At 36.2% G+C, this 72,089-nt stretch overlaps 3 protein-coding genes across 16 annotated transcripts; 2 read left to right on the forward strand and 1 right to left on the reverse strand.

Moving 5' to 3' along the window:
• The first annotated feature begins 21,021 nt into the window (after nucleotides 1-21,021).
• LOC136211181 (agamous-like MADS-box protein TM6) lies at nucleotides 21,022-24,335 on the forward strand. Of its 2 annotated transcripts, XM_066002704.1 has the most exons (7): nucleotides 21,033-21,358; nucleotides 21,437-21,503; nucleotides 21,598-21,659; nucleotides 21,736-21,835; nucleotides 23,050-23,091; nucleotides 23,998-24,039; nucleotides 24,140-24,335. In XM_066002704.1, exons 1-7 carry the CDS (start codon nucleotides 21,192-21,194, stop codon nucleotides 24,239-24,241), a joined length of 582 nt encoding a protein of 193 aa, XP_065858776.1. In that variant the 5' UTR covers nucleotides 21,033-21,191; the 3' UTR covers nucleotides 24,242-24,335. The 2 variants fall into 2 exon arrangements, with proteins under 2 accessions (XP_065858775.1, XP_065858776.1); XM_066002703.1 differs by lacking the exon at nucleotides 23,050-23,091 and having other exon boundaries at nucleotides 21,022-21,358.
• A 6,538-nt stretch (nucleotides 24,336-30,873) lies between these two features.
• LOC136211207 (agamous-like MADS-box protein TM6) lies at nucleotides 30,874-32,740 on the forward strand. Of its 2 annotated transcripts, none has more exons than XM_066002705.1 (7): nucleotides 30,874-31,113; nucleotides 31,183-31,249; nucleotides 31,337-31,398; nucleotides 31,475-31,574; nucleotides 32,085-32,126; nucleotides 32,283-32,324; nucleotides 32,437-32,740. In XM_066002705.1, exons 1-7 carry the CDS (start codon nucleotides 30,926-30,928, stop codon nucleotides 32,569-32,571), a joined length of 636 nt encoding a protein of 211 aa, XP_065858777.1. In that variant the 5' UTR covers nucleotides 30,874-30,925; the 3' UTR covers nucleotides 32,572-32,740. The 2 variants fall into 2 exon arrangements, with proteins under 2 accessions (XP_065858777.1, XP_065858778.1); XM_066002706.1 differs by having other exon boundaries at nucleotides 32,443-32,740.
• A 5,121-nt stretch (nucleotides 32,741-37,861) lies between these two features.
• On the reverse strand, nucleotides 37,862-48,314 carry LOC136205817 (uncharacterized). Of its 12 annotated transcripts, none has more exons than XM_065996672.1 (10): nucleotides 48,141-48,314; nucleotides 47,497-47,656; nucleotides 46,912-47,336; nucleotides 46,739-46,791; nucleotides 45,580-45,617; nucleotides 44,357-44,774; nucleotides 43,332-43,627; nucleotides 42,824-42,853; nucleotides 41,281-41,405; nucleotides 40,513-40,926 (listed from the first exon to the last, which is right to left on the reverse strand). In XM_065996672.1, the coding sequence occupies exons 2-7, from the start codon at nucleotides 47,562-47,564 to the stop codon at nucleotides 43,388-43,390; spliced, it is 1,242 nt and encodes a 413-aa protein (XP_065852744.1). In that variant the 5' UTR covers nucleotides 47,565-47,656; nucleotides 48,141-48,314; the 3' UTR covers nucleotides 40,513-40,926; nucleotides 41,281-41,405; nucleotides 42,824-42,853; nucleotides 43,332-43,387. The 12 variants fall into 12 exon arrangements, with proteins under 12 accessions (XP_065852765.1, XP_065852758.1, XP_065852744.1 ...); XM_065996632.1 differs by having other exon boundaries at nucleotides 40,513-40,978; XM_065996693.1 differs by lacking the exons at nucleotides 41,281-41,405; nucleotides 42,824-42,853 and adding an exon at nucleotides 37,862-40,237 and having other exon boundaries at nucleotides 40,802-40,978.
• Between the last annotated feature and the right edge of the window lie 23,775 nt (nucleotides 48,315-72,089).

A 72,089-nucleotide genomic window follows, 5' to 3' on the forward strand; every position in this document is an offset into this window, starting at 1 on the left:
GTATCCAATGTTGGGCTTTCGTCCTTTCCAAAGCTCATATGGGGTTTTCTTAAGTATAGGTCTAACTAGAGCCCTATTCAGTATGTAACATGCCGTGTGAACAGCTTCACCCCAGAAGTACTTTGGAAGACTATTTTCACTCAGCATTGTCCTAGCTATTTCGACAATAGTTCTATTTTTCCTTTCAACAACCCCATTTTGTTGAGGTGTTCTAGGAGCGGAGAAATTGTGGTCAATACCACTGGTTTCACAGAATTCATCAAACTGTTGGTTTTTGAATTCTCCACCATTGTCGCTTCTAATGTGAGCTACTCTTAGGTCTTTGTCATTTTCAAGCTTTTTAATCAGTGTGGTAAACATCTCAAAAGTTTCATCCTTGCTACTCAGCAAGATGATCCAAGTGTACCGAGAGAAATCATCTACAATAACCAGGGAAAATTTCTTACCTCCCAAGCTGAGTGGCTGGATAGGTCCGAAAAGATCCAAGTGTAGTAATTCCAATGGTCTTTTGGTTGAGACAATGTTTTTGCTATGAAATGACTTTTTAGTTTGTTTGCCTTGCTGACAAGCTTTACACAGTTGATCTTTTTCAAACTTTAATTTGGGTAATCCCTCAACTAATTGCTTTCTAGCTAATTTGGTAAGAAGGTCCATGCGGACATGCCCAAGTCTTCTATGCCATAGCCAGGAGTTGTCCTCTTTAGACACTAAGCATATGTTTTTAGAAAACTGTTTTTCTAAGTTCAACATGTATACATTTTCTACACGAGGGGCAGTTAAGATTAATTCATTTGTATTTCCCTCGAGTATTTGACACTTAGTATCATCAAATACAACCTTTCTGCCGCTCTTGCAAAGCTGAGCTACACTCAGCAGATTGTATTTGAGACCTTTAACTAAGGAGACAGACTCAATGGTTGGGTTACCTCCGATAGTACCTGAGCCAACTATCTTACCCTTCTTGTTGTCTCCAAAGCTTACGCTTCCACCTCGTTTAAGCTCTAGTGTGATGAACTGAGTTTCATCACCTGTCATGTGTCTTGAACATGCGCTGTCTATATACCAAAGTTTTGATTTCTCCACGCATGTCAAGCTGACCTGCATTTTAAACTATTCGTTTTTAGGTACCCAATTCTTTTTGGGTCCTTTCTTGTTAGTGTAAACAAGTGCAAAGTCATATTTTAACTTGTGACGACATACATTTGTAGTATGGCCACTTTTACCACAAAAGCCACACATAGTTGCCCTTTTAGGGTGATATTGAGTGTGGTCAGCATTGTTGTGCTGAGCATGCCAGCATACCTTGGGAGTATGACCTTTCTTACCACAGAAGTCACATTAGACAGTCTGTTTGTTATGCCAGCACACAGCTTTTGTGTGCCCTTTCTTCCCACAACAGCTACATTGAGTAAACTGTTTATGCTGACCAGTACCTGAGTACTCAGCATGGGGTTTATTCTTAGTTGAACCTTTTATTTGGTTCTGTAAAGTAGTGACATCCTTTCTAAGTTTCTTTGACTCAGTTTGAACCTCCGTGACAAACTCATGTATGATTTGCATGTTGGTATGTAAGTCAGAGATGTCCTGGAGGAGATATCGGAGGTCACTCAGCTTGACCTCTTCAATCTCGTCACACCGCCTGCTGAGTTCTTTAATCTTTTTGTTACACTTCTTAGTTAGTGTATATAAGTCACTCAGGGCATTTACCATTTCGTTTCTAAGCAAAAGTAAGGATGTTACCTCATTGTTGTTTTCCTCCTGCTCGGAATCTTCAGAGAGGTCAGCTTGCTCAGATTGGGATTTGTCAGCTCCATCATCTGCCATGAAATATATGTTGGTTGTTTCATTTTGCTCAGCTTCAGATGATGTTGACACATCATTGTCACTCCATGTGGCTACCATGGCCTTTTTGCTTCCCTTCTTCTCCTTTTTGAGGTTGGGACAGCTTGACTTGATGTGCCCAGTTTGATGACACTCAAAACATGTGACAGACTTCGAGCTGTCCTTCTTGTACTTGTCACTTGACTCGGCTTTATATTTGTCATTTCTTCTAAATGACCTTTTGTCGTTTCTATCATTCCTCCTGAACAGCTTCTTCATCTTTCTGGTGAACATGGCTATTTCCTCATCATCAATTGACTCGGCTTCAGTCGAGTCAGCTTTCATGACAAGTGACTTTTGTTTCTTATCTTCTGATTTTTCTTTCTCTTTAGCTTCAAAGTTTTTCATAGAGATTTCATGGGTCAGCAGGGATCCGATCAGCTCATCATATTTATAGGTAGTCAAGTCTTGAGCTTCTTCTACAGCTGTTTTCTTTGCTTGCCAGCTCTTAGGCTGACTTCTCATGATTTTCTTCACCTGTTCCTCTTCAGTGAAGTTCTTTCCAAGCCTTTTTAGCTCGTTTATAATATTTGTGAACCTTGCGTTCATTTCTGAGATGTCTTCATTCTCATTCATCTCAAACAGCTCGTAGAGTCTCATATGTTGATTGACTTTAGACTCCTTAACTTTGCTTGTGCTTTCATAGGTTACTTCAAGCTTCTTCCAAATCTCCTGTGCTGACTCACAACCTGAAATCTTATTGTATTCTGCAGCATCTAACGCACAGTGAAGCAGGTTTATAGCCGAAGCATTATTTTGTAATTTTCTGAGGTCATCCTCTGTCCACTCAGCCTCACTTTTAACAATTTTCTCATTGTTAACAGTTTTGTATGCCACATGTGGACCTTGAACAATTGCAAGCCATGCACTCATGTTTGTGGCTTGAATAAAGTTCTTCATCCTATTTTTCCAGAATGTATAATTTGACCCAAAGAATAGGGGAGGTCTAGTGATTGATAATCCCTCAGGGAGTATCTGTGTTGTTTGGTTTCCTGGAAGGAACCGAGTGCTATTCTCACCCATTTTTAGGGATCAGCTCAAGATTGTTAAATCTTTGAGTAGTGAGCTTAGGCTCTGATACCACTTGTTGGTCCCTAGTAATTAGTTCCAAAGGGGGGGGGGGGGTTAGGAACTAATATAACTTTTTTAGGTCAATTATGCTGACTAGAAGTTATTTTAGGAGTTTGTTAACTCAGCTTTTGGTCAGCTTGGTGAGATATGTTTTAAGACAGCTTTAGTCAGATGTTGACTAAAGGTATTTTCTTGTAAGTTAGGAATTGACACTCTTGGAGGTCAGCTTCTAACTCAACACCACTTATTTACTCAAGGTCAGCTTTGGCAATTTATAGGCTGAGTAAATAAAGCAAACAACACATGCAATATGAGAGAGAGTTTAGAGATTACTCAGTATCACTTATCCTGGTTCGGCCTCTCTGCCTACGTCCAGTCCCCAGAGTCCTCCGGGCTTTTTGAATCCAATACTGAGCTCTTTAACGGTAGAGCACAAACCAATTACAAGGCAGTTGAATATGCAAGAGTACCTTCCTCTATTCGTCTACTCAACTCCTACTAAGTGCTACAACCCAACACCTAGATTTCTCTCCTCTGAATGCTTACAACCAAGCACTCAGCTTAACACTCTCAATATTCCAATTGATCACAAACTTGTTCTTTTTCAACTAAAGAACACTTTAGATGATTACAAAACAATCAATCTAGCATTTACACAGAGAATGAAAAGTTGGTGTAAGATCTTTTTGTATTTGAGTGCTTTCAAGATTTTCTCTCTTTGTATTTTTCTTTTTATGCTTCAGTGATTATCCAAGGTTCTTCATTGTCCTTTTATAGAAGGAAAACTATAGATTTGGATCGTTTGAATTGTTGTTACCGTTAACACCAAAATGACTCTTTTAGGAGACAGATTCTGGTCAGCTTCAGTCTGTACCGCCATTCTCTTCCTCTGTTTTCTCCAGGCGTCAGGTTTTGTCTTCATGCATCAGACTTGTCTTTTTGTGCCAGTTGTCTTTTACCAATAATCCAATGACCCATGTTTCTTGGAATTAGTCTTTTGTGTGTCTTCGAGGTTCCAATTATTGGTGCAGAAGATTGGCAGACTTTGTCCTTTAGTGAATGGATCCTCCACGCTGTCCTGACTGTCACTCAGCTTCATTCGTTATCTCCGAATGTTCTACTTCCAAGCTGAGTTCCTTCTTAGTCAGCTTCGTTCTGGCGACTTTGAAGGAAGCTTCTGATGCTAAGTTCTACTCCACTTAGCTTCTCATACTTTCATGCTGAGTTCCGTTTAACTCAGCTTTGGCTTATGCTGACTTCTGACCTGTCTTACTTTATATATATATATTTTTGCACTCAATATTGAACAAACACATTAGTACAATTAAATCAAAGCATTTAATTTAATTGCCTCTTAATCATGGATGATTTTGTCAAATCAAAATCTTGTGGAAAGGTGTTTCAACAATACGGACTAGGATGCGCCTTAATCACCAACCCAAACCTCTTAGCCGCGGTGTCGCTAATGATGTCCTTTTGGCTACCGCTGTCAATGATCACATTACATTTCACCCCTTACACAAGACATCGAGTTCAGAACAATTGATGTCTTTGGTCCGTCTCTACTCTACTCGAGATCAGGAGTCTTCTCACAACATGTATGGCTTGCCCCCCTTCATACTCTCCCTCATACTTGTTGAAACACCTTTTCCACAAGATTTTGATTTGACAAAATCATCCATGATTAAGAGGCAATTAAATTTAGATGCTTTGATTTAATTGTACTAATATGTCTGTTCAATATTGAGTACAAAAATATATAAAGTAAAGACAGGACAAAAGTCAGCATAAGCAAAGCTGAATGGAAAGCAACTCAGCATGATAGAATGGAAGCTGAGTGGAGTAAAACTCAGAAGCAAAACAAAGCTGACTAAAGTTGAGGATTTCTTCAGAAGCGGTTACACAGAACGGAGCTGACCAAGTATGCACTCAGCTTAGAAGTCGAACATCCGAAGATTACGAAGAAAGCTGAATGTCAGTCAGGACAGCATGAAGGATCCGTTCACTAAAGGACAAAGTCTGCCAATCTTCTGCACCAATAATTGGAACCTCGAAGACACCTAAAAGACTAATTCCAAGAGTCATGGGACATTGGATTATTGGTAAAAGACAACTGGCACAAAAAGACAAGCCAGACGCAAGAAGACAAACCTGATGCCTGAAGAAAACAGTGAAAGGGAATGGCGGAGCAGTTTGAAGACTAACCAGAAATTGTTCCCCAAAAGAGCCGTTTTGGTGTTAACTGTAACAACAATTCAAGGATCCAAATCTACAATTTCATTCTATAAAAGGACAATGAAGAACCTTGGATTATCACCGAAGTATAAAGAGAAAAATAAAAAGAGAGAAAATCTTGAAAGCAGTCAAATACAAAAGGATCTTACACCCACTTTTCTATTCTCTGTGTAAATGCTAGTTTGATTGTTGTGTAATCATCTAAAGTGTTCTTTAGCATAAAAAGAACAAGTTTGTGATCAATAGGAATATTGAGAGTGTTAAGCTGAGTGCTTGGTTGTAAGCATTCAGTGGTAGAGAAATCTAGGTGCTGGGTTGTAGCACTTAGTAGGAGTTGAGTAGACGAATAGAGGAAGGTACTCTTGCATATTCAACTGCCTTGTAATTGGTTTGTGCTCTACCGTTAAAGAGCTCGGTATTGGATTCAAAAAGCCCGGAGGACTCTGGGGACTGGACGTAGGCAGAAAGGCCAAACCAGGATAAGTGATACTGAGTAATCTCTGAACTCTCTCTTATATTGTATGTGTTGTTTGCTAAATTTACTCAGCATATAAATTGGCTAAGCTGACCTTGAGTAAATAAGTGGTGCTGAGTTAGAAGCTGACCTCCAAGAGTGTCAATTCTCAACTCACAAGAAAACAATTTTAGTCAACATCTGACTAAAGCTGTCTTCAAACATATCTCACCAAGCTGACCAAAAGCAGAGTTAATAAACTCTCAAAATTACTTCCAGTTAGCTTAATTAAAACGCGAAAAAGTTATATTAGTTCCTAACCCCCCCCCTTGGAACTAATTATCAGGGACCAACAAGTGGTATCAGAGCCTAAGCTCACTACTCTAAGATTTAACAATCTTGAGCTGATCCCTAAAAATGGGTGAGAATAGCACTCGGTTCCTTCGAGGAAACCAAACAACACAGATACTCCCTGAGGGACTATCAATCACTAGACATCCCCTATTCTTTGGGTCAAATTATACATTCTGGAAGAATAGGATGAAAAACTTTATTCAAGCCACAAACATGAGTGCATGGCTTGCAATTGTTCAAGGTCCACATGTGGCATACAAAACTGTTAACGATGAGAAAATTGTTAAAAGTGAGGCTGAGTGGACACAGGATGACCTCAGAAAATTACAAAATAATGCTTCGGCTATAAACATGCTTCACTGTGCGTTAGATGCTGCAGAATACAATAAGATTTCAGGTTGCGAGTCAGCACAGAAGATTTGGAAGAAGCTTGAAGTAACCTATGAAGGCACAAGCAAAGTTAAGGAGTCTAAAGTCAATCAACATATGAGACTCTATGAGCTGTTTGAGATGAATGAGAATGAAGACATCTCAGAAATGAACGCAAGGTTCACAAATATTATAAATGAGCTAAAAAGGCTTGGAAAGAACTTCACTAAAGAGGAACAGGTGAAGAAAATTCTGAGAAGTCTGCCTAAGAGTTGGCAAGCAAAGAAAACAGCCGTAGAAGAAGCTCAAGACTTGACTACCTATAAATATGATGAGCTGATCGGATCTCTGCTGACCCATGAAATCTCTATGAAAAACTTTGAAGCCAAAGAGAAAGAAAAATCAGAAGATAAGAAACAAAAGTCACTTGTCATGAAAGCTAACTCGACTGAAGCTGAGTCAACTGATGATGAGGAAATAGCCATGTTCACCAGAAAAATGAAGAAGCTGTTCAGAAGGAATGATAGGAACGACAAAAGGTCATTTAGAAGAAATGACAAGTATAAAGCCGAGTCAAGTGACAAGTACAAGAAGGACAGCTCGAAGTCTGTCACATGCTTTGAGTGTCATCAAACTGGGCACATCAAGTCAAGCTGTCCTAGCCTCAAAAAGGAGAAGAAGGGAAGCAAAAAGGCTATGGTAGCCACATGGAGTGACAGTGATGTGTCAACATCATCCAAAGCTGAGCAAAATGAAACAGCCAACATATGTTTCATGGCAGATGATGGAGCTGACCAATCCCAATCTGAGCAAGCTGACCTCTCTGAAGATTCCGAGCAGGAGGAAAACAACAATGAGGTAACATCCTTACTTTTGCTTAGAAATGAAATGGTAAATGCCCTGAGTGACTTATATACACTAACTAAGAAGTGTAACAAAAAGATTAAGGCACTCAGCAGGCGCTGTGATGAGATTGAAGATGTCAAACTGAGTGACCTCCGATATCTTCTCCAGGACAACTCTGACTTGCATACCAACATGCAAATCCTACATAAGTTTGTCACGGAGGTTCAATCTGAGTCAAAGAAACTTAGAAAGGATATCACAATGTTACAGAGTCAAGGGAAGGGCTCAAATAGAAATAAACCCCATGCTGAGTACGCAAATACTAGTCAGCATAAGCAATTTACTCAATGTGAGTGTTGTGGAAAAAGGGGACACACAAAGGATGTTTGTTGGCATAACAAGCGGACTGTCCAATGTGACTTCTGCGGAAGAAAAGGGCATACCACAAAAGTATGTTGGCATGCCCAACACAATAATGCTGACTATACTTAGTTCAACCCACAAAGGGTACCTTTTTGTGATTTCTGTGGTAAGCCAGGCCACACCATAAAAGTATGCCGTCACAAGTTAAAATATGATTTTGCACCTGTTTATACTAACAAGAAAGGACCCAAAGGAAATTGGGTACCTAAAAATGAATAGTTTAAACTGCAGGTCAGCTTGACATGCGTGGAGAAGTCAAAACTATGGTATATAGACAGCGCATGCTCAAGGCATATGACAGGTGATGAAACTCAGTTCATCACACTAGAGCTTAAACGAGGTGGAAGTGTAAGGTTTGGAGACAACAAGAAGGGTAAGATAGTCGGCTCAGGTACTATCGGAGGTAACCCAACTATTGAGTCTGTCTCCTTAGTTAAAGGTCTCAAATACAATCTGCTGAGTGTAGCTCAGCTTTGCAAGAGCGGCAGAAGGGTTGTATTTGATGATACTAAGTGTCAAATACTCGAGGGAAATACAAATGAATTAATTTTAACTGCCCCTAGTGTAGAAAATGTATACATGTTAAACTTAGAAAAACAGTTTTCTAAAAACATATGCATAGTGTCTAAAGAGGACAACTCCTGGCTATGGCATAGAAGACTTGGGCATGTCAGCATGGACCTTCTTGCCAAATTAGCTAGAAAGCAATTAGTTGAGGGATTACCCAAGTTAAAGTTTGAAAAAGATCAACTGTGTAAAGCCTGTCAGCAAGGCAAACAAACTAAAAAGTCATTTCATAGCAAAAATATCGTCTCAACCAAAAGACCATTGGAATTACTACACTTGGATCTTTTCGGACCTATCCAGCCACTCAGCTTGGGAGGTAAGAAATTTTCCTTGGTTATTGTAGATGATTTCTCTCGGTACACTTGGATCATCTTGCTGAGTAGCAAGGATGAAACCTTTGAGATGTTTACCACAATGATCAAAAAGCTTGAAAATGACAAAGACCTAAGAGTAGCTCACATTAGAAGCGGCAATGGTGGAGAATTCAAAAACCAACAGTTTAATGAATTCTGTGAAACCAGTGGTATTGACCACAACTTCTCTGCTCCTAGAACACCTCAACAAAATGGGGTCGTTGAAAGGAAAAATAGAACCATTGTCGAAATAGCTAGGACAATGCTGAGTGAAAATAGGCTTCCAAAGTACTTCTGGGGTGAAGTTGTTCACACGGCATGTTACATACTGAATAGGGCTCTAGTTATACCTATACTTAAGAAAACCCCATATGAGCTTTGGAAAGGACGAAAGCCTAACATTGGATACTTTCGTGCCTTTGGGTGTAAATGCTTTATACTCAATACAAAAGACAACCTTGCTAAATTTGATGCTAAAGCTGACGAGGCGATCTTTTTAGGGTACTCAATAAACAGTAAAGCATATAGAGTATTTAATAAAAGAACTCAGGTTGTAGAAGAGTCTGTACATGTTGAGTTCGATGAAACTGGCCCTATAGGTAAGTCAGCTCAGCCTGAAGAAGATGAACCAGGCTCAGCTTCCGCTGATCAACCAAAAGCCTCTGTGTCAACTATACAGGAGCTGACCCAAGGTAAGCAAAAAATTGAAATATCATTTGCTGACCAATCTATTCCTGTAGAGATTGTAGAAACACCTCTTCCAAACGACTCAACACTGCCCAAGGAAATAAAGATCCCAAGGGGACATACAGAACAAGCCATTCTTGATGCCGCCAACAACAAATTAATGACTAGAGATCAGCTTAGAAAATACCTCAGCAATGTTGCATTCGTCTCAATACATGAGCCAAAGAACTTTGCTGATGCTGAGCAAGATGAATATTGGATCAATGCTATGCAAGAAGAGCTTGACCAATTCACCAGAAATGAGGTATGGGATTTAGTACCTAAACCTAGGAATCAAAAGCCCATAGGGACCAAGTGGGTCTTTAGAAATAAGCTAAATGAGCATGGAAATGTGATTAGAAACAAAGCTCGACTTGTAGCCCAAGGCTACAGTCAGCAAGAGGGTATAGACTATGGAGAAACATTTGCTCCTGTTGCTAGATTAGAAGCTATACGTATATTGTGTGCCTATGCCAGTTACATGAATTTTAAACTATATCAAATGGATGTGAAAAGTGCATTTCTTAATGGCTTTATAAACGAAGAGGTATATGTTAATCAACCTCCTGGGTTTGAAGATCCAAAATTTCCAAACCACGTTTATAAACTCAAAAAGGCCCTGTACGGCCTAAAGCAAGCTCCAAGAGCTTGGTATGAGAGGTTGACCAACTTCCTGCTGACCAGGAACTATGTCAGGGGAAAAGCTGACACAACCTTATTTATTAAGAAAAAGGGTAAACATACCATACTTGCACAGATATATGTAGATGATATAATTTTTGGTGCTACTGACGAATCTTTGTGCAAAGAATTTAGCCAACAGATGCAAACTGAGTTCGAAATGTCCATGATGGGTGAACTCAACTTCTTCCTTGGACTTCAAATCAAGCAAGGTAAGAATGGCATCTTTATAAGTCAGTCTAAGTACACCAAGGAAATGTTAAAGAAATTTAGCATGGTAGATTGCAAACCAATATCAACCCCCATGGGTACTGATACTGTCCTATGCAAGGATGAGAAGAGTAAGTCAGTTGATAGTAAACTCTATCGAGGTATGATAGGTTCTTTACTCTATCTCACAGCCAGTAGACCGGATATTCAATACTCAGTATGCTATTGTGCTAGATATCAAGCTGACCTCAGGGAATCTCATCTAACTGCTGTAAAAAGAATTTTTAGATACTTGCAAAGCTCAGTTGATGCAGGTCTATGGTATCCAACCTTAAATGACTTCACACTCATTGGATATACTGATGCTGACTATGGACGAGATAAGCTAGAACGGAAGAGTACTTCAGGAGGATGTCATTTCCTTAGAAGCTGTCTAGTATCTTGGTTGAGCAAGAAGCAATCATCCGTAGCTCTGTCTACAACTGAAGCTGAGTACGTGACTGCTGGAAGCTGTGTTGCACAAGTCCTATGGATAAAGCAACAGCTTGAGGATTACGCAGTCAAAACAAAGACAATAGAGATCAAATGCGATAACAAAAGTGCCATTGATCTATCTAAAAATCCAGTCCAACACAGCAGGATGAAGCATGTTAGCATAAGGCATCACTTCATCAGAGACCATGTACTAAAAGATGAGATCAAGCTGACCTACGTGCCAACAAATGATCAGCTTGTAGATATCTTCACTAAACCCTTAGCACGAGAACAATTCAACACACTAAGGGAAGCAATTGGTATGTCAAATCCACTCTAAATAATTCTGTATGATTGAATGATTGCTATACTGAGTGGAAATTTGAATGAATGTGCAAATGCCATGCTAAGTAAATTAACAATAAATATCTACTCTCTACTAAGTTTAAAAATAGAAAAATAACCTCATGCTAAATAGACATAAACATTGAGTGGTTATACTGAGTAGATACAAATGTTGAGTAAATATCTCATGCTGAGTAGATAGACATATTGAGTCTTCATCTTATGCTGAGTAGAAGCACATACTGAGTGCTCAAACGTATGCTGAGTTATTTAGAGATAGACAAAACATTGACACTTAACATCACGAATGCTTCGAATTCTAGAAAAATCAAAAAGAAACCCACTCGCGTAAAATGAACCTACACGTGTAACCTCTGGCACCTTGGAAAGACGCACATTAATGGCAAATCCCATGCGTCGAAGATGTCATAAATGACAGAATCTTTGTCGGTTGAACGTCCCTAGGTAAAAACGTCTAGTTAATGAATAAGGGCCGCCGTAAATTTATATAAAAAGTGGAAGAATCCCCACTCTTCACTCCTTACGCTTGAAATCTCCTGAAATCGAACTTCTTTCTCTCTCTAAAAACCTCAAAACCTTCAAAAATGGCTCCCAGCAAAAACAAAACCCCTAAAACTCAAACCTCAAACAAACCCACTCAGGCTAACCATGCGGGTCCTTCGACGGAAATAGAAAGGAAAATGATCAAAGTACACACAAAGGTCAACAATCTGGAGGTTTTAAAATGCCGATGGTTTTCTCCAAGTTTTATCTCGTCTGAGAAACCATTCTGTGAATGGATCGAGAAGAACAAGTGGAAAGGTCTCTTTTCTCTTTCAGGAACAACCTATCCCAGGTTAGTACGGGAATTCTACTCGAATCTACGTGTTGATGCAGATGACTCTAACTATTTGGAGACCACAGTTAAAGGTCAAAAAATCATCATAACCCCTGCCTATCTAGCCACCTTACTAGATTTACCAGACGAAGGAATTCAGTTTAGAACGACGAAGGAGAAAGTGCCAAAAGACACGGCTGAGAAGCTCAAGGGGTTCTGTAAACCTAAGGATCATAAGGGCGAGATACCCAGCACTTGTATGGGAAAAGAACAGAAGATGGTCCATTACATGCTGACCAACTTCATCTTCCCCAAACTCAACTCAGCTTCATCCGCATCAAACTTCGAACAGTGCTTCATCTGGCACATGTTGACCTACACTCCGCTCAATCTTCCCATCTTCCTCATTGGCGCCTTTCAACGAAGTGGTAAGAAACTCCGCTTGGGCTCTCTCATTACAAAAATTATTCAGGACAAGAAAATAGAGACGGTGAATGAAACAAGTACACTGGGGAGTGAAATCACTGCAGTTCTACTGGATGGACTGTTGTACAATCTACCCTTAAAGGGATATGAAGGAGCTGGAGATGCTGAGGATGATGAAGAAGCTGAGCAACCAGAAATTGAGCTTGAAACTGAGCCTGCAAAAGATGTTGAGGCTCATGCTGAGTCACCTGAGACAGCTCAGCCTGAGAGAAGGAAGAAGAGAAAGGCTGTAGAAACCTGCTCAAAAGACATTCATGATGTCCCAAAGAAAGTAAGGCTTTCATCAAAAGAAAAAGCTAAAGCTGACAAGGCTAAGGAGCAAGCTGAGTTAGTTGAGAAAAGAAAAATGCAAGAAGAGCCTGAGGATGAGGAAGAAGAAACTTCAGAATCCCCCTTAAAGAAAAGGAAAAAGGGTAACTCCTTAAAGATAGTGGAAGCTGTCCCACTGAGCAACATGTTGAGCACCAAGAAGCTAATACTGAGCAGGAAAAATATCCCAATGTTGAGAAATCTCAGGATGATGCTGAGTAGAGAGAAAAAGAAAATAATGCTGTTGAGGGTCCTGTTGAGCAACTTGTAGAAGAGGAGACAGTTGCTACTGAGTCCAGTGAAGGTATTCGAACTGATCATTCACCACCAAGAGCTGAGACACGGCGAAGACTCAAAAAGAAAGCGCAAAAGCAAATTGATCTCATGGACGACTTTCCCATTGATGAGCTTGAAACTGACCTCTCTACAATCCAGTTCCAGTACTTCTCAAATGAAACTGAGTCACCACCAGAAAATCCAGCAGAAAAACAAGCCTCTGTTACTCAGGATGAGGAACAAGACAAAAAACCCTGCAGATCCAATTCAAACTACTCAAGTTGAGCCAACTCCTGCCTCAACTCCACCTCCAACACAACATGTTGATGACTCAGCTCATCCAATCAATCAAAGTCCAGGTACCAATCAAGGTACTCAATCTGGCAGAGAACCAACTCCTCCACCACCATCAAACTCTGTACCAGCCTCTGAGTCTAATACTGCTAAGTTTGCATACTTGAATGCTACTGAGTCTGGCCGACGTGTCATTGCTTCTGCTCAGTCCTTGCTTCAAGATTTCAATGCTACTCAAGCTGATGGTCACCAATCTACTCAAACTGAGTCCTCCCACCTGTCAAGTATTACTCAGCTTCTGAATGAACTGTTGAGCGATTTCCGCAAGTGCACGGTATACGCTTGTAGTAATAAAAGATATCGATCCCACAGGGAACGCTTTTTTAAACAAAACTTATTTATAATCGGTTAAATTTACTTTAAAGGTTTATAATATGGAAAAATCGTTTAATCGGTTTTGGTTTTGAAATAGCTAGAATAAGAATTAGATTAGAATATGAAGATGTTAGAAAATATCTGATTTAAGATTGAATTTGCAAAACATGAACGTTTTAGTACTTTAGAAAAGTAAACAGGTATATTTGTTTGCATTAAGCAAAGAAACAACTTTAAACTTTGTACGAATTATAAAGATGAAATAAATGACGGAACCTCTAATTAATTGGCTTTGAACGCGACAAAACCCTTTCGGGATAGTTGCCCTTAATAAAATTAAAACTCTTTCGAGATGATAATTTGTCTAAGTGTTCAACAAAGTTTCCTTGTAAAGATTTGAATTAAATACGTTTTAATGAAAACACCAGCATCAATCCACTTCGGCTCATTTACCAAAGTGTTGCATAAAAATCTATCGAATAGAACGGACTTTATTAGATGAAATATAAATTGATACAAGTTTACAGAGAACATGGAGCATTGAATTCTTCGACGGCGTGCAAGTGAACGGGTTGTCAATCCTTTCCTTGGGTTTCGTTCGAGTTTGTCAGGCTCAGGGGCGAATCCTCTACTCAATCTTCTCGTTGAATCTTCGTAATAGAGACTGGGTCGGTCTACTACCAAAATGAAAACTAAACTGGAACAATGTCTAAACGCTACTAAATTTGTTATTAATTTGTAAACAATGTGTGTACATCATATTGCTTTTGAACGGAATCTAAATCTAACTTCTGAATCACTTGATTCGGAATTTCTGCATAAATTCTACACTAATCTCTTTCTTCTATACATATATCATTGTATGTCATTATTCTCTCATCAACTCTCCATCAACTCTTTATGTTGAAGAGTCTTGATCGAAGTATCGTGTCTGTTGCGAAAAGACGTATCCATTGTGGAGAGTCGTATACCTTATGAAGGGACGTATACCTTGTGAAGGGACGTATACCTTGTGAAGGGACGTTCTTATCCACCCGAACGATCACGTTCCGTCGAAAACGAAAGTGTGTAACTAGGCTTCTAAATCTCCTGCTCGTACCGAGATTTATCAAATTCACTACCAAGAATGGGGGAGCATCAATTGTACTTCGGACGAAGGGGAAAAGTGACTGGCCACGCGTGTCGCGACCATGAAAAGGGGAAGCCGCGGTCGCGGCACGGAGCTTTTTTCGTTTTTCAGCTCTCGTTGGTGTCCTCGACTTGGCATTATTAATTTTCGTCGTCTTCGACTCCTTTTGTAGGGCTTTTCTTCTATTTTCGAGCTCTTTTTACTCCTATTTGGATTTTACCAAATATTTATGTACCTTGCATGAAAGAAACATATTCGAGAGTAAAAACATTCTAAATAGGTATAAATAGGATAAATTCGTAGCAATATTGATGTAATTATTGATGATATTTTAGGTATATTTTGGGCTTAACATGAACTTCGAGGACTAAAGGATCTGGTTAGCGTTATCACTACGGTTCAAACTCAGCAACCGAATCAAGGGCAAATAGCAAAACTGACTGAACTAGTACTTACAATGGCCACCCATATGAATTCGCTTGAAGGCAAAATTCACCAACTGTCAGAAGTCAATCCAGGGTATGCCACTTCCACTGAGCTTCAAAGCTATTTTGCTAAGCTAACAGCGGAACTGACCACCTCCAGCGCAACTGCCAATCCTGAGTCTGCTACATCTGCTGAGTTGTAAGACTGCTTTACCAAGCTGAATGCTGAGCTAACCAAATCAAGTCCACCCGGCAATGCTGAGTTTGCCACCTCTGCCGAACTTCAACAATGCTTCACCAAGCTTCATACTGAGCTGACCAGTACACGTGACTTAGTATCCTCCTCTTCTCAGTGTACTATTGACCAATTAAGTGAAGCAGTCAGACTACTCAACATCGACAGAGCCCAGATGGATGTTGATCCAATCTCCAACACTAAACTCATGAGCTTTTCACAAGCTATCATGAAGGCAATGCGCATCAACAATGCCCAGCGCATGTTTTATGATTCTGCTCTGCTCAAACTGTTCCATCAAGCTTTTGGTCAGCTCACAAGCTCACTCACCTGCCTGAGCAAATCTCATGAATGCCTTCTCAGCATGATCAGCAGCTCCCTTCGGGTTCCTAGGCATATCCAGGACGATAGTGTACCAGTCATTGATGGCTTGGGTGAAAGTACCAAAAGGCTTCAGCGCTACTCCCATTATCTCTCCTCTGCAGCACGAAATGAAACCTTCCTCTACAAACCCGATGATGGCAAAACGGGGGAGACAAGTCAAGGAGGAACTCAGCGTCAAGGAGGAACTCAGCCTCAGCCTGCAGGTAATGCTTCTGGAAGCAAAGAGAAAGAGAAAGGCAAAGGAATTGCCCAAGCTGATCAATCGGCTCAGAAAAAGAAGAAGTAGAACTAGCTCAGTCAATATCTAGGACTTAGCTTTATATCATGTCTTTAAATGTATGTGTGTTTGTTGTTTAGGTCAATATGTTTTTTTTGTTTAGATCAATATAACAAGTATTAATTTCCTTCCTGACCTGACTAATAAAATTTGAACAAACAAATCAAAAAGATTAAACACACTCAGTATGCATTAACACCAAAACAACTTATGCAATAAACTGAGAGACAACATACTTCCAAAACTGACTTAAATCCAAACAAGCTCAAAACTAAAACTAAGTCAGTATACACAAATGTCTTAAGATCTTGGAAGGTTTAGAATTAAGTTAAAGACAATATGTGTGCAACCCTTACGGGGGAGTCATTTCAAAAATATCAATCATGGGGTAACTTATAACTGAGTTCCATAATTATGTATTTTGCCAACATCAAAATGAGGGAGTTTGTTGAAACACCTTTTCCACAAGATTTTGATTTGAAAAAATCATCCATGATTAAGAGGCAATTAAATTTAGATGCTTTGATTTAATTGTACTAATATGTCTGTTCAATATTGAGTACAAAAATATATAAAGTAAAGACAGGACAAAAGTCAGCATAAGCAAAGCTGAGTGGGAAGCAACTCGGCATGACAGAATGGAAGCTGAGTGGAGTAAAACTCAGAAGCAAAACAAAGCTGACTAAAGTTGAGGATTTCTTCAGAAGTGATTACACAGAACGGAGCTGACCAAGTATGCACTCAGCTTAGAAGTCGAACATCCGAAGATTACGAAGAAAGCTGAATGTCAGTCAGGACAGCATGAAGGATCCGTTCACTAAAGGACAAAGTCTGCCAATCTTCTGCACCAATAATTGGAACCTCGAAGACACCTAAAAGACTAATTCCAAGAGTCATGGGACCTTGGATTATTGGTAAAAGACAACTGGCACAAAAAGACAAGCCAGACGCAAGAAGACAAACCTGACGCCTGAAGAAAACAGTGAAAGGGAATGGCGGAGCAGTCTGAAGACTAACCAGAAATTATTCCCCAAAAGAGCCGTTTTGGTGTTAACGGTAACAACAATTCAAGGATCCAAATCTGCAATTTCCTTCTATAAAAGGACAATGAAGAACCTTGGATTATCACCGAAGTATAAAGAGAAAAATAAAAAGAGAGAAAATCTTGAAAGCACTCAAATACAAAAGGATCTTACACCCACTTTTCTATTCTCTATGTAAATGCTAGTTTGATTGTTGTGTAATCATCTAAAGTGTTCTTTAGCATAAAAAGAACAAGTTTGTGATCAATAGGAATATTGAGAGTGTTAAGCTGAGTGCTTGGTTGTAAGCATTCAGTGGTAGAGAAATCTAGGTGCTGGGTTGTAGCACTTAGTAGGAGTTGAGTAGACGAATAGAGGAAGGTACTCTTGCATATTCAACTTCCTTGTAATTGGTTTGTGCTCTACCGTTAAAGAGCTCGGTATTGGATTCAAAAAGCCCGGAGGACTCTGGGGACTGGACGTAGGCAGAAAGGCCAAACCAGGATAAGTGATACTGAGTAATCTCTAAACTCTCTCTTATATTGTATGTGTTGTTTGCTAAATTTACTCAGCATATAAATTGGCTAAGCTGACCTTGAGTAAATAAGTGGTGCTGAGTTAGAAGCTGACCTCCAAGAGTGTCAATTCTCAACTCACAAGAAAACAATTTTAGTCAACATCTGACTAAAGCTGTCTTCAAACATATCTCACCAAGCTGACCAAAATCAGAGTTAATAAACTCTCAAAATTACTTCCAGACAGCTTAATTAAAACGCGAAAAAGTTATATTAGTTCCTAACCCCCCCTTAGAACTAATTATCAGGGACCAACAATACTCCTCATCAACGAGGTCACAACAAACATCCCCTTCCTCATCGTACTCATTGTCATCTTCATACCGCTCAACCATGTTGGCACTTCTCCTCTTGGGGCACTCATTAGAACAGTGACCCGGTTCATTGCAACGGAAACATTTGAATGGAGCCGGTCTCGCATAGGGGTTGTTGCCCCTAGGGGGTTGTGTCGCCTTAAAAGGCCTCACATCTCCACTAGGTGCCTTTCTCGCACTTGGCGCCTTGGGATCGCTTGAACTTGCAATTCCCTTACCCTTATCAATCCCCTTGGAAGCTCCTCTCCCTCCATAAGTACCTTCAGTCCCGGTTCTCCTATAGCCTTCACGTCCTCTCACACTCAACTGTGATTCGACCTTCAATGCTAAATTATGGGCGTCTTGCACCCAAATCACCATTTGTGTCCCGATCCGGTCTTGGATGTTGTACCTCAACCCTTCAAGATACCTTGAAGTCTTTTGGCTTTCGGTTTCCGACAAGTTAGCCCTTGCCGAAAGCCGTAAGAACTCCGAGGTGTACTCGTGCACGCTCCTTGCACCTTGAGAACAATTCCGATAGGAACTGTAGATGTATTGCTCATAGTCGGGTGGCAGAAATCTCTCCCTTAACATCGACTTCATTCTAAGCCAAGATCTAATCGGCTCCCTTCCTCCTCTTCTTCTACCTTCTTTCATGTTATCCCACCAAACTGAAGCTCCTCCCTTCAACAGATAAGCCACTAAGCGGACTTTCTGGTCCTCCGGTATTCCCGCATAATCAAAGAACCGCTCCACCTATAGCAACCAATCAAGAAAACCTTCAATGTCGAGTTCTCCCCTCAAACATTGGTAAATCCACCTTTAATTTGAAGGCATCATCCCTCTCATAGTTTTCTCCATAGGCCATTCTCAAATTTGGTTCTCCTCTATATCTGCCTCTATCATTACCTCGACCCCCATACGGGTCATTCAAACCAACATTCTCCCTCTCATAACCACCTACAACATTATCATGCACAATATCCATATTCCCGGCACGCACATGCGCGGGTCCAACAACATCATTCATATGCATATGATCTCTATGCCTATCATTCACAACATCATCATCCATTCTAATTCCCATATTTCTAGCAATCCTAGGCATCTCAAAATCATCAAACAAATCTCCATCGCTATCGCTATCAACATTTCTAATGTTCACAGGATTAGCTCGTCTAACCTCTTGAACTCGAAGGTCCATTGGCTGCGGTGCATGATTTCTTCTAGGGGGTGGTGTTGGGTGTCGTTCAAGTTGGGGACGGACTTGCTCATCATGTCGCCGGTGAGGTTCTCCAGTGAGGAGAGCTTGGTTGTTTCGACCCTCAAGCTTTAGCCCTTCAATGGCGAGAAGGATATCTCAGGTACTTGTGGCATATCTCTCATCCAACGCCCTTAAATATTCCGTTAGATGCTCCACCTTGACATCTAGTGTATCTACTCGTTGCTCCATGGTTGAACCATTTCCGAGAAGAAGTCTCCGGGAAGGAAAACGACTCGGCTCTGAAACCAACTGATATAGATTGAAGTCGGGTGAAGGTTTTAATCGTAAACCCACAAAGATTACAAACTTCTCTAGCTTAACTAGAAGGTTGAGTAAACCCACAAGGATGAACCTTGGTGCTCCAATGGAGGCTTTCAATTTCAATAATATCAAAGTTACCCAACATTACAAAAAGAGAGGCTTAAATACTTCCTCCAAACATGTGAAAAAGTACTAAAAGCCATTGAGTAGGGTTTCCTAGTAAAGCATAACAATAAGGGTAAAAAGGGAAGCTAGGGAATAATGGTAGTTTAGTAAATAAAAGGGTGATGGTAAAGTAGTAATTATGAAGAGTGAAATGGTCCCCCCTTTCATGGTGAGAACTTGGAGGGGAAGCAATCTCCAGCGTAGTACGCCTCGCGTACCTGGGCTTACGCCCCGCATGTGTGAGTCTCTGAGCTTGGGGACGCTCGTTGATGCTCCTTACGCGTGGCGTCTTGAGCACTACGCCCCGCGTAGTTGAACTCCCAGACTTGAGGTTCCGTAGGATGGGATATACGCGTGGCGCCTTCGGGGTTACGCTCCGCGTAGTTAGGCTTCTGAACTGGATGGTCCTGTGGAGTGGGATCTACGCGTGGCGTCCAAGGCGTACGCCCCGCGTACTTGACTTCTTGAGATGACTCTCGCTCGAAACTGCTACCCGCACCCCGCGTGCTTTTAGGCACGCCCCGCGTATCTGGTTTAGTGTTGTTGCCCTTGTTTTCATCCATTGGTTCCTCTCGTGCCTCATGTTTAGTATCCAGGTTCGTCTTCATGTTTGAGGATAAGATGCCCTCATCAATAACATTAGTAACAAAAAGATTAAAGGAAATAGCTTTATTATCATACAATACACGTAATTAAAATTAGGGTTAATTACAAATAACTACCTTGTGGTTTGGCCGATTTGCGATGTGGTACCTGTGGTATTTTTTTTGCAAACACCTCCCTGTGGTTGTCACCGTTAGCAAAATCAAGGCAAATGGATGGAAACTGTTAAAATGATGACGTGGCAGAGGGGTAATTTAGGAAAAACGAATTTTATTTTATTTTTAATTATTTTTCTTTCTCCCTCTCTTCTCTCCTTCTTCTTCCATCTTCTTCATCTTCTTCTTCCATTGTTCTTCGTCTTCTTCTTCCTCCTCCTCCTCCTCTCTTTTCTTCTTCCTCCTCCTCTCTTTTCTTCTTCTTCTTCCTCCTCTATCTCTTCTTCTTCCTTTTTTTTTCTTTTTTTTCTATTTTTTTTTAATTCTAGAAATTTCCAGCCATCTGGAAAATTTCCAGTTTCCAGATGGCTGAAAAATTTCCAGACATTAATGTCTGGAATTCCAGACGTTGAAGAACGTCTGGAATTTCCAGACGCGATATCCGAAAATGCATCTTTGATTTAACAGAATTTTTACCGTTTCCTTGATTTTGCTAACGGTGACAACTACATGGAGATGTTTGCAAAAAAAAAAATACCACAGGTACTACATCGCAAATCGGCCAAACCATAGGGTAGTTATTTGTAATTAACCCTTAAAATTAAAATGAAAATGTAGTGTGGACGTTTTCATTGGTTTTTCAACATTAACTCAGAAACTATTCTTAGTTAGGCGACAATGCACTTTCCATTACTTCCCATTTCATTCAGAAACTATCCTTTTTTTTTCCAATTTCACCCTCTTCTTCTTCTTCTTCTTCCTCATTTATCTTCTCTTTCAGTTTAACAAAATTCAAAATCCCTCACATCTTATCTTATCTTATCTTGAAGATTGAGATGAAGAAGATTGACAACGCAGCAAACATGGAAGTAACCTTCTCAAAGAGGAGATCTGGAATCTTCAAGCAAGCTGAAATACTTTCTCTTCTTTCTGATGCTCAGATCTCTCTTATTATGTGCTTTTCCAATAATAAATTCTATGACTTCGTTACTCCTAACACTACGTAAGTACATTTATTTTTTTTTTTTATTTTAAAATTAGGAAACCCTAGTTTTTAAATTAATATCATAATAATCTGCAGTCACAAGGAGATTTTTCATAGATACCAGAAGGCTTCAGGGGTAGATCTGTGGCAAACCCAATATCAGGTACAGCTTCTCTCTATTTGCTTTTATTTTTGTATTTTTTAAAATACTTATATAAAAAAAAATTAGAACTTTATAGTTTCTTAATTAACTGCAGAAAATGCAAGAGGAACTGAGAAATTTGAGAGATACTAATAATAAGCTGGGAAGAGCTATCAGGTTATAAATTTAAGAAAATTGTTTAATTAGTTTTTATTATTTTTGGGAAAAATGAAAATAATAATGTTTGAAACAGGCAGAGGATGGGTAAAGATTTGCATGATATGAGGTTTGATGAAATATTTGAACTTGAGCAAACTATGATTTCTGCACTCGATCATCTTAATAAAGAAAAGGTTTGTTATTTTTCTTTTCCAAATTTACTTTAGAATAAAATGTTATTTAATTTCATTTCTTAGACTAGTAACATATTTTTGATCTGTTTGCATATATATCCTTAAATAACTAAATCTTCAGCAAACAAAATAATTATCAGACAATTTATTATTATGCACATAAATATAGATTCCATCAAATAATAATAGGCTTAAGGCATTATTAGCCCCGGCCTGTTATATCGTAACATTTGTTTTCCGAACTATCCAAAATGTTGATTTTTGTATGTTGACCTATTATTTGGTACATTTACTCCTCATCTAGTGCTAAATGAGCTGAGTTGATGATGAGCGGTTCGACATTCGGTTCGATAATAGTTTGACCGTATTTGGCTCGATTTTATAAACAAGCTGAGCTTAAAGACGGAGAAACTTGGCTTGAAAGTTCGCGAATAGGCCGGTTATAGGTCCATGAACAAACTCGGTTATAGGTATATGAACAAACTCGGTTATAATATCCATGAACACGCTCGTGAGTAAAATCTTAGTTTGATTATTTTTTTAATAATGGTATTTCTATACAATGGAAAATGTAAAATAATGTAATTTTGTGTAAACTTTAATTTTGTAAGTTTCAAAATTATGTAGTTTTGTGTTGAAGAAATTTCAAATAAATATAATTATTCATGAACAAAATTAACGAAATACTCGCGAATAAAGCTCGTGACCATGATGTTGAGCTCGAACTCGTCAATTTTCTGACGAGTCGATCATGGGTAGGCCAAAGCTCCATTCAGCTAGGTTCCATTAGAATTCTACCCCGATTTATCAAAATTGGTGAAATGTCAACCACTATGGTTAATTAATATTTTTTTTTGTTAAAATGTAAACAATTCCGTTAAATTTTTATGGATTGGATTTTTGTTAAATATGTTAAGGTTTTAACATAACTATTAACTTATTGTTCATATTGAATAAGATTTCATCAACTTTGATAGATTACATGTAAATATTACCAAATACTGTAATTGATATGACAAAGATCAGCATCTTCTATGAGTGTAAGGTAAATGATATCAAGTAATAGATACCGGGTAAAAGTAACATTTTGGATAGTTAGAGAGAGGTAATAATACTTTAAGCCAATACTAATTTGCATATATACATGTTAATTAAGGAATAATTGAAAAGGGAAAAAAAATTTCGAGTTTTATTGATTTATTGATTTATTTCAGGTCAAAATTATCAAGAGAATGGAAAATACTTTGGATAAAAAGGTTAGTAAACATGGTAAAGGCTATGTTTACTTTGTTTTTAATAAAGTAAGTCTTACTTTGTGTGTTTTCACCATTGGATGAACTTACTTTGTCAAAGTCCACCATCATCCAATGGTAAAAAAAGCAAAGTAAGCTTTACTTTGTTAAAAACAAAGTAAGCATCACGTATTAAGTTGAATTTCATTTTATTTTTATATATATTAAACTTTTTATTTATTTATTATATATTAAGCTCTTGATGTTTTATTTTAACACATAAGTTTATAATTGTATTAGAAAAACTTCTGATCTTTTATTTTACATAGTATACCGTGGATTATTTATAAATTTGCTAGTTAAACCCTTTTAAATTCTAATTGAGGTCTGTTTGTTTTACCTACTGTTTGGTGTTGTTGTTTGCTGATTGCTGTTACGGTTTGCTGTTTGCTGTTACGGTTTGCTATTTCCTGTTTGTTGTTGCTATTACGATTTGTTGTTTGCTGTTGGAAAAAGCTGCTTTTTCAAAAAGCAGAGATTTTCTGCTTTTGTAAAAGGCTGCTTTTCGGGTGTAAAAGGCAAACAAGAGGTCACTAACTAAACACTTACTGTTGCTTTTCCAGATGTAAAAGGCAAACAGGAAGTCACTAACCAAACACCTAAAACTCTCCCTTTTGAAGTGAAAAGGCAAACAGGATCATGAAAAGGGGCAACCAAACCCCTTGGATCTCTTAATGAAGGACTCAATTGATAAATTTATAGATAATAGATGTCTTAATATGTATGTATGTTTATAAAGGATAGGGGCTCAATATCTCAAAACATAACATTTAATGGCTTAATTTTCAAAAGGATAAGATGGCTTAATCATAATCATTTTTTTTTTATGATAGATCTAAAAATAAAATAAATTATCTTGTGTAATTGCAGGTGAGCGGCATGGAGAATGAGCAAAGGGAAATGATTAATATGGTAAGAATCTGAAGCTTTTAATTTAGTTGTTTTGATTAATATTTGTGAAGGAATGAAAAAGAAAGAGATATAATATAGGTTTTGTTGATTGAAAATGTAGGAAGGAGATTATTTAAGAGAAGTTGCAGTAGCGAATCCCAATTCGGAATATGGAGTCACACATTTGCTCACTTACCATGGCCATGTCATGAACTCTGCTTAACTTTCTATATCATCTAATTGCGAAAACAAAGGTTGTCGAACATATTTTATATTGTAAACTTTGAGATTCTTAATTAATCAACATCAAGTTAAGATGTCTACATCTCCTTCATACAACTTGCTACCTATCTACTCTTACCCACCATATTCTAACAAATCATCAGCTAGGATTACAAGTGTCAATGGGGATAGGGATGTATTTCTCATTTCGTCTCTAATGTTTCGCGGGATGGATTCAGACAATTCCCGTTAAACTTTTTGAGAATTTTTTTCGTCCTCTTTCCCGCCCCGTGTGGATCATCGTGGGTATCAGGAAATTCCAATCTCCACAAAAAAAAAAAAAAAATTATTAGCTAGTTATGCAAGTAACCATTTTACTTATTCAGCAATTTTCACTTGACTTATTAATTGAATTTGATCGGTTAATTATCGTTTAGATTTAGACTTATTAAAAACTTAGGATGAAAAATAAAATTATCGTAAAGCTTAGATTTAATAAGTCTACATTTAACAGTGACTAACCAAATTTATTTGATCATTAATTGACCAGGTGAAAACCACCCTTTACTTATTACTGGTATTTTTAAAGGAAAAGAGTAAAAAAAAAAAAATCATATAGTTTTATCGATTTACAAATAGACGAATCATTAAATCAAAATGACACGTCATCAAGTCAACATGCCACATTAACAAAAGTTAATATTTCATTGTGACACATCTGAAAAAATTAATGTGCTAAAATAACTCAAGCTTATATTTCATATTTTATTAATAGAAATTTGTCTTTTTTCTTGCTTTTTTTCACAAACAATGAACACATATTTACACACAGGAGGATCGGCCAACCCTAACAAGGGGAAACTGAAACCTATACCAACTCTAAGAGCAAGTCGTGTAACCTAACTAAACTACGAAAGAACAATCCTTATCTAATTGGGATGTATGGCCATATTACTCCCTATCGGCAAACCGCACTATAAGTTTGTCACGAAGCAAATCAAAACGTCATCGGTGCAACGACTTGGTAAACACATCTCTCGTTTGGTTAATAGTTGAAATGTAAGGTACAACAAGTGTCTTGCATTGTACTTTATCCCGAATAAAGTAACAATCATTTTTCAAATGTTTATTGTTGTTGTGGAAGACTAGATTAACATTCAAATTATCACAACAATAGAGGAGACGACGAGACTGGGAAACTGATCTCACATGATATCATTTGAATCAAACTAAGTTCGGATGTGGCGGATGCGATCGAACGATTATTGTGATGATAGGCATTTGATGAAGAAAACATCATAACCGATTAGGATTTTCAATCAACCTTATCTCCACCACAGTCAACATCTGAAAAACATTGCAATTTTCCAACCCTTCCACCTCAATGTAGCGGTAAACAATGGGAACACCTCCCAATTCCAATATCGTAAAATCTAATTGACATCCAAGCAATGGAATTTGCATTATGCATGCGTATATTAAGATACTTTATTCACCGCAAAGGCATTTCTAGGAGAGTAACACTTAATTACTTTAAGCTTCCAGCAACACTTCGATACATCCTTGGATAAGTGAACAGTGCACCCTCCTCTGTAAACAGCTTTTCGGTCGGATTAGCAGGGGTAAACACATCTTTGCTAAGCTGCATATTTTATTTTTCAAGAATAGCGTTATAGTATTTAGTCTCACAGAGAAATAGCCTCATAAGGGTCTAATCTGCCTCCACGCCCAGAAAATAATGCAATCTTCGGAAATTTCGAATGGGAAATTGAGCAAATCATCGACATATATTATGCAAAATGACTATATACATCCACGATAAAAATAGTATAAAGAGTTAGGCCATGTTCTTTTTGACTGAAATTAAATTAAATTAACTGAACTGAACTGAATGCTACTGAACTGAACTTAACTGAACTGAAATTAACTGAACTGAACTTAACTGAATTGCACCAAATAATTATAATTATAATAAATTATATATATAATGATATATTTTTATATAAATAATTATAATTATAATAAATAATATAATATTGATAAATGATATATTATATATTATATATAAAAAATTTGGGTTAATTACAAAAAACTACTCTGTGGTTTGGCCGATTTGCGATGTGGTACCTGTGGTATTTTTTGTTACAAACAGGTACCTGTGGTTGTCGCCGTTACCGAAATCAAGGAAACGGTAGAAAATCTGTTAAAAATCTGACGTGGCACAGGGGTAATTTAGGAAATTCAATTTTTTAATTTTTTTTTTCTCTCTCCTCCTCTCTCCTTCATCTTCTGCGTTTTCTTCTTCTGCGTTTTCTTCTTCTCTTCTTCTGCTTCTCTTCTTCTTCTGCGTTTTCTTCTTTTTCTTCTTCCTCTTCTTCCTCCTCCTCCTCCTCCTCTCTTTTCTTCTTCTTCCTCCTATCTTCTCTTCTTCTTCCTATTTTTTTCTTTTTTTTTCTAATTTCTTTTAATTCTGGAATTTCCAGAAATCTGGAAATTCCAGATTTTTGGAATTTCCAGATTTCTGGAAATTCCAGGGGTGAAGAATCTTCACGCCTGGAATTTCCAAAAATCTGGAATTTCCAGATTTCTGGAAATTCCAGGGGTGAAGTTCACGCCTGGAATTTCCAGAAATCTGGAAACCAGATTTCTGGAAATTCCAAGCGTGAAATTCTTCACGCCTGGAATTTCCAGAAATCTGGAAATTCCAGACGTGAAGAACGTCTTCTTCACGTATGGAATTTCCAGATTTCTGGAAATTCCAGAATTAAAAAAAAAAAAGAGGAAGATGAAGAGAAGAAATAAGGAAGAAAAAGAAGAAGAAAAGAAAGGAAGAGGAGAAAATGGAAGAAGATGAAATGGAGGAAGAAAAAGAAAGAAAAACGAAGAAGAGAAGAAGAAGATGGAAGTCAACAAAAAAGTCAAAAAAAAAGTCAAGAAAATTTATTTCCGAAAATACCCCTATGATTTAACAGTCAAACAGCCGTTTCCTTGATTTTGGTAACGGCGACAACCACAGGTACCTGTTTGTAACAAAAAATACCACAGGTACCACATCGCAAATCGGCCAAACCACATGGTAGTTTTTTGTAATTAACCCAAAAAATTATAATTATAATAAATAATAGTGAATTATATATATATAATAAATTATAAATTATATATGAGTAATTATAATGATGATTTACATGTAAATAATACTAAATTATATATTATATATAAATTATAATAAATTATAAATTATAGATAAATAATTATAATAAATAATGATGAATTATATATAAATAATAAAAATCATAAATTATATATAAATAATTATTTTATTTTTTTTGATAGGCAAAGGAAAGAAAAAACAAAGCAAAAACCAAAAACATTAACCCGGGATTAGCCTGGGAAAGCTAACCCCAACGTAATCATCAGAAAGCAAGGAAAAAAGGAAGTCCGGAGGAGATGAGAAGGTAGAAACACCAAACATCCTTCCACGGCCCTCAACAGCAAGACGGTCAGCAACCCTATTCTGCTCCCTGAAGATATGCCCAAAGTTGATGGAATCAAAGGAAGAATATAACCTTTTGATTCCTTTAACTAAGTTTTGGCTGCCCAAACAAAAAAGCCTTATTTTCAGAGATAATTTTAATTGCTTCTAGGTTGTCAGATTCCACAAAAAGTCTTTTTAAACCCAGATTCTTAGCGAGCCTAAGCCTCGGGAATATTCCCTAGAGCTCGGCAGCGAAGGAAGAGCCCATTCCTAGGTTCTGAGCAAAGCCAGACACCCAGACACCTCTAGCGTCTCTCAAGACCCCTCTAGCCGCAATCATACCATCTGACAGACAGGAGCCATAAATAATTATAATTATAACAAATAATGATGAATATAAATAATACTAAATTATAAATTATATATATACATTACAATAAATAATAATAATACGTTATATATAAATAATTATAATTATAATAAATAATGATGAATTATATATAAATAATACTACATTATAAATTATATAAATAATAATAAATGGTATATCAATAATTATAATTATAATAAATAATGATAATTACTGAAATTAACTTAACTTAACTTAACTGAACTGAACTTAACTTAACTTAACTGAATGTTGCTGAACTGAACTTAACTTAACTTAACTTAACTTAACTTACTTATGCTGAAATTAAGTAAAAAAGAACAGGGCCTTATCTGTCTTAAACCCCTTAAAGCCAAAGAAAAGCAACTTAGAAGTGAGCTTCTCATGCCACATTCGTGGATAGTATTTTAAGCCGTATAGAGCTTTATGCAATTTACACATGTGCGGGGCGTGTAGGATCAATGAACCCAAGTGGTTATACATATACGCTGGTTCTTGTAAATTACCGTGTAAAAAGGCATTTGATACACCTAGGTGAATGATATGCCAACAAAAAGAAATAACTAATGTCAAAATAAGACGAATGGTGGTAGGCTTGATCGTCCGTCTTAGATTTTTTTTTCAATCCACTGATAATCAACCAAATTCGCTTGAGGAGGCAACAAGACTAAACTTCATGTACCATCTACCACTAAAGCATTATGTTTTGAGCCTATAACATCTCTCCATTCCTGAGATTTTAAAGCTTATAAAAAGGTTGTAGGCTCCTATGATATGGTAGTAGTGAGAATTTTTTGTTTAAAAATTAATGGCGACATGAGATCTACTGAATATCCTGTGTGGACGAGACGTCGGTGGTGCCCGAGATTTTTCTCGGGTCTCGATCAGTCAACTCATACCGAATGGGTCTATCCCTTTGGAACATTCAGTATCCCGTCCATTCGTATATCCGTTGTCCGTCCCAGAGGGGATTCCCATCGTTAAACCTCGTGGGCCCGAAGTGTCCGTAGGGGTTCCACCCTACAGAGACATCTGCCTCCCTTCCGAAAGGTCGGATGCCCGACTAACCTAGTCCCTAATGGACTAGGGTGGATCGCTTAAACCAATCCCGACAACTGGCCCAGGGGTTGGCGGAGATCCGATGCCAAAGACCTTGCCCCCCTATAGTGTTTCTTACGCCGACTTGAAACCACCAGCCAATGTACATTCATATGTTCCATTTGCCACTCGCATATGAATTGCCCTAATCCTTCTTGACTTAGACCCGATCTTCCTCGACGCCTTGCCATTGCCTTAGCCAACGCTTCTCCCGATGCATGTGGCTGAGATTTGCGTACGGGCAGATGACTTTTCGTAGGACCAAATTCTTGCCCTGCAACATACTCCCTCACTTGGATGATCAACGTCCTCATTGATTGGGTTGGCTTCCCACGAAGAGACCCTCACTTTTCACCCAAAAGACAACCGAGTTCAGCTCAAGTCGACCGCGCACTTTGACTCGCAAACTAATCTCACCTCTCTCTAACCCTGCTCCAAATCACTGAAAAATTAATTTGATTTCAACCATCATTTTGTTGTTTTCCAATCTTTGACTTGCATGACTTCGACTGACTAACTTTTCCCACTACCCTCGAAATCTCCCACTTCCGCAATAATAGTCAAAGAAAAGTTCTCGAAGTTTGAAATGCAAAAAATTTCTTCCTACAATTATGGATCTTCGATCTGAATCTTCTTTGAGCCTTTCGGGTCTTCATCTTATTTCTTCCTACTATGATGAAGTGAGGTTTAACCACGGGAATCCCCTTCGGGATGGACTACGAATACATGAATTGACAGGATACTGGATGTTCCGAGACCCTTTCGGTAGGAGTTGGCTTGCCGAGACCCGCCGAGATTTTATGATGCTTGTATTAAGGGCGAGGAATGTCGAGAGCAGTTGATTGTGTCTATAGCTAGTTCACTGACAATAGGAATTGCAGACAGATCTCGATTGCATTAAACTGGCATCTAGACTAGAGCTGTGGACTGACAGTCCAGCGATTTCAAGCTGTGGACTGGCGTCTAGACCGGAGTCGTGGACTGCCTTTTTAGTATTCGAAACAGTAGGGGTAACACTATTTCCATGCGGAGCACGCACTTGTGTCTGTGATTCATGTGTTAAGAGAGATACGATAATCACTAAAGTTGCTAATAATGTCGGTCAAGTGTCATGAATACCAGTAACTTCATTGATCAATCCCTCAAATAGAAATCGTGTTCATAAAAAACATGATGTGTGATAAAAAAAAAAAAAAATCTTACCCAGAGACCGGATCGTAACAATGATAACCCTTATGAAGCTGACTATATCCCAAAAAGAGACATTTAGTAGATCTATGTGAATTTATGTGGACTTTATGAACGAAGTCAATGATAATATAAATATCCAAAAATAAGCATTTGCCGATAATTAGGGAGATTGCCAAGAAGTACCTGATACAGAATAACAAAATTAAGAGTGGATGCAGATCATTTTGGTGGTTTGCACTCTTGTTTATATATGCAACAAGACCAAACATAGCATTAGTAACAAAAAGATTAAAGGAATTAGCTTTATTATCATACAAGTAATTAAAATTAAAATGTAGTGTTGACGTTTTCATTTGTTTTTCAACATTAACTCAGAAACTATTCTTAGTTAGGCGACAATGCACTTTCCATTTCAGTCAGAAACTATCCTTTATTTTCCAATTTCACACTCTTCTTCTTCTTCTTCCTCATTTATCTTCTCTTTCAGAGTTTAACAAAATTCAAAATAGCTCTGATATTATCTTAAGTTGAAGATGGGTCGAGGAAAGATTGAGATGAAGAAGATTGACAACGCAACAAACATGCAAGTAACCTTCTCAAAGAGGAGATCTGGAATTTTCAAGAAGGCTGAACAACTTTCTGTTCTTTGTGATGCTCAGATCTCTCTTATTATGTCTTCTTCCAATAATAAATTCTATGAGTTCGTTACTCCTACCACTACGTAAGTTGTACATTTAATCATTTTTAAATTAGGAAACCCTAGCGACCTTTTTAATATAATATTCTGCAGACACAAGAAGATTTTTGATAGATACCAGAAGGATTCAGGGGTAGATCTGTGGCAACCCCAATACCAGGTTCTCTCTATTTGCTTTTATTTGTGTATTTTTAAAATATTTATATAAAAAAAATTACAACTTTATTAGTTTCTTAATTCACTGCAGAAAATGCAAGAGGAACTGAGAAATTTGAGAGATACTAATAATAAGCTGGGCAGGGCTATCAGGTTATAAACTTAAGAAAATTACTTAATTAGGTTTTATTATTTTTGGGGAAAATGAAAATAATAATGTTTGAAACAGGCAGAGGATGGGTAAGGATTTGCATGATATGAGGTTTGATGAAATATTTGAACTTGAGCAAACTATGATTTCTGCACTCGATCATGTTAGTAAAGAAAAGGTTTGTTCATTTTTCTTTTCCAAATGTTCTTTCATTTCATTTCTTAGACTAAAAACATATTTTTGATCTGTTTGGATATATATCCTTCAGCAAACAAAATAATTATCAGACGAGAACTATTATTCTGTAATATTTGTTTATTGATCTATTCAAAATAAAATATTGGTAACATTTATCTGTTAATTATCAAAATTAGTGAAATCTCAACCAAGGTTAATAGAAAGTTAACAAAATTTCAACAGTCTCATTAGTTAAGGCTTTAATATCATTGTTAACTTATCTTTCACATTGGTGGAGATTTCACCCAATTTTTGATAGGTTAACCATCAAATGTTACCAAATAATTAGTTTGGGTAAAGACCAATATTTTGAACAGATTTAAAAACAAATGTTACTAAATAATAAATAACATTTTTGGATAATACAGCTAATAATTATTTAAGCCAAAAGTAATATGTAGACGTTCAGAAAGAAAAATTATAATTTGAAGTTTGATTGATTTTATTTCAGGTGAGAGCTATCAAGAGAAAGAAAAATACTACGGGTAAGAAGGTTAGTGAACATACCGCTCCACATAATAAGTATTAAAGTTGGATTCTTCTTTTTTTTTTTGAAACAAGATGGTTTAATCCTAAATCTTAATCAGTTAATTTTTTTTTATGACAGATCTCTAATAAGATAAAATAAAATAAAAATGTATTGTTGCAGGTAAGAGGCATGGAGAATGAGCAAAGGCAAATGATTAATATGGTAAGAATCTGAACCTTTTAATTTAGTTGTTTTGATTAATATTTGTGAAGGAATGAAAAAGAAAGAGATAAATTATAATTAATATGTTGAGTTTGAATGTTAATTTTGGGAGATTAAGGAAGCAAGATATGAGGAAGGAGATTATGAATCTGAGATAACAACAGATGGCTGGACGCAACTCTACAATTACCAACTGGCCCACCATCACGGCTATATCCTCGATCCTTTTCCTATTCGGATCCCTTGAGCGTCCGCTTCATATCTATCTATCTATAATTATAATTACAAACTGATATCAATTAGAAACTAATATGCTAATTATGTTTCAGACATTTCTATTCGCCTAGCTAGTTATTGGCTCTCGTGTTCGAATTTCACTTATTATTATCTATGTATGGCATAAAGTACAAAGTATAGTCCCGTTATTATTAAGTTTAACATATAAAAAATGCAATTTTTAAGTTTAACAGTTTATCTGTTAATGAAAAAACTCAAAGCTCGGTTTGATAGATCTCGACTCGAGTTCAGGATCGGCTTGAGCATTAACAAACTGAGTCCGAGCTTCCTCAGGCCTTCTTCTATTAAAGAGTCTTCAAAAATATTAAGTTTAAAATTATATGTTTTGATAGTAAGTAGTAGGATAGGATACATGTTTTTGTAGGGCCGGACAGATTTCGTTTTTAATATGTTTAGCTGTAACTTAATTGGCAAGAAAGTAATAGGGATGTAACAAACAGGACCCTTCTGCCAACTAGCTAGCTAATCTCTATGGGATATATCATATAGACAGCTAAGCTAAGGTAAGGGATATATGAAAGTGTTAAGTTGGTATATGTATAGGACTATAAAATCTAGCTACCTGTTTTACCTATATTTTCATTGACCAACATATAATAGTACTAATTTAAGGACTGTTGATGACTGCTTGGAAATAACCTAATATAAGGACACCAATCCAATTTAATACTCATTTCGTTGCAAGATCAATTGAATATTTGGAAGGAAAAGATACCAGTTAAGCATTTGAATATAACGGTTTAACGGGTTACCATTTATATTGTAAAACCGTTGAATAACAACTGAAAGAGTACAAATCAGATTTCGTATTACTGATCTCATAGCAGTCTAAGTAAGTCAAGGAAAATTAATGATTTATCCATAGACTAAGAACGCACACTGAGAGAGGGGAGGGAGACACACGGCTCTAGAGGAGAGAGATAGAGAGTTTTCTCTAGTACTAATTATGTTAGTTTGTTTTTGCAGCATTTAGATGTGGTATAATGTTCTATTTGTCGCTTATTAAGATTAAATATAATCTAATAAAACCTTTGTTTGGCCTATTTCTGTTACAAACGGATAATTAATTAGGCCCACCCAACCACAATATTTAATAAGACTATTTAAATAAATTATTTATTTTTAATATTTTTTCTAGGTTTAATACATCATTTGTTTCATGAACTTGTACAAAAACGTTGATTGGCTCTCTAAACTTTTATAGTGTTTCAGTAGCCCCTTCAACTTGCATAAAATGTTCAGTTAGTCTCTTGAACTTACGTAAAATGTAATCAATTGATCACTCGGTTGCATAAAAGTAAGTTAAATGCGGAAAATGTATTCCATGCATTCAAAAATAGATTAAAAATGAAGTTATTACTTGCTCAACTATAAAACTTGTCTTCTCTAATATTAGAACCGCACTACCCCGATCTTTGTCGTTTTACTTTTTTTAAGATGCGTGTAATATATCTTCCGCATTTAACTTATTTTTTGCAACTAAGTGATCAGTTGATTATATTTTGTGCAAGTTTAGATGGCTAACTGAACATTTTTTGTAAATTGAAGAGGCTATTGAGACACTTTGAAAATTCAGAAGACCATCAAACTTTTTTAACAAGTTCAGAAAGCAAATGATGTATTAAGCTTTTTTTTTTTTCCCATGGAAAATAAAAAACTTTCTTAATTATTATATAGTGTAATTAGAATTGATTGGCTACTCAATTTATGTCTTCTCGTAAAGGGTAAATTTCAGAATAATTGTTTTTATAGAAAATGCATTAAAAAGATAAAACAAATATGGAGGTATGAGAAGAGCTTTAGTTCAATAAAGTATTACGAAAATTGAGAATTTATTAATTAAAAAAGATAAATGGTATGTTAGTATCTTATTTATAAAAAAAATGGAAATATTTTTATAAATTTAATATAAATTTATCATTGCAGTGTAAATTTTTTTTATGGCTCATTTACAATAGAAAAATATAATAAACCAAGTCAAATATCATATATATTCTTAAGTTTTAGAAGTATTCCAAAGTTCAGGTCACACTTAATGACCAAGTCTACCTAGCTCGAACCTAACTATTGGCATGTTTGTTTTACCTACTGTCTGTTGTTACGGTTTGATGTTTGTTGTTACGATTTGCTGTTGCGATTTGATGTTTACTGTTACGGTTTGTTGTTTGCTGTTTGAAAAAGCTGCTTTGCAAAAAGCAGAAATTCTCTGCTTTTGTAAAATGCTGCTTTTCGGGTGTAAAAGGCAAACAGGAGATCACTAACCAAACACCTAATGCTGCTTTTCGGATGTAAAAGTCAAACAGGAGGTCACTAACCAAACACTTAAAACTCTCCTTTTTGAAGTGAAAGGGTAAAAGGAGCAACCAAACACCTCCTATGTTTAATATCATCGCCCGATTTTCAATGGGCAAACCAAGTTGACTCATAAGCATGTTAACATGCATATTAATACCATTTGTGAACAAATTTTGATATTAACTCAGATATATACATTTTTTTTAGAAAATCAATTGATTTTAGAGAGAGAAATTAACAAAGAGGAGAGAGAAAAAAGAAGAAGAAAAATAAGAAATTAAAGAGAAATGGAGAAAATGGTATATTTGATTTTTATTTTTTTATTTTGGAGTTTGTTCGTAATTGAATCCGGTTTAGCTACTAGCTACTTTGAAAGAATTTATGCCCCGCAGCATTCGAATCAATCTCAGGTGGCCCCATCCATTTTGGGACCTCTTTTTGCGTCCTCTTCGAGTCCGGACGTTCGAACTAATGTATCACCGATCCCGCAAGGTATGCATTTTCGGATTTTGCTCCTGCAGCCTTTCAATAATAAAGCGTGAGGCTCTCTTCTTATCCTTTTGGCCACCACGAACACTACCGCGCATTCGCCTACGGTGCGGTAAGGCACCACCCTGTTGTGTCAGTAGCCAACTCCGGCATAATGAGATAATAAGAGGGTTAATTTATAAAATAAATAAATATAAGGACTAAATTAACTTTTTTCCATTTGACTTTTAACACCGTTAGTCAATTTGGTATGTGTTTGCTAACAGAATGAACCTCAAGATACCATTTTGCAAACTTTTAAACCACATGGGTGTTGTTCGAAAACAGGTGTAACCATAAGGTTTATTTTTGTACTTTTCCCAAACATTAATGTAGAATTTATTTTCCTTTCCTCACACATTAATCATGCATTTATTTCCAAAAATGCATTAAAACATAAAGTAAAATGAAAAGGAAAGAAGAAAAAGTCTCTTATTGATGTGAAAGAATGGAACTTCGGTATTGATTTGAACTTTTGACTAGACTACTGTTCGAATTAGGTTTGTAGCCCCTAATGCAAATTGTAAAGCAATGTCTCATCTTTCAAATGCATTTTGAATCTCATCAATCAGAGCAGAAACAAAGGCATTATGGCCAAAATACTTCAGTTGGTTACTAAGATGCGAAGTTTGTCCTAAACGATCAACGATGTAACTCGACGAGCAGACTCTGGAAACTGCATTTTTCACGTCTTTGATCAATTTCTTTCATGTTCGTTCCATCCCTTTCACCAGTTAAGGTTCCAAAAAATCAATTAAGCTCTAACAATAACAACAACAACAACAAAAAAAAAAAATTAGCAATAAAAAAATAAAAAGTAAAGAGGGAGAATTAAATCTAGAGTTAATTTCAAATACATAACTTGTGGTTTTACAAATTTGCAGATAGATACCTATGATATTTTTTGCTACAAACCAACCCCTGTGATTTGCGCCATTACCAAATTCGCAGAAGCTGTCCTAACTCTGTTAAAAGATGGATGAATTTTTTTTTTTTTTTTACTTTTCTCTGTCTCCTTCCTCTTCATCTTTTCTTCTTCCTCCTCCTTTCTTTTCTTCTTCTTCTTCTTCTTTCTTCTTTTCTTATTTTTTTTAATTCTGAAATTCCAGACGTGGATGGTCTGAAATTTCCAGACATTCTTCAACATTTGGAAATTCCAAAATCCCTAATTGTGTTTGAAGGCATTAGACGCTATCAAAACCAAGGCTAAGCCGTAACCTAAACCACGTAAGCCGCACTATCCAGTTAAGGTATATGATTAACTAATATGCTAAGTTGACTTGTTTACTTGGTTAGGTTTCACAATTTAAATATTCTACCTAATTACGTGGTTAGGTTTCTTAGACAAAGGTAAGCAATACTTTAGTTAATTCTCTAGTTAAGTCGTACAACCAACATAAACACTTATTTAACAATCCATACTCGTTAAGGACATTTCACCCCCATCCTAGTCTATAGTGTTTTAGCTCATGTTTGAGCTAAGACGCAAGTACATGATGGGATGGACTGAAGAAATAACGACTCCTAACAAAACCTCCAGTAACATAATTTTCTCTGATCATGTGGCGAATACAGGATTGGTCTCTTGGGGGTAGTTGAACTTCAATTAACTGTTTAAGCAAGTAAATGAGCCATTTTAGGTCGCGTTTATTTTTGGGGTTTCAAAAAAGGGTATAAATAAGAGAGAACGAGAATGTTTCATTCCTTTTGTTGGTGTTTGCTTTATTAATTAATTTCTTTTACTCATTTTTTTTTTGTCTTCGGTTTACCCCTTACTCCTCTAATCTCATTTCATTTCCCTTCTTTTATTATATTGAACATCTACCCTCGTAATAAAATTATACTTTAATCACTATTTTATTCTTTATTATTTATTTTGGTCCATATATTTATTTCTAATTTTTTATACTTAAATTTATTTCACTTTTGATCATTGTATTTATATATTTTTTATTTTTTTCCTCAAATTATTTAAAATATAATGTTTATGAATCTTTTTATTAATTTTATTCACTTTCCTTTGTTTCACGGTCTTTTGATTTTAATTCTTATATTTACATGTGATTAATTTATTAAGGTAAACACATATATGTATAAAAATTGTTGTTTAAAACAATCCACAACTTTAGTTTGTTACCTCATTTGAACCAAACAGTTACAAAGGGAATCAGATGCATAACATCCCTCTCTCGAACCGAAACAAACAGATAAAAGAACTCGAGACTATTCCATTCCTTTCCCCTTAATTCTCTTTCTTATTTTTTTTAAAGAATAAATGGAATTTATATTAAATCAGCAAAAATAATATTTGTAAGGAAAGGTGGTGGACATGCCCACTCACCTTGATCAGACTTAGAACTAACCGCTTTCGCAAGGCAATGAGCAGCTAGATTCGCTGACCGACTAACATAGGAGATTGAAACTAAATCTAAATCTCTTAACAAAACACAACACTCTTGAACAACGTCAGATAGATAGGACAGGTTGAAGCTTTGATGTTGTATAGCCCATACTACTTCGAGGCAATCGGATTGTACTTCCACTTGAGTAATATTAAGACGTTTGATCCAACTAAGCGCCTCCCTTATTGATATTGCTTCAGCTACCGCAGGATTAAGTAGTAGCGGGAGACCCGCCTTCCGCGCATTTAAACAAACGCCAGAATGATCCCAGATTAGAATACCGTATGAACTGAGCCCGTCTTGATGGTTCATGCCTGCGTCGACATTGCATATTAGTCTACCCTGATCCGGTTTCCGCCAGCGGTTCGAATTTAGCCTTGGCTCTGGCTGCAATTTCTGCGTTCCTCTTCTGACCGCCAACCAGTTTTGATGCTCGGTATTTGCTGCTGTCAAAACCGATCCTGGTAAGCTGAACTTTTTTTCCCAGACAGCCCGATTATGGTTCCTCCATATATGCCACAGGATAACTGCAATAACTTCCAACGACGGGAATCGCATCTCTAGCAGCTGTTTGAACCAGCTGATGAAATCATGGACTGCCTCCATTCTGCTGTCGGCGAAAAAGAGGCCCCATACTTGACGTGCGAGTGGACATGATAGGAATATATGGCTCTCGTCTTCCCTGAGTCGTTGCAAATTGGGCAGTTGTTAGGAAGCCCACTGTGCCTCTGGTTCAGATTAGCCATAGACGGAAAGCATTGCGCTAGAGTTCTCCACAGGAAATTCCTTATCTTAGCCGCTACATTCAGATTCCATAGTGCCTTCCAGTTTACTGCATTTGTCTGCGGATGTATATTTTCCCCAGCATTAATTCCTATCAGGTATCCACTTTTCACTGTGTATTCTCCACTATTAGTATGTTGCCAAAGCCATGCGTCGCTTTTTCCAGAACAACCTCTCGAAATCGACAGGATCAATCCTTCATCTCTGGCATTAATTCCTATCAGGTATCCACTTTTCACTGTGTATTCTCTTTCTTAATTTCATTTTATTACCATTGTGTACTAAACGCCCCCTTAATTCATAAAGGGTGGTCATAGCTCTATACTCACCTTCGGGAGAATAACAGATGATTGTAGTTTGTTTTTATTTTATTTTTTACTTCCAATAGATTAAAGATTTTTCAATTTGCATTTTTTTCCAATCAGAATCACAAGAGTTCCTCTTCTACAGGTACACCCTATAACTCGCTACAGCCTAGAGTTTCTCTACTACGGCTCTAGAGTTCGCTACAGCCCTCAGTCCAAAGGCGGGCTGGGAGTGCCCCTATACACAATCCTGAATCTAAATTTTTGTATTTGTACATCAATTGACTTATCCCTCTAATTGATTTGTCTATGATTTGTAAGATGTAATTAACGGGGAGTAAGAAGCACCGAATGAAGACCCAAGAATGCCCGGATGTATACTGTATGGTTATTTTTCTTTTCTTTTTAGGTCCCATGTATTTGGGATTTTAATTTTCGTTTTCCATATCCTTTGAACTGAAAACATAGCATGTTAAAAGCTCAGCTTAAAAATGAGTGATTTAAACCAAAAAAATGTTAATTGACATATAATATGCACGCACTTTCACAAACATAAAAGAATCCATTAATGCATGAGACAATACGTTAGGGTGTAGAGCAGAACGGACATTTTGGAGGTGTTTGATATTCCTTCCGGAGGATTAACCTTCATCAAATGTATGTGATTTCTCGAACCCGTGTAGGTTTTCTACAAGGAATCACTGTAACTTTCGCGGACCTAATCTAGGTTCAATTACCGGCCCTACCAAGCTTATCGAATGTTCTAATTGAACTCGAGCTCAATCAGTACTGTAGGCGTTCTGGCAAGGATCATCCCGCGAGCGAAATCTCGATCCGAGGAGCCTGCCGACACCATCACATGATACTGTGTATTTTTTGGGTTTTCTCTAATATCTTAGAAATCCAAAAAGCAAAGCACAGTAAGTCGCTCTTCTGTTGAAGCAAGATATAAAGTCATAGCTACTACAGTTTATGAACTTAAATGGCTAAGTTTATTACTTCAAGACTTCCATATCAAAGTTCCACTGCCAATTCCGCTAAATTGTGATAATCAAGCAGCAATCTATATTGCTGCAAATCCAGTCTTAACAAAATACATTGACATAGATTATCATATGGACTGTGACAAATATGTGGAAGAATTCACGAGACTCCGTATGTACACACAAATAAACTGGCAAATTTCCTTACTAAAGTTTTATCAGTTAAAATAAGTCATGTTTATGTAAACAAAAGCTTGAGGGGTAGTCTTGGAAGGATGAAGCTTAATCAAGTTGTTGACTTGTCAAGCTGAAGTTGTTACCTGAATATCCATGCAGATGATCAAAGCCAGAGCACAGTTAGCAAGTATACAGTTGGTGGAAATTTTGTTTGAAAGAATGCTGATGTGGCAGCAGTAATTCCGTTGTGAAGAAGAGAGTTAGTTAGACAAATTCAAATTGTATTGTTTCTAAATCATTCATAACATTGTAATCATTGTTCCAGTCAATGAGAAGTTCATCAATTCTCAGATATTTCTCTTTCTCTAGACATGTCATGGCTGCAAAAAATTCGTAAACTCAGAAATAACTGTTGTAATCAATAAATCATGATTTCTTCTTCTTATATTAAAAAACTGAATTATCCAGCAATCAGAATAAAAATTAATTAGCCCAATAATGTGAATATAAATGCAAATGTAATAATTGTAACTAATCTTGGTAAGTAAACTATGCAACAGATAAGAAGAGCCTCCCAGTCCCACATGCATCTAATACTGCAGCTCAAAATACAATAAGAACCTGCAGTTGATTGATAGAACAATCAACCATATATAATTCAACTGTCTGTACATGATAATGCAGGCATCTGTGGATGAAACCATTACCTCCAAATATTTGTTGGCTGAGTTTAACACTTCATGCCTTCATTGTGCCAAAAATGGTTGAAAAGTTTTCCTTCCAAAACACTGGAATGGAATTCAAGCCCATAACTCAGTTGAATTCATTTTGCCTGCGTTATGATACGAGGTGACGTTTCCATCAACTTAATATTATGCCAATTACTGTACACAAAAAGTAGAGGAAATGTAATAAAACATCAAGTAAATAGATCTCAACAATGTAAATAAGAAAAATTACAATTTTAAATTATAATAAACACAAGAAACAGAATCAAATAATGCTGCAGTAAGTTCTAGGTTGATACTTAATTTCTTGGAGTGTGGTGGCCACCAAGATATTGTTTGGTAGTTAGGTCATCCTGCTTTAGTTGCATAATTGGTCACTCAAATCTCCTATTTTTTCGGGAGTTGATATAAAATTTAATGTGGTCCCTATTTGCATTCAACAAGTACAAGGTAGTTACCTTTAATCACACTTTTCCCCCTATTCTGTGATACTTTCTTCCTTTTCTCCATCCTCCCTCTTCACTCCATCTTATTCTTCCACTCCTATCACTATCCGTCTCATGTTGTCCATGAATAGCAAATGCTGAAACAGTTTTTTTTTTATTATTATTTAAATCGAGGTAAAAGCTCCTAGGAGTTTTAGTCAGAATTTGTAGATGGGGAAATGCAAGCCAACCACCCAAGTTGTAGAGAAATTTCACATTCTTTGGACTGAATAGATTTAAACAAATCTTGAATCGAAACTTCAGGTCTCCTTTTCATATTTGGATAAAAGGTTCAGATACTCGATAATTGATTTGAGCTTGAATTACCTACTAGAGTTTTACCTCAAGCTTAGTACTAAAGGTCTGACCTGAGCTGAGCCTAACATTAGATAAGAGCAGGAGAACTCTTTAGATCAACAAAAAGTAGAAAATAAATACATAAAGTTTCCATCTTGATGGTTTCTTTTTGTTGTTCTTTCTCTATGCCTAGAAGTCTGAATTTCTTTCTTTTTTTGTCTTTTCTTTTTTTATCTGAACCATTCAAGCAAACAAAATATAAGATTCAGAATAACCTTCAGAGTTGCACATAAGACTCAGTAACAGAATTGGACCCGCGAGCACTCAACATGGACAACCCATAATTTGGATATCTACCTAACTCCCAGAACTCCAATTCTAATTAAGATTCTGATTTTTGTAGCAAGTGAATCAGAATTTTATACATAGTGTTGTATCCAGAGAACAAACCAATAATGCAAAAATCTGAATACTTGTGCAGACACCAATTAAGAGAACTTTATGTTTGTATAGTATCTTCAATTTTCTCTAATACTTCTAATTCTATCATTTGTATTTTTTTTCGGCTTAATACATTACCAGCTCCCTGAACTTGTCCAAAATAGTAGATTGGCTCCCTGAACTTTACAAGTGTCTTACCAGCTCCCTAAACTTGCTTATTTCGTATCACCAGCTCCCTAAGCTTGTCCATAAAAGTATATTAGCTCCCTGAACTTTGCAAGTGTCTCACCAACTCCCTAACCTTGCCTATTCTATAACAACTAAATACAAAAACTTATTAAACCTAAATTCTAAAAATACGTCTTCATCTATTCGAGAGGTAATTTTTTCGCCTCTCCTACCTTTCAACCTATTATAAGAATTAGCATTTCATGTTTGAGAGATTGAATGGATGAGGATTGAGAGTTAGTATTATGGTTTTTGTATTTAGTTGTTACAGAATAAGCAAGTTTGGGAGTTGGTGAGACACTTGCAAAGTTCAGGGAGCTAATCTACTTTTATGGACAAGTTTTGGGAGCTGGTGATACGAAATAAGCAAGTTTAGGGAGCTGGTGAAACACTTGCAAAGTTCAGGAAGCCAATCTACTATTTTGGACAAGTTAAGGGAGCTGGTGATGTATTATGCCTTTTTTTTTCCTTTGTCAAGTTAAAATGAAAGAAAATGGTTCCAGAAACCAAAAATAGAATCTAGAGAAACAGTCAGGTAATATGACATTACCCTGGAGTATGTGGCACATCAGTTTTACATCTGCATGTTTCAATAATTAGTAGTTCATTATGCAGAAACAGAACTGTATGGACTAAAAGGCAAAAATAGGATTTGAACATATGAAGAAAGTAATGCAATTTACAACATGTACTCTTTTCGAAGCACAATATAACAAGTTCAGCCATAAAATAGAATAGAAAAAGAATCAAAATACTGGAGCTTGTTATAGAAAGTCGAGGACATGGGATTTACAATATATTCAACTAATAATCACTTTTGCTGAGTCAAAGATTTCAATCATTTGAAGATATTATCTAATTGAAGCTGTTTTGCACAGAAATGGAAATGGACACTTATGTTATTTCTAAAACATGGTCTTCAGAAAATAGCTGGGAAAGAGAAATGAAAATGAAACGCGGAAACGCTACTGAAGAGGAGTTTCCGTGTAACACAGATTTGAAGCAAAATTATTTCAACTGCATAAGCAAACACGATAGGTGTAGGAAGTACTTCATACCTTGTGCCTCAATACCTGTCATGTTGGTTGCTGCTAAACATAATGCAACTTAAGGCTCACTTAAGCAATGTCCTTGCAAAAGAATTATCAGTATATGGTTCTGCCAAAGCTTCCATTTCACTGGGTTCTGTCCTTTTGTTTTTGGCAGCTTGGATCTGATCAGCAAGTGAAACTATTATTTGATCTTTTTCTCCCTTCATAATCTCTAAATCCAATTTCTTCCAAGCTGGACTCTGAGAAAGTAATGTGTCCCCTTGACTAACCGCCGGACCATTTATGGATTTCTTTTTGCGAATCTATAGAAAGAATTTAAGCATTATCACAACATTATGATGTCAGGAAAAGCATCCAATAAGGACATTTAAATGAAATCATGTCTCATGTATGGATCCATTCAGCATAGCTTCATCATGCAGACAACAACGCTTGATTCATACCAAAATAGTAAAAAAAAAGATCTTTAGAGAACATAGAGCCCAGCTCTTTCCAGCAACATACACCAGAGGGTCAAGTACAGAAACCAACATAGTGGTTGTAACTGTTTTGCATACCTGTTATGGATAGCTCCAAGACAAGAACTCATCTAAGTAGGATTCCTATCCCAGTTGTTTTGAACCAAACTTATACAGAAGGCAAAAGAAAACTAATCCAAGCTTGAAATGTAATAATCAACAGAAAAAGAATTCCACAATGACTAAAGAAAAAAGAGTAGCATACAGTTGACATTTTCATTTCTTCACTCTGACAAAATGAATATAAGCTTCCCTTTATACTTCTTTTTAAACAAAATTTATTTCTTGCTGGTTAACTCCATTTTCTATTATGTCCAACAGATTTGATAATAAAAATGAACTTTCGAAATATCTCATGAAAATTAGTTAATTTTTATATTCAGATATGATTTATAGACAGTTATTGCTCAGTTTCAACCAATTACATATGCATATAGTATGCACGGCCGAAGATGAATAATCTAGAGAATTCTTGAAAGCATTGGGGTTGATATCAGTTATCCTCTTACTTACCTTCGTCAATTTCTGCTTAAGTGTCAATTGTCGAACTGTATTATTCTTAGATTTTATGTATCCCTTTCTCTTTGCATCTTCTCTTGCTTTTGCTTTCTCTTCCCGCTCTTTTCTCCTTTGAGCAAGTTTTGCCATTTTTTCTACTTTTGCCTGTGCTGCTTTTTCAGCTCGCATCTTTGCCAGCTTCTTTGCCTTTGCCTTGTCTATAGTACACTGAAGTTGCTGCTGAATGATTTTTTCTTTCATTTTGTCATAGCTATCCCAGTTTAGCTTCTTTTGCTTAATGCCTCCTTTTCTAGCTGATTCTGCTATGCTTTTAGTCCATGACAAGAAGAATTTCTCTCTTAACTTTTCCCATTTCAAACGCTTGTCCCAAAGCCGTCGAAGTGAAGAACCTATTTTTTTCTTGATTTCGTCGCTGCAATATACTTTGAGTTGTGATTATCAGAGTACATAACCATTCTAAAGGTCAAACAGATTAAGCTATCATGTCTTTCTATCTTTTTTATAAAAAAAAAAATTAATAAAAGACTCTTTTAGCTGCAAGAACATATTTCTTGTAAGATCAGTTCTAGTCGTAGTTAGCACAAGGTGGTTATTAATCACCGAAGCTGATTACACAAACAATTTACAATAATTATCTGGAGTCGATCTCATAAATTATCCTGCCTGGTTAACGACTATCATTCACAAAATCCTCAACTGAACAAATCCTCCGTAAAACAAGATGTTCTTCTCACTGTTTCTCAAGGCATAAATTGACACAAAAAACTGTTAGAAACTAATGCAATTACGATAAACGAAACACAAACAAACACACAAGAATTGATTACCCAGTTCGCCACTCAATTTGAATGACTACGTCTGGGGGCACTACCAAGCCAGGATATTTTACTATAATTTTCGAGATGCGGATTACAAAGAAAGAGGCTATATTTATACTCCTCAAGAAACCCTAATCGCCCAAAAAAAATTCGGATTACAAAGTTGGATCGCTGAAGTTGGGTCTATCTATTAGTCTCCAAAGCCCAACAAAAACAATGGTTATATTGTGCGTGCTTGTGTGTTGTCTAATGGTAAAACTACTTCATGAGTAATCCTCCTTGAGTTTGACCATTGAATGACAGTGCATCAAATCTCATTTCACCATTTTTCCTCTCAAAATATCAATTATATTCTATTAGATGTAACTTTGAACAGGGACTCAATCTAGTATAAATTACCTATGAGTACGAGGATGCTCTGTCATCTTTTTTTTAACCTGAAAGTGAAAGGTGCAGAGAAAAGAAACAAAGAATATTTAGAGGCAAAAAGGAAAGAAATAAAAAAGTAATATATCTTAGCAATGAAACATCAAAACATAAAGACCAAATAGATTCTTTTTCCAGCAAAGAGTTTTTTAAGTGGCTGAGTTATGAACTCAAGACTCACCGCCAGTCATAGTTATTAAAGGCGCAAGGCGCACTAAGGCACAAGGTGGGTCCTGGAGCCTTGGCGCAAGGCGCAACTTAAGGCGGGCGCCCGAGCGACTCGAGGCGCACACAAAAAAAAATATCATAAATTCATAATACTAGTCACAAATAATCACAAATAGTCAAATAACAACAATAAAACCATAAAATGTATGAGTTAAGTTCTAGTTAACTACTAAGGCATGAGTTAACTGTTGCGATATGTGGAGTAAAAACTGTCGATCTTTGTCTATCCATGCTTTTCTTTTATTTTCTGAACTTAAAAAACCCTAAAATACCCTCAAAACCCTAAATACCCGCAACCCTAAGATACCCTAAGGTAGCTGAGGCGCGCACCTGACTGACCACGCTCGCCTTTGGGCTCCAGAGGCGCTAAGGCTGGAGCTTTAGCCGAGGCGCTCCTACTATACCGCCAGTATTTTCTGCAGGTATATATATATATATATATATAGAGAGAGAGAGAGAGAGAGAAAGGGAGAACTTCAACTATGTTTTCACAAATGAATTCTTTCACCTAAATGTGAGCTTTTAGCAACTTTAGTTATATGAATACAACATGCTTGTAGTAAAAGTTGATATATTTTTATTGCAAGGAAAGGAGTAACATGAATATGAAAGGTTATAGGTACTGATTCATAAAATAAAACTGAAATATGGTTAAATTGGGCCAAAGTAAAAAAGTAGGTTAACATTTGGGCTTTATCTGTTACTTAGGATTTTTCCCTTTCCTTTTTTTTTTCGGTGACATGTTTACCAATTGATAAAATTAAAAAATCTGGAATAATTTTTTGGTTATTTAGCCTCTACAAAACAAATGCTCTATTTATGCAAATGTTATAGACAGCATTCCAAGAATACCCATTGACAACCCTCACTATGCCAAAACAATCAAACTCTTACATGACTTCACCTGAGGATCTCTCATGGCCTCAATTGTTCTCTGCTTGATAAGTGCACGAGTCTCTACAAAATATTAAAAATTTAAATCAGATCCAATATATATCAATTTTAAGACTATAGAATATATCAACTCGTGATTAAGAAAATGGATTACTAATTAATTTTCATTTGGAAAGAAGATACCAGAAGTGTGTTTTCTGCCTTTGTTCCAAGGCACCTTCCCCTTGTTACCATGTACTTTCTTTCTCCTTTTCCGTATCTTATGGCCACCAGAACTCTTGGAACAGTCATGAGGATTGTCTTGCATAACTTCCTCATTCAAGGTGCAATTTGCACCCAAATCATGACCATGTTTTGGCGGACAATGCTTTTCAACACCTGGTGCCTCTCCTACTTCCACACTGATCTGCAAGGCTCCAGGACAGTGAAGTCTTGAAATGATACTAGAAGAAGAATTAGAGGGACATGTGATCTTCATAACAGATGTATGATACTTTGATGGAACCATGCTTGCTTGGAAATTTCTGTATTCCATCACATAACCAAGAGTTGGCCACATAACATTGTGAGGAAGATGGTTGCGTGGTGGATATGCAATAGAAAATCCCCTAACACATAGTGAAAACTTTGATTAAACAATCAGATACTATATTCACATATTATAGTCGAAAATATTTTTTCATATAATGTTTTCGCAAGCATGCACAAATATTTACTTAATACAAAGTTATGAAAGACTTGTATTTGCTTCCACATTCTACAACTCACCAAAATGCAAATTGAGTGAAATCTTTCAAACAATTTTGTCGAAGAGCCGAACAAACTGGATAGACCATCAGCTGAACCGTTCTCTGAGTACAGATTATATTATCAAATACAGAGTTTCTTGCACCTGAGAAGGTGAGTGAATCCGATAAACCAAATACAACTGCAATGCGAAGGGCAAGCAACAAACTATACCAATTAGAATTTCCTAAAAACTTCAATCAAATATAGACCTAATTGATATTCACTTTAGAACGCCTTCCTGATAGATAGAGCACAGCTAAATCAAGCTCAGTTAAGCTTGTTCTACACAGAGGTAAGCTCAATTGAGCGCGCACTCCAGCTTTTCGGTAAGGTTCATAAATCAAACTTACGACTGAATTTGCTAAAATCACTTGAAATTAAGCTCACATTTGAACTAGTATACAAGACGAGAAGGAAACAAATTCAAACCAGGTTTGAATTAAAATAAATAAATAAAATAAAATAAAACTAAGTTAAATTGCTGAACGTAGAACATATTCAAGCTCGAAATCCGAAATAAAAGGAATTAGAAGGTAGAATTCAATTTTGAATTATATAATGTAAAGCAGAACAGGAAGTACAAAGAGAGAGAGAGAGGATAAAGAAAAGGCTTGAGAACATACCTTCAAATGAAGAGTGTGACAGAATACCGAGTAGGCCAATGGAGTGGTTCTGTCGCCGGGGAAAGCTGCGGCAGAACAGTTAGAGGCGGAGAAGAGGGAGGGAAGAAATTAAACGTTGCGTTGTGTGGACGATAAGGGACACACAAGAAAATAGATGGAAACCATATGTTGAGGCCGGACAGGGGAGATTTGAAATAAATGTTGAAGCGTTTCTATTTTTTATTTTTATAGAAAAGCTTTTTTATTTGAAAAATAATCCGTAAATTATTTACCTAGTATATAATTTTTTTCATCTAGTGTAAATTTGCATATAAATATATCGCAATTTAATGGTAAGCTCCCATCATGATGTATATGTTTTTTTTTAATCAAAGAATTAATGAATTAATGAATGTGCCTTAATTGGCAAGTGTTCAACAAATCAATAGAAACGAAACTCGGTAAAGAATAAAAGAAAGTGGGACAAGTAATAAAACGAGCAGCCTGTGCAATAGCATGAACCAATCTGTTGACTTGTCGCCTGATCCAAATGACTGAGTAATGGTCATTAACGGTTAAGATTGCCCGACACTGAGCAATGATATCTCCTAGCTCTGAATCATCCGCTTTGTTTCCGTTGATCGCTTCGACAGCCTGTTTAGCGTCTGATTCAAAGACAACATCTTTGAGGTTATGACTAACTGTCCATTGCATCGCTTGAAGGAGGCCGGTTGCTTCACATTCCTGAACCGTTGGACAGCAGGATAATTTTTCCGCCCTTCCCATGATAAAATTCCCACCAGAATCGCGGACAGCAGCTCCACATCCCGCCTTTTCCGTATTACTGAATTTAGCAGCATCAGTACAGCATGAAAACACCCTAGGATTCGGAGGGTGTCATTTGTTGCAGTCGCGGCGTTTCTCACGCCTTACTCTGCTCGCTGCGTCGACCGCCTGCTTGAGGGATTGCGCCCGCGTCCAATCGCTCAGCGTACAGGCAGCAATCTAGTCGACTTTGTCTGGTTTCGTTACCACCTGATTCCAAAGCCTGCTGTTGCGGGCTTTCCATAGGCTTCATAGTCGCATCATGAAAGTCGCCCCCATGTCCGGTGATAGAGAATTTTTTGGAATGAATAAAACCAGTCAGAAAGGTTAGTTGCTTCCTCCGCAGCCGTTGTTATCTTCTCGAGTAAACCCGCTAGCTGCCATACTTGTCTCGAGGGGCCGCATTCAGTAAAAACATGCCACGCATCCTCCCATGGGCCATTACATACCACGCAATTACTAGTAATTTGAATCCCTCGCTGTTGAAGCTTAACGCGGGTAGGAAGGCAGCCTCTTGCTAGTTGCCAGGCGAGATATCGCACTTTATGGGGAACCTCTACATACCAGACCCTTTTCCACACACCACTTACATGATGCCTTTCAGATCCTTCCATCGTTCCAGCTATCCGGTACGCACTCTTGACGGAATATCTCCCCGAGGGGTGAGCCGACCATATAGTACTGTCTTTTGCATGTGCATTACGACCCGGAAGCATGTTCATCTCCTGAATATCTCTTTCAGTGAACAATTCTTCTAAGAGTTCAAGGTCCCATTCGCGTGAATTTGGAATGAATAAATCACATACCTTTAAGTTTTCTAGTCCCTCGATCATCGGAGTTTGAATAAATCCGCACTCCTCATCCCATAGCCAACGGTCCCTCCATACGTTCACACTGTTCCCATCTCCAATTTTCCATCTGACTCCCTCCTTGACTATTAACTGAGAACTCCAAATGCTTCGCCATATAAAGCTGGGTGAATGCCCTAACGCGGCTCCCATAAAGTCCCCTCTTGGGTAATATTTAGCTTTGTAAATTCTGCTGACAAGCGAAGATGGATTGGAGAACAGACGCCATCCCTGTTTTCCCAACATAGCAAGGTTTAAAGCAGTGAAATTTCTGAAATTGAAACCTCCAAACAACTTCGGGGCACATAAGCGGTCCCAGGACATCCAGTTGATCCCCCTTTCCCCAGAATTCTTATTTCCCCACCAAAAGGAGTATAACATTTTTTGAAGTTCGTCCGCAGTAGAAACGGGGAGAAGGAAGACACTCATAAAGTAAATGGAAATAGCTTGACCAGCCGCTCTAATTAGGGTAGCTTTACCTGCTTTAGACATACCTTTTCCTCTCCATCTTTGTAGACGTTGCCAAAGCCTGTCCCTGAAGTGAGCAAAGATGGCCTTTTTAGTTCTTCCAATCAAAGACGGAAGACCCAGATATCTACCAGTGTTCAGTGCCTGCGAAATCCCGAGAATTGCCGAAATCCCAGTAGCCAACTCAGGTGCAGTGTTGCGGCTAAACATGATTCCAGATTTAGAGAAGTTAATAGCCTGACCAGAAGCTTTTTCATAAGTACTAAGGAGATCTTTCAGATTTCTGGCTTTCACAATATTGACCTGACAGAAAAGGAATGCGTCATCGGCAAACAAGAGGTGCGTAATGGCTGGAGCACCCCTAGCAACCCGGCACCCATGAATATGACCCCTAACTTCTGCCTTATTTAACAAAGCTGTCAACCCCTCCACACAGATAAGAAATAGATACGGGGATAGAGGATCTCCCTGTCTTAGACCTCTCTTGGGGATAATAGGGCCAACAAGTGCATCATTTACCTTGACCATGTACTGGACAGACGTCACACACATCATGATTAATTTAATCCATTTGTCATCGAAACCCATTGTGGTCATCATACCCTGAAGGTAATTCCAATCCACCCTATCATAGGCTTTACTCATATCAACTTTAACTGCCACATCCCCTTTCTTTTTACTACAATTCCCATTAATACTATGAATAGCTTCAAATGCTATCAGAACATTATCATGAATAGACCTCCCTTTTATGAAAGCTGGCTGATTATCAGAGATTAAAGAAGGAAGGATAGCCTTCAGCCTATTAGCCAGGACCTCAGATATGATCTTAAAAATGACGTTGCAAAGCGCGATAGGCCTAAGATCTGTCATATCAGTAGGGTTTACAGTCTTAGGGATTAGAATAATGATGGTATTATTAATCCCTGGAGGAAACATACCTTGGTCAAGCCATAGTGATCCTGCAGCAAAAATCCCATCACCAATCAACTCTCAGAAATGCTGATAGAAGCCCGGGTTAAAGCCGTCTGGCCCCGGGGCCTTTTCAGGATGCATCTCAAATAGTGCACGACGAAATTCTTCCTTGGTAAAAGGTTGAACTATTCTTCTGTTATCTCCGTCAGATACCCTACACTGTACACTATCCACCACCTCTCGCCAATCACTGTTGCTTTCTGAGAAAAGCTTTTGAAAGTAGGATTGAGCAACTTCTCCTATGCCTGTCTTGTTATACACCCATTCCCGACCTTATCTCACAATCTGTTGATGCGGTTCTGTTTACGTCTACCATTTGCAAAAGAATGATAGAACCGGGTGTTATTGTCTCCCTCTTGAAGCCACAATACTTTGGACCTCTGATGCCAGTGATCCTCCTCCTGTAGGAGCATACGGACAAGCTCGGATCTAGTGCTTTCATACAGTTCAGCGTCTCTTCCCCCTCCGCCAGCTTTCAATCCCTCCATACGTGCCTGAAGATCCGAAATGGTATTGCGCGTTTCAGCGTTTCTGACCCGACCCCACTCCCCTAAATCCCCCGCCAACTGCTGTAGTTTTGTTGTGATAGGGGCTGCTCCAGTACTAACCCAAACCGAAGAAACCAACTCCTTGAAGTTCGCCTCCCTCAACCATTTTTGCTCAAAGCGGAATTGCCAAGGGGACTTCAAAATCGTGTTATTTGTAATAAGATAGATGGGTGAGTGATCAGACGTCGGTGCTATAGAGTTACGGATAGAGTGATTGGGGAACATCGTCGCCCACGAATCAGTACATAGACACCTGTCTAGCTTTTCTTGAACATCGTTGATCTTTCCTCTGTGTCGAATCTAAGTGTACGGGTAGCCAATTAGAGGTATATCCTGAAGATTGCATTGAGCCAAAGTATCCCTGAAACCCCTATAACACCATTCTGGATGCTCAATAAGACCCTTTTTATCATTGTGATATAACAAATCATTGAAATCACCCAAGATTGCCCAAGGGAGTGAAGAGGCGGCAGCAAGGTTCCTCAGAATACTTCAAGAAACCTTTCTTCTAGCTCTCTCCGGACACCCGTAAAAACCGGTCAAACGCCAATCCCCTTTTTGGAGGTCGTGGATAGTCAAATCAATATGATTAGTAAAGAAAGAAGCCAAGGTGCAGCAGCTATTTTTCCTCCAGAAAGCACAAACTCCCCCACTACGGCCAATGCTATCGACAGAGAAACCCCCTTCAAATCCAATCTTATTGCGAAGAAAATCAATACGTGACTGACCCACTAGCGTTTTGAACAAGAATACAATATCAGGCCTTTGAGCTCTAACCAGCTCACAAATGATCAGAACTGCCTTGGCATTGCCCAGGCCCTGACAGTTCCAGATTAGTATCTTCATGCTGGTGGGCAGGCGCCCGCGCCTGCCAGTTTGGATTGATGTGTCTGTAACTCAAGTTGAATATTTGGATCAATTTGTTCCTGATCAGTGGTATCATTGACCGAATTCCCTTCACTACATCCTGGTATTGGGTCCACATCCATAGACTGAACAACTATTGCTTTCGCTTTCAGCACTGTCTTGGTTGCCTCTGGGATATCAGTTCCCCTTCTTCTTTTCCTTTCCTCATTCACCTCAATCCCTATTTCCGGCTATTTCCCTTCCTGAACCGACTCCCCTACTGTTCCCTGCTCAAAGATGCTAGTCCCAAAGTTTCGGGCTAGGTGTCTAAGATTCTGTCTCTGAATTGAGTGAGCTGGATTAGACGGGTTCTGCTCATTCGTTGTCATCACTAGAGCTTGTAGAGTATTCTGAGGTGTTCCTTCTTCTTCTCTCAGCTAGTGCTCGCCTCCTAACAAATTCATACGCCTAGCTGGTGCCCTGAGCGAGACATCCCAGTTTCTGATCAGCTCTTCTGCCGAGCTTTGGAAGAAGATCTCGCAATGTCTGTCTAAGTGGCCTATAAGACCACATATGAAACAGAAGGTTGGGAGCTTCTCATAATGGATTTTCACTATAATCCATTCCCCTCCGGCTCGTCTAACTTTCTTTTCCTTTGGCAGAGGTTTCCTTATATCCATCCGAACTTTCATTCTGACAAAGCCTTGATCAAAATTCCGTTTGTTTTTCTGGTCGGAAGCCACATACTCTCCCACAAAATTACCCAGCGCTTGTAGCACTACTTCAGACGATAGATTTACTGGAAGCCCGTGAGCCTAGACCCAGAAATTCACATGAGTCATCGGCGCTTCTGCTGGAATTTCCCCTTCTTGTAACGCATGTAATATCAGCAAGTGATTATCGAACGTCCAAGGCCCGTTCTCAATAACCCAATTCAGATCAAACAGATGGAAAAAGCGAAATAGAAGAAGCTTACCTCCAAGCTCCGAAATCACCATACCTTTGCCTGGCCTCCACAGGCTAGCCATCCGGTGTTTGAATATCTCGAAGTTGAAGTTTCTGTCCGTCACCAACGAACCAACCAGACAGAGCTTGTAGTCGGTTGAAACAGATCCTTCCGTCTCTCTGAACTCAAAACCATCTTTTACGATTGTTAAATTCTGGAATCGGCCTTCCATATTGATGTTACGAACGCGACGCAAGTAGAACGAGAGGCTACCGCCGTGATGGGGAAACGAATCGGTGTTGGAAAAAGAAGGATAATAAACCCTAAGAATTTCAGCGGCGGCGATAACGCTCTCAACAGGAGCGAAAAAGAAAGAAAATTTATGATGTATATGATTAGTTAAGTATTAACATGACAATTAGTCTCTAGATGAAACGAACATAACCCAATTCGTATATCTCTGAAATAAAAATTAAAAAGTTATGTTGGAATTTATCCTCTTATTCTTACTAAAAAAAACCACAAAAAAAGAGATATTGACACTTTTAATCTACTATAAGAACACTTTCAATGGTGGTGTTGGTTTAGGGAAGTGATTGGTGAGATGACTTTTTTTTTTTACAACCTTCAAAGGTGCTATGCATGCAAAGTTAGGTTGATGCTTGTGTTTTAGAAGGAAAGTTGCCACTTTTAGTGATTTTTCTTATAATTACTAATAAATCCCTCTAAAAGACTCAATTAATCATATTACACATTGTATTGCTCAATTTTTTCTATCATGATTAGTTGAAACCGGTAATACAATCACCGATTTCATTTTCTACAAAGACCCCGACTAATGAACAATCGGGGTAATATTTTAATAAAATGTTACATTCTTCGATAAAGTGAAACCGATTTTTGAAAAATAGATCTCCTGACAACAGTTAATGAAAAACCAGTGTCACTATATGTTGGAAGCACACCAAGCCCCTACACCATCCATGGGAGCAGAGGCCGGAAGGGTAAAATTATATTTTGTATATAGGGGTGAGATCCAGCGTGACAAGAGCTTAAGTTGTGACAATGAGCTTATTGTGTGACATAACAAAACTATGTAGTTTTGATGATAATTAAAAATGGCAATGTGGCAAATTGGTAAATAAAATGAAAGAGATGATAGAGAAAATTGTTTTATTTCTTTTCTTTAAAATACATTTTCCCGACATCTCTAACATCGTTTTTCGAAAATTTTTATACTATTAGACTCGTCTAAATTAGACGGTCATTTTAAGATCCCTGAAGCTCAAGTAAAAAAAATTCCGGTGAACGGAATCCGGGTGGTCGTTTTCCGGCGAGAAAAAAAGTACCCAGAAAATTCTCAAAAAATTTCAGAAACTGTAAAACATTATTCTAAGAAACTTTAATTCTTGGGTCGAAATGGGATTTCTTACGGTTTAGTCCCAATAAAACTTTTTTCTTAATTTTATCCATTTTACATGCTTCAACAATTTGTTGGGACTATACCGTAAGAAATCCTGCTTCGACCCAAGAATTAAAGTTTCTTAGAATAATGTTTTACATTTTCTGGAATTGTTCTAGAATTTTCTGGGTACTTTGTTTCTCGCCAGAAAACGCATATCCGGATTCTGTTCACCGGAATTTTTTTTACTTAAGCCTCAGGGATCTTAAAATGACCGTCTAATTTAGACGAGTCTAATAGTATAAAATTTTTCGAAAAACAAGGTTAGAAATGTCGAAAAAATATATTTTAAAGAAAAGAAATAAAACATTTTTTCTGTTGGAACAATACAAGTATTATGTTGGAACAAATGGTACACTGATTTGGAACAAATGGTACACTGATTTGGAACAATGTAAGTAGGACAAAAAAACGTATCCAGAAAATTATAAAAAAATTCGAAAACATGTAAAACATCATTTTAAGAAACTTTAATTCTTGGCTCAAAGCGAAATTCCTTACAGTTTTGACCCAATAAATTGTTGAAGCATGTAAAATAGATAAAATTAAGGAGTAAGTTTTATTGGGACTAAACCGTAAGAAATATCACTTCAACCCAAGAATTAAAGTTTCTTAGAATAATGTTTTACATTTTTTGGAATTTTTTGAGAATTTTCTGGGCACTTTTTTTCTCGCCAGAAAACGTCCACCCGGATTCTGTTCACCGAATTTTTTTTTACTTGAGTTTCAGGGATTTTAAAATGACTGTCTAATTTAGACGAGTCTAATAGTATAAAATTTTTCGAAAAACGAGGTTAGAAATATCAGAAAAATGTATTTTAAAGAAAAGAAATAAAACAATTTTCTGTTGGAACAATATAAGTATTATATTGGAACAAATGGTACACTGATTTGGAACAACGTAAGTAGGACAAAAAACGTGTCCAGAAAATTATCAAAAAATTCCAAAACATGTAAAACATTATTTTAAGAAACTTTAATTTTTGGCTCAAAGCGAGATTCCTTACAGTTTTTACCCAACAAATTGTTGAAGCATGTAAAATGAATAAAATTAAGGAAAATATTTTATTGAGACTAAACCGTAAGAAATCTCGCTTCGACCCAAGAATTAAAGTTTCTTAGAATAATGTTTTACATTTTCTGAAATTTTTTAAAAATTTGTTGGACACTTTGTTTCTCGCCGAAAAACGTCCACCCGGATTCCGTTCACCGGATTTTTTTTTACTTGAGCTTCATGGATCTTAAAATGACCGTTTAATTAAGACGAGTCCAACGGTATAAAATTTTTTGAAAAAACGAGATTGGAAAAGTTGGGAAAATGCATTTTAAAGAAAAAAAATAAAACAATTTTCTCTTTCCTTTTATTTACAAATTTACCACCTCCTTTTGGTTAATTACAAAATTGATCATTGTCACACAATAAGCCTTGTCACACAATAAGAAATGTGTCACATCTGATCTCTCCTCTATATATATATATATATATATATATATATATATATAATAGCGGATTTGGCGGTCAAAACAAAAAAAAAATTTACACTTCCTTATAACAAAAAATTATACACTCTTTACAATAAAAAAAAATTACACTCTTTACTACTACATTCTTTACACTTCCTTCAAATCTAAAGGTATGTAATTTTTTTTGGTAGGAAAAAGTTTAGGTAAGGGTAGGTCTACCCAGTTCCAAGGTCAGGACAAACCACAGACCACGATGAAGGTTTACAGTGGAATTTACAGATCACCTACCAATGAGGGCTGAATTTTGACGGAGTGGGGAATCGAACCTAAAGGTATGTAATTTAATTTCTTTAATTTTGTATAAAATGTTGTTATTAATCTAATTTATATAAAATTTATATAATTGTGTTTTTTTTTTTGCAGTTTAATTAATTTTTTTGGTGTTAAATGAGCTTAAAAACTAAAGATATGTAACTTCACATATTTATTATTAATTGTTATTTTTGTTATTATTATAGATAATGTTTATTCAGATTATCAATTTATATACATATTAGCATTGTGCCCGCGCGTTGCGCGGATGGATAATTTTTTGTGCAATATTTTAATATTTTTTAAATTTTATAACATTTACATGTAGTGATATTAATTTTTTGTTTTAAAATAATTTAAATTTATAAATTGCAACATGCATATCTGTATAATTGCTTGATAATAGGTTTTAGAAGTTGTTGGAGTCATAATCTATTGGCCATGTTGATATGTTTGTAAGGGTCATTCCTTTCCGTTTTTATATAATACTTTTTCTATATAATATTACAATTTAAAAATATTTAAAACATTTTATGGTGATGTTTTTTTAATCAAATTCTAGCTCTCCCAAAAAAAAAATCTCATGCTTTCAAAAATCTTTGATAAATCCACGAAATTGAAATAAATGTGTCTTTTTTTTAAAATTTTAAATGGTTTATATAGTAGTTTGGAGGTTTAAATATTGTGTTAATTATTACAACGAAAAATTAAATGTGTTATCACTTTTTGTAGTTCTATTGGTTTTAATGTTATTAGATCTAACGGTGAATGAGCAAATTTTACATGCTCATTAAGGTGCATGTGATCAAGACTGTATTTATTAAAGTTAAATGAATGAAATTTGAATGGATCCTTACATATTGTTTATCATTATATAATTTAGGGTTAAGGTGCAAAAATACCCCTAACGTTTTGGGTCAGGAGCAATTTTACCCCTAACGTCTAAAATGGTGCAATTTTACCCCTAACGTTTGTAGCCAAGAGCAATTTTACCCCTAACGTTGATAAATTGGGTCAATTTCAGAAATAATTCATCAAACTGTCTTCTCGGTCATGAATTTATCATCTACACTTCACATGTGCATCATTTTATCAACAATAAATCATAAACATATGTTGGGATGTGAAAAAAATAAAAAAATAATAAAAAAATATACTGTCTTTTCTACGAATTAGACAAAAAAAATTCAAAAAATTCACCGAATTTATAAATATTAATCTCCAATTCTATTATTAAATTATAAAAAACATGAAATCCTTTTTTTAGAATGAATTGATATGCAATTGGTGCAAAATAATGAACAAAAATATATGTGTTTTATAATATTGTCTGAAATTGACCCAAATTACCAACGTTAGGGGTAAAATTGCTCTTGGCTACAAACGTTAGGGGCAAAATTGCACCATTTTAGACGTTAGGGGGTAAAATTGCTCCTGACCCAAAACGTTAGGGGTATTTTTGCACCTTAACCCTATAATTTATTTTCACTTGGGATATTTTGTAAGTTATTTTATTATATCTATTAAATATAAATATATTTTTTTTCAATTACGTTGGTTTTAATATTATTTATTAAAGTTAAATGAATAAAATTTGAATGGATCTTACATATTTTTTTTGTCAATGTATTATAAAAAAAATCAGTTACATTGGTTTTAATGCTATTTATTAAAGTTAAATAAAGAGAATTTGAATGGATCCTTATATTTTTTGTTGTTATATAATTTTTGTTGAGATATTTTGTAAGTTATTTTATTATATATTATATAAATATAATTTTTTTCAGTAATATTGGTTTTAATGCTATTTATTAAAGTTAAATGAATGGAATTTGATTGGATCCTTACATATTTTTTTATCGTCATAATTTTTTTTTTCGTTGAGATATTTTGTAAATTTTGTTATATCTATTAAATATATATCGGGTTAGATATAATATTTATAATTTTTCTTTATTACTATTTTGATAATTAATCAAAAAATGCCTCTAAAATTCTTCTAATTAATTTCTCTGTACTTCCATTATTATATATAATATAGATATAGAATACATCACTCAAAATGACAAAGAAACTTAGAATGGTAATCATTACAAAACACGATTTATAATTAAAATAAATTTCATTGATACCTCTTTAATTATTTTATTCAACATGTCTTTAACTTCAATAAACAACTATTGTGTGAAATTTTCATAACTGTTCGTACCAAAAATGCATAAAAATAAAAAAATTCAATCTATATGAGTTAGATAAACTCGAATTAAAAAAAAAATCAATGGAATTCACCAGGTTCTGAATTTGGAAAATTAATCTAACTCCAATTACACCTAACAATTGAGCTCATATAAAGCCGAAAATCCATATTTTAGTTAGAGTTGACAATCGAAACGATTACACGTAGCAACTTATACTAAAAAAAGAATGAAAATATATAAATCTTTATTTAGTCATTTTGAAAAAAAAAACAAATAAAAAACATAGATAAGGCAGCGAGTGGTGTGGAACAACACAATTGAGAACAAAATAACTACTACATATGGAAAAAAAATCGAATAATTACCTTCGGAAACATAACGATTTCCTGTAATTTTTGACACATTTGCTTTTCCCAATTTCAGTTGTCCATGACTCACTCTTCTATTTCCATCTGATTTCTTCAATTGGAGATATCAAAATCTAAATTCTCCAAATTCTTGAAAAAAATTCTATTAATACAGTTTATCAATGGAAACCGCTCTTAAATAAATCTGAATATTTTAATGAAGTAAGAACAAAATTATAAGACTATATTATTTGAAATAAGAACAGAATTATAAGAGTAAGAACAAAACTAATACATAATCAAAATTAAAGGAGATCTTTGATTTTCGGTGGTTAATGAATATGATGATGGAATGCTATATATCATGCTTTATATATAGCTTTATTTGTGACTTTTGGATTTTTTTCGCTTAGTGTTTTGTCATTTTCTTGTAACTCATACTTTCTTTTATTACTTTGATTAATGAGCTAATAATTGATAATAAGTAATGTGCTAATATAGTATTTATGATATAGATATAATAAAAGCTCATTAACTCATTTATTCTTTTTTTTCAAAAAAAAAACTCAATTATTCTTTTTGCTCCTACAACGCCAACTAAGCAAAAAAGCTCTAAAACACTTCTTCTAAATTCTCTCTGCTTCTGCTATTATATATAGTATAGATAGATATAGACAATATATATTTGATTTGTCTACTATTTATTATCAGTTAGCTATTTTTGTTATTATTATAGATTGTTTTTTCGGATATAATTTCAGAAAAAAAAAAAGACCATTTTAAGAAAAGTTCCATGTAATGAAATATGTTTATAAACATTGCAATATTTAAGAACAAAATAATTATGTTATAACCATGTTACAAACTTAAACCAAAATAAAGGAACTAAAAGCCACACCAATTAAGAGAAAAATGAAATATAATTAGTAAAGTGGACATACAATTCAGCCAAAATCATATGAATGTGGGAAGAAGAAAAGAAAAGTCATATGAAATGAACTAAATTTTTTAATCTAAAACTTATTTCACATTTTTTCGAGTTTTTTTTGTTTTTTTTTTGTTTTTTCTTTAGTATAATACAACAATTTCAAAAACTTAGACCATAAAGAGAATGCGAAGAGTTAGACTTAGGGTCTGTTTAGTTCAGCTGTTAGCTAATAGCTGTTGCGGTTGCTGTTAGCTGTTTGCAGTTGCAGTAAGCTGTTAGCTGTTTGTTATTAGCTGTTTAATTACTAGTGTTTGGTAAAATTATATTGAACTGTTGCTGTTCGGATTTAAAATGTCTAAAATGGGCATATTATAAATTAATCAACGATGACATTATAAAAGGAAAAATGTAAAAAAATGCCCATAACGTTTACAACTAGGAATAATTTTAATGTTAATGTCTAAAATTGTGCAATTTTACCCATTACGCTGTCAGTTAAGAGCAATTTTACCCCTAACATTGGCAAGTTGGGCCGATTTCAGATATTATTAGAAAACATAGATATTTTATTTCTTTTTTTTGTTTGGTAAGAAGGGAAGAAAAAAAAAACAACCAAACAAAAACCTAACCCGGGATCAGTCTAGGAAGACTGACCCCAATCCTATCCTCAAGAAGAAAAGGTAACAGAAAAGAAGGAGGAACGGAAAGGGTAGAAACACCTAACATCCCCTCATGCCCAGCAGCTGCCAAGCGATCCGCCACGCGGTTTTGCTCCCTATAAATATGGGAGAAGGTAAGAGAATCGAAGGCAGGACGAAGCCTCAAGATGGCTTTAATGAGATTCTGACTCTTAAGACAAACAGCCTGTCTATCCGAAATCCTGTTGATAGCCTCCAAATTGTCAGACTCCACCGAAAGTCTTTTAACACCCATGCGAATGGCGAGTTTAATGCCAGACAAGATCCCCCAGAGCTCCGCAGTAAAGGAGGAGCCCGTACCTAAGTTATAGGTAAACCCAACCAGCCAGGCGCCACCAGCATCCCGAAGAACTCCACCAGCAGCAATTCTTCCATTACTAAGGCAGGAGCCATCCGTATTCAACTTGACAACCCCTTCCCTGGGCTTCCTCCAACCAACTAACTGGACCTCTTTAACCGGAGAGGGGTGAACCAGGGGCTCTCCTTCAAAACTCTTTGTAATAACAGAGAGTTTTTTCGAGAAGTAAAACCGGAGGTCAGGAATAAAGACAGTCTTCTCAGCAAATAACTCTTCATTCCTCCATTTCCACATTTGGTGACAAATAATAGCGAAGAGAATAGCCCCGTGCTCCATACTGGCCAACAAATTCTCATTAACGCCTTCAGAGAACCAGTCAATATCAGAGAACTCCATAAAGGAAGGAAGGATGTGGTGAGGAAGGACCCCTTCCCAAACCTTTCTACTATTCGGGCAATCCCTCAAAGCATGGCACAAGGTTTCCACATGGCCGCTGCATCTGCTACAGGCACCAGATATTTTATTTCTTATTATACACCAATTGCATATACCAGTGATTCTAAAAAAGAGATTTCATATTTTTTTTATAATTTAGTAATAAAATTGAAAATTAATATTTATAAATTCGATTAAATATTGGAATTTTTTTCCAACTCGTACAAAAGACAATATAAATTTTTTATTTTCTTAAAAAAAATTCACGTCTAATCATATGTTTGTGATCTGTTACTAACGATGATAAAATCGTGCACATGTGAAGTGTAGATGACAATATTCATGACCAAGAAGACAGTTTGATAAATTATTTCTCAAATTGATCTAACTTGTCAATGTTATTGGTAAAATTGCTTTTGGCAGCAAAGATTATGGGTATAATTGCACCATTTTAGACGTTAAGGGTAAAATTGCTCCTAGCTATAAATATTGGGGGTATTTTTGCACATTATCCTGTTATAAAATAAAAAACGTGTTACACAAATTAATAAAACTAATCTATATAAAAAATAAAAAAAATTATTGAACGCAACAAAACCTTGTTTTTTCGGTAATTATATTGTAGAAATATAAATAATGTTAAAGAATAAATATATTTTGTGGAAATAAGAAGGATAATTCTGTCAATAACAACTAACTACAAACAGCTGTTTATGAAAAGCTCCAAATAGGAGCTTTTCGTGAAATGTTCCAAAACGCTGCAGTTTTCAGAGAAAATGCTAAACGCTGCGGTTAGGTAAACCTAACCAAACGCTATATTTTTTGCGGTTTGGAGTGAAACGCTAAACGCTCCTTCGAAAAGCTGAAACAAACACCCTCTTAGAGGACGTTTGTTTTAGCTTTTCGGAAGAGCGTTTAGCGTTTCACTTCAAAGTGCAGGAAATATAGCGTTTGGTTAGGTTTATATAACTGCAGCGTTTAGCATTTTCTCTGGAAACTACATCATTCTGGAGCGTTTCACGAAAAGCTCCTATTTGGAGCTAAACAGTTGTTTGTAGTTAGATGTTATTGCAAAATTATCCTTCTTATTTCTATAAAATATGTTTATTTTTTAACATTATTTATATTTCTACAACATAATTACAGGAAGAACAAGATTTTGTTGCGTTCAATAAATTTTTTATTTTTTATATAGATTATTTTTGTTAATTTGTGTAACACATTTTTTATTTTATAATAGGATAAGGTGCAAAAATACCCCTAACATTTATAGCTAGGAGCAATTTTACCCTTAACATCTAAAATGATGCAACTATACCTCTAATATTGGCAGTCAAAAGCAATTTTACCTCAAACATTGACAAGTTTGGTCAATTTGAGAAATAATTTATCAAACTGTCTTTTTGGTCATGAGTATTATCATCTACACTTCACATGTGCACCATTTTATCATCGTTAGTAACAGATCACAAACATATGATTAGATGTGAATTTTTTTAAAGAAAATAAAAAAATATTACCTTTTGTACGAGTTGGACAAAAAAATTTTAAATATTTTGTCAAATTTATATATATTAATTTTCAATTTTATTATTAAATCACAAAAAAAAATATAAAATCTCTTTTTTAGAACTATTGATATGTGCAATTGGTGTAGAATAAGAAATAAAATATCTATGTTTTCTAATAATATCTGAAATCGACCTAACTTGCCAATATTAGAGGTAAAATTTTTTTTAGCTGCCAGCATTATAGGTAAAATTGCACTATTTTAGACGTTAAGAGTAAAATTATTCATAGTTGTAAATGTTATGAGCATTTTTTCACATTTTTTCTTTCATAATTTCATAATTTATTAATTTAAAACATGTTCATTTTAGACATTTTAAATCCGAACAGTAATAGTTTAATATAATTTTACCAAACACTAGTAATTAAACAGCTAATAACAAACAGCTAACAGCAACTGCTAACAGCTTACTGCAACTGCAAACAGCTAACAGTAAGCACAACAGCTATTAGCTAACAGCTAGATCAAAAACCACCTATTAATTCTAATACTAATTTATTAGAAACAATAGACAAAATGGACATAAATTATATAATGATAAATCTAATTTTTAATTAAAAATAATTTATTTCGATTGGTTTAGTTAATCCGATCATTTTTTGTCATTGATTTAAAATATTTTATAATATTTGGTCATTAATTTATAATATTTAAAAATTATCGGTTTGGTCATTAATAAAAAAAGCTTTTAATTTGTATACTATGTAGGTATTTTAGAATGACAAAATATATTAGTTACATCATAAGTTGTGGGGAGATGAATTTTAGGGGCTCGAGTTTTGAATATGATTGGTCTAGTGCATTGGTAAAGAATAAACGACTAAAGTTGAGAAGGAAACCATCATTTAATAATCTTGTGTCTAGGATCCGAGCGACTATTTGAATTAAACAGTGGTGACACAATAACACGAATTGTGTATAAGTTTCCTATCTTTTGAGGCTTATCATTATCGTACTCTCATATGATTATTTCGAATGACGATGATGTTCAATTCATTTAGGATAATTTGAGCAGTGTGTGAACATACTGTACTATTGAGTTATTTATCCAGTTTAAGAGGGTAACCATTGACGCTCCTATTTCAAGTATGTTTCATGTAAACAATGAGTTTGTGAATGTTGTTTTCGGTTATGGATCGACAATAGTTGGACCTAGCTATCAGCCAATATCGATTTTTTTATCATTAAGCAGGACCGAGCTAGACCGAGTATCGGCCATGACTTTCTGCCAACGTGTAATGTAGGCATCATATGCTAATGTTGATTACCAATTCAACATGACTATATTCCCTAATTATGATGTTGGAATAAATCCACATGATGGAGGCATCGTCGATATCCAAAGTAACAACCTCTTGACCTTTACATATGAAGTGGAAAGTAGCCATTATACAGCAATTATTATGAGCCAAAGTGAAGATGATTCTGAACCTGATTGCATAATTGAATATGATATTTATGATATAGTGGAAAGCGAGAGCAATGATGGATTGGATGTAGAGGAGGATTTTGATTATAAAGAATATATCGATCAAAACGAAGAGGAATAGGAAGATGTCATTCTATATCACAATGTTAGACGTGAAGAAGGAATGGTAGGCAATGATATGAGCAGAATACCTACCATGGTTGTTGTAACTACATGGATGGTGTATTTGAATGTAGCTCTAGCCGATGTTTCTGCATTATATGGTATCCCAACGATTGCTGCTTTATCATCCTTCACATTTCCAGTGCATGCGTATTCAACGATAGAAGAAGATCGTGCATATGGATCTTCAAATGAATTCGAAGAGATTTGCGTACAGGATGGAGTATCATAGCTGAGAAAATGATTAGTTTTTATTAGGAAAGAGGACGTTCAATCAGCAGTAAAGAATTCAATGAAACCAAATGTATCATACTCAATAGTTGAGTCCCAACCACATAAATTACCCTGAAGTGTTGGAAATCAGAAAAAAAATGTGATTGGTGGTTAAGGGAACATTTGAAGAAAAAAATTGGGCCATTGGATAATAAGTGTGCATAATGGTCCTCATACTTTCTTTGGTTCACTCTTAACGTAAGACTGTAATAAGCTTGATATTAAGATGATTGTGAACTGCATTACATAGATGGTTGCAAAATATCCAAGGTTGAGTGTTGTTGTTATACAAGCAAACATCAAAATACAATTCAAGTTTTACATGTCATACAAGAAGGCATGGTTTGGGAAAATGAAAGCGTTAGAAAATATTTTCGGCGATTGGCAATAGTCCTACAACATGTTGCCTCGATACTTGAATGCCTTGAAACATTATAATTCAGGATGTGTGACTTGTTTAGTGATAGAAGAAACACATAATCAATATCATCAAATATTCAAGCGAGTTTTTTGGAGTTTTAAACCGTGCATCAAGGGTTTCAAACATTGTCGACATGTGCTATTGATAGATGAGACATTCTTGTATGGGAAGTTTAAACACGCATTGGTGGCAGAAACTTCATTTGATGGGAACAATCACATACTTCCTATTGCATCCGCAATTATCAGAAGCGAGAATTAGTCCAGCTGGTCATGGTTCATGGATTGCATTCGAAGGTATGTCACATAACGACATGGCTTAAACATTATCTCATATCGACATTCCGTCATTTTTTATGCCATTTCCCACCCAAGCTTGGGTTGGGATGAACTGGTGGCATTTCATAGGTTCTGCCTCTGACACTTTATAAGCAATTATAATCACAATTTCTATAAGACCAGAATAAAAGAAAAACTCCTCTACCGGGCTGGTATGTGTCTTCATATATATCTGAAAAAATCCAATTAATTATGTAGTATATGTTTTCACACCATGTTCAATAAACTAAAAATAAAACAAAACAACAAAAAATATGAGTTACATTAATTGCTTACATATGATGTGAGTTTAAAAAACAGTATGTATTTACCTCATCATCTATTTTACTATCCAATGAAAATCTAATTTGTGTTAGATTATGATGTGATATTTGTGACAACTTCTTGTGAAATTTCCACCTAAAAATATAGCAAAACTTCATTGATAATGTTACTTCATAAAAATATATATTTGTTCATAACCTTATAAATATTAGAGAAAGTTTATTTACTCCACATTAAGTTGATGATCTACGGAAATTTCATGGGACACCTTCAGCAATGTAGGATGAACTATTGGAATTCGTTCATATGCGCACATTTGTAGGAAATGTAGGTATGCACCAATTTGTTTACATGTTGTGATATGGTAAATAATATCAGTTGGACCTCCAGGTGGTTCTAAAAGGACCATGGCCTACTTTTGGGTTGGCCCATCTTGGGTCCCCAAAAGGTATCATTTCAGAAATGAGGCTTCGGACCTCAAATACACGTTGAGCCCATTTGGAGAGGGAATTTAGTTTTCGGACCAATACGACAAGGATACATGTATCTAGGCTTAGGGCTGTCAATATGGGTTACAACACGATAACACGATTCGTGTAACACGAAAATTAAACGAATTAGGGTTGAGATAAATGGGGTTGGGTCATAAATGGGTCAACACGCCTAACCCATAAAATAAACGAGTCGGTTCGCGGGTTGACTCGTGAATTCGTTGTAACCCGTATAATTTAGACGAGTCTATGGGTCATGTCAACCCAACCCGCGAACCCATCTAACCCGACCCATATAACCCATCTAACCCATATATCATGTAAATATAAAAAAGTTTTATGGATATTAAAGTAATTTTAATTTTTAACCCTAATATATATATATATATATATATACAGATTAGTAGATTATAGTCTACAGAACATGTTAGGTTTCCAACTTTCTTTCCCTAGCAATTTGTGTTGTCTGCCTCTCTTTATTGACATTCGGTGAACGCTTCAGTCTCTAGCCATAAGTAAGTCTTTTGTTGAGTCAACTTTTAGTAGGATATGTCTAACTTTTGATTGTTGGTCTTCTATTACAACAGATGGGTATATCTGTTTGACCGGACATTTTATTGATAAAGATTGGAATATCCAAAAGAGAATTTTAAACTTTTGTTATTTGCCTCCTCCACATAATGGTGTAGCTCTGTATGAAAATTCACAATTTCTTGTGTGATTGGAAAATTGATGGTAGGAATTTTTCACTCAATTTAGATAATGCAAGTGCAAATGATATATGTGTGGACTTGTTGAAAAATTTATTGAATAGCAAGGGTGGTCTATTAAACCGTGGAGATTTTTTTCATATGAGATGCTCTGCTCACATTCTAAATTTAATAGTTCAGAACGAGTTGAAAGAAATTGATGACTCAGTTGGAATGCATTGAATCAAAGATTAATGAACAAGATACTAATTATGTTGTTGTTTAAGTTAAATTGAATGTTTTAGTTTTAGTTTATTTGTTATTTGGAATTGAAATTTTTTATTTTGTTTGTAAGTTTTGGATTTTAGACTTTTGATGTTATCTTGTTGAATTTGTTTTATTAGTTTGTATTGGATTTTATTTTTTCATATGCAATTATGCATGTTTTTGTTTTTTTTTTCATTTTGTTTAGTTGAATATTTTTTTTTAGTATGGAGTTACAAAATTAAATGGGTTAGCCAGGTTGATACGTTCAACCCAATTTTTAAACAAATCGTACCGAGTCGACCCATTTATTAAATGGGTTGGGTCAGGGTTGGTATAAATGGGTCACCTGAGTAAGTCAACATGACACATTTACAACCCGCGAACCCATACTGGCTCAAATCATTATAAATAGGAGCTTAGTTCAAAGAGAAAGGTACTCAGTTCTATACACTTAAACTTCTGGTTTATTCTCTGAGCTTAGTATTCTCATACTGACTTAAGCATCGGAGAGGGTTTGCCGGTCTCCAGCCCCCTGTCTATTTGTGTTCTGTTTTATAGGTCTTAAAGCGACATATTCTGATATTCCGATATCATTTAGTGCGGTGAAGGTGGAGCGTAATACATTTTGGAATGGTTTACATTCAATCTTCTGTAATTCATCCAGCAATGGAGTCGGTATTTCAGCAAGTGAATCCTCTAGTTGTTCAGCCTATGATTACTTCGTCTCATCCAGTCAGTCAAAGAGTGGAGGACATTCCGAGCTCTTCAACTGTTCTTCCTCGAGGTCTATTAGATGCTAGTAATCATCTGATTCAGCCTTTGTTTGTGACGCCAGCCTTAGATCAATAGATTGAAGCCTGCTTAGGATCCTTAGATCCTCAACATAGATGTTTCAAGGATGGGCTCACTAAACAACTCATATACAATATGGGCTCAGTTCAGGAGTCGATGAACATTTTAATGGCGGAGCATGCTTCACGGATGGAGGTGATGCGGTTGGAGTTGCTAAAGGTAAGAAATACAGGCAAGTAGGAAGGAGATGGAACCTCTGTTGTGTGCACTACGGGACATCATGAAACAAAGATATGTCAGAGGAAGAGGGAGCCTTCGGTGGAGTATCAGCCTGAAAGAAGAAGGGGTAGATCTAGGGAAAAGCCGGTTAGTCCTTATCATGAAGGTATCAAAACTCTCCTTCACCATTAAAATTGACAAATAAAGAAAGTAAGTTGTCTAAAGAAAGATAAAATTAAAAAGAAAATGAAGCCAAAGATGATTACCGAGGCCTTTCGTCTTAAAACCACTTGGCAAGCAAAAAGAACATTTAATTATTCAAAACGTTCTGCATCTTGATGCATAACAGAAAGGCATGAGATATCTTCTACTATCCCCGGAACGTCAAGGGATACGTCTTTCTCGAAAAGCTTGTTCCAAAGCTGTAAGAGTTAAAGAGTTAGAATATCAAGCAAATAAAAAAAGTATGAAGCATTCAAGAATGAGTAATCTACCTCAGGCCGATCATACTGATGAAATTGGTATAGATCATTCAGGCTAACATTATCAGTCACCTGATTCAATGTTCTGTAATTTACTCCTTTCCAGGTCTTTTTTCTCTTTACAGGTGGTTCATCGGCGGAAATGGAGATTTCCCTTTTAGACTACTTTGTTACCATTTTCTCCAGAATGGCACTTTGTTCCATTTCTCTCTCTGTATATCGCTCTAGAAGAAGCCACTTTTCAGTATCAAATATGTCAGAATCTGTGTCTAAAAGAGCGTCTTTATCAGTGGTCGTTTTCAGAGCTCTATAAGAAGAAGCAATATCTTTCTTAGAAGTTTGGGGTAGAGGCTTCGCTGGAGGAGGGTTACCTTTTGGGCTTGGGGAAGCCAAGGAAGGGTTCTGCTCAGTTTGAGGAATTGAAGCAGTTACCTCGGTCTCTGCAATCACCTCAGTATCTGGAATTACTTTAATTTTCGGAATCACTGAGGTCGCACTAAAAGGACCAAGGGAAGGAGGAGTGTTCACCTGGATTTTATCTCTGGAAGGAGGTGTTAAAAAATCTTCTAGAGGGATTATATTTTCTGGAGTAGTTGGCTTCGGTACTGAAGAAATGGTTTGTCTCGGCACTAAAGGTTTCTTTGTTTTTAAAGCATGAGGGAGTTCAGCCGCAATGGTTGGCTTCATTTTTGCAACCTTGGAGGAAGTTCCTTTTGTTTTTTGTTTTGTTGCAGCTGAAGGAGGTAGCTTTCGGTTCGGCTCAGAAGAGTTGGGCACATCCACATCCAGAGGTTGATGCTCAGAGTTCAATGGCATATCCTTTCTTGCAGCTTCTTTTTCCATTTGCACCTTCCTTAAACGATCTAATATAGTTGCACGAACATACATGGTCAGATTGACATGCAAAATGAAAATTAAAGGTAAAATCAAAAATTAAATTATGCAAGTCACCTTCGGTATTAACAAACATGGTAGTTTTCGGATAGATAATCCCTTGTTGACGAGAGTAGAAGCAGGCCCCGACTTTGAAGTAGTTTTAGAATATCTTTATAATTCCAATCATACTTATAAGCTTCAATTCAGGAGCAAGAAGCCTTCTCGATAAGAGTCAAAGCACGTTCTAGTTTCCATATGGCAGAGGAAGTTGGGTTAGCATTCCATCTGGTGGGAAAGGGATATCTATGAAAGGCATATGGGTTACGGTCAAGATCTAAGCCATTTGGTTCAACCCAGAACCACTTCGGTTTAAAGTCTTTATTACTCAAGACCTTGTCTTTAATGAAGCCCCCCACACTTAGTATGATACATCCAGTATATCATATCATCATTTCCTTTTTTAGCAGGTCTCCAGTAATGTCGAAAAAGGGAGCCAGTAAAGTCTAGACCCAGGTCTATACAAACTTCATTGAAACTTAACAATTCCAGCCAAGCATTTAGAGTGATTTGACAATGACTAATGTTGAACTCGTTCAAGACTGAAACTACACCTTTGGCCAAACGGAAAGTCATCTCCCATTCCAACAATTGGGAAAAGATCCCTAATTTTAGCACAGAAGGGGGAAGATGTTCTCTTTCATCAGAAGCTGGTAGAGATAGGGTCATGGTATTTAGCCATTTATACTGCTTCCTCAGATTTGCTAAATCTTTTTGGGTAAGGATAGAAGGTTGGTCAGGGACCCTAGGTTTTAATTTTTTAGGTTTCTTAATCTCTTCATGTTCCTCTTCCTCGTATAAAGGGGGATTCAGAAGTGGAATCGAAGCTTTAGGCTTGTGAAATTTCTTAGTTCCAGTTCTAGGTGCCATAGAAATCAAGAAAAATAAAGAAAACTTACAGTTTGGTTGAAGGTAGAAGAGGTTGAAGAAGAAAGCTTTTTCGAGTCTAAACAATGAAGAAGGGATTTGTTGAACCGTCTTTTCGAATTAATAGAGAGAGTAATGATTCAAAACGGCGAGGTAGCCAAAAGACATGTTTTTTCCTTTTTAATGCAGGTGTGACGTAATCAAACAGCTGTAATGATGGTGGTTCATTACTTGAGAAAGTCTTAAAGAATGTTTCCAACTTAGACTTGGGGGGGGGGGGGACTTCTGATATGGTAAATAATATCAGTTGGACCTCCAGGTGGTTCTAAAAGGCCCATGGCCTACCTTTGGGTCGGCCCATCTTGGGTCCCCAAAAGGTATCATTTAAGAAATGAGGCTTCGGACCTCAGATACACGCTGAGCCCATTTGGAGATGGAATTTAGGTTCTGGACCAATACGGTAAGGACATGTGTATCTAAACTAAGGCTCAAATAATTATAAATAGGAGCTTAGTTCAAAAAGAAAGGTACTAAATTCTATACACTTAAACTTATGGTTTATTCTCTAAGCTTAGTATTCTCATACTGACTTAAGCATCAGAGAGGATTTATCGGTTTCGGACCCCCTGTCTAATTGTGTTCTGTTTTACATGTCTTAAAGTGACATATTCTGATATTCCGAAATCAATGTTGTATTAGTGGCTTTGCACATCTCTCGATACAAATATGCAGTAAAAAGTATATGTTTATGGACGCCATCTTTCAACTATTGCACTTATTAAACTTTGATCAATTAACATACCACCAACACTAGCAATACAACTAAATCTAGATGATTTAATATTCTTTAATTCTTAGATCTATGTTATGATATCCCTTGAATCCAGATGCTCTCTAACATTTTAAAACCACTTTAACATCTTGTACGTTTAAAAAAGTAATATATTAGAATACTATTTGAATAAATTTCAAAGTAATACGTATGTATTTAATGTTATTAATACCAATATGTTAAATTCAAAATTTTACCGGATTCATCCATATATTTTATGAATGGTGAGTGAGTTGTAGATACAATAAATCTCCATTTTATGGATGTACTTGTATAACATATTCAGCTCTTTCTCCATATGTCATTATCTCTTAAGAGTTGACATACATAATAAATCATAGTA

The sequence above is a fragment of the Euphorbia lathyris genome, chromosome 1 (assembly GCF_963576675.1).
Source record: "Euphorbia lathyris chromosome 1, ddEupLath1.1, whole genome shotgun sequence".
In the NCBI taxonomy this organism is placed as follows: domain Eukaryota; kingdom Viridiplantae; phylum Streptophyta; class Magnoliopsida; order Malpighiales; family Euphorbiaceae; genus Euphorbia; species Euphorbia lathyris.

Bases quoted from the DNA above. Each gene is read 5' to 3' on its own strand.
- LOC136211181 (XM_066002704.1), top strand. From the start codon at position 21,192: ATGAAGAAGATTGACAACGCAGCAAACATGGAAGTAACCTTCTCAAAG. The intron at 21,359-21,436 runs GTAAGTACATTT...AATAATCTGCAG, and splicing joins TTCGTTACTCCTAACACTAC to TCACAAGGAGATTTTTCATA. The intron at 21,660-21,735 runs GTTATAAATTTA...TGTTTGAAACAG, and splicing joins AAGCTGGGAAGAGCTATCAG to GCAGAGGATGGGTAAAGATT.
- LOC136211207 (XM_066002705.1), top strand. From the start codon at position 30,926: ATGGGTCGAGGAAAGATTGAGATGAAGAAGATTGACAACGCAACAAAC. The intron at 31,250-31,336 runs GTTCTCTCTATT...AATTCACTGCAG, and splicing joins TGTGGCAACCCCAATACCAG to AAAATGCAAGAGGAACTGAG. The intron at 31,575-32,084 runs GTTTGTTCATTT...ATTTTATTTCAG, and splicing joins ATCATGTTAGTAAAGAAAAG to GTGAGAGCTATCAAGAGAAA.
- LOC136205817 (XM_065996693.1), bottom strand. From the start codon at position 47,564: ATGGTCTATCCAGTTTGTTCGGCTCTTCGACAAAATTGTTTGAAAGAT. The intron at 44,775-45,579 runs GTAATTTATACT...AGTATATTGCAG, and splicing joins GAGCATCCTCGTACTCATAG to CGACGAAATCAAGAAAAAAA. The intron at 43,628-44,356 runs GTAAGTAAGAGG...TTCTTTCTATAG, and splicing joins TTAAGCAGAAATTGACGAAG to ATTCGCAAAAAGAAATCCAT.